General features: G+C 38.0%; 2 protein-coding genes across 6 annotated transcripts; both read right to left on the reverse strand.

Moving 5' to 3' along the window:
- Positions 1-555: 555 nt before the first annotated feature.
- Positions 556-48,656, reverse strand: tiprl (TIP41, TOR signaling pathway regulator-like (S. cerevisiae)). 5 transcript variants are annotated; one of them, XM_051926847.1, is made up of 8 exons: positions 48,473-48,634; positions 47,679-47,797; positions 40,182-40,361; positions 33,779-33,878; positions 28,432-28,563; positions 8,206-8,301; positions 7,958-8,020; positions 556-1,577 (listed from the first exon to the last, which is right to left on the reverse strand). In XM_051926847.1, exons 2-8 carry the CDS (start codon positions 47,777-47,779, stop codon positions 1,425-1,427), a joined length of 825 nt encoding a protein of 274 aa, XP_051782807.1. In that variant the 5' UTR covers positions 47,780-47,797; positions 48,473-48,634; the 3' UTR covers positions 556-1,424. The 5 variants fall into 5 exon arrangements, with proteins under 5 accessions (XP_051782807.1, XP_051782808.1, XP_051782810.1 ...); XM_051926848.1 differs by having other exon boundaries at positions 48,397-48,484; XM_051926850.1 differs by lacking the exon at positions 48,473-48,634 and adding an exon at positions 48,453-48,467.
- A 13,589-nt stretch (positions 48,657-62,245) lies between these two features.
- LOC114651194 (olfactory receptor 2G3-like) lies at positions 62,246-63,601 on the reverse strand. The gene has a single exon (XM_028801145.2). It carries the CDS (start codon positions 63,594-63,596, stop codon positions 62,631-62,633), a length of 966 nt encoding a protein of 321 aa, XP_028656978.1. The 5' UTR covers positions 63,597-63,601; the 3' UTR covers positions 62,246-62,630.
- Positions 63,602-72,089: the final 8,488 nt, after the last annotated feature.

A 72,089-nucleotide genomic window follows, 5' to 3' on the forward strand; every position in this document is an offset into this window, starting at 1 on the left:
CATAACGGAGCTCATAAATTATTGTCGAGTAGGTTTTCAAATGGGCTGACAATCTTCGGAGGATGAACAAATTTCCATTCAGTCAGTACCAGATCCACACTCTATCAGAGGTGTCCAGTACATTTCTGGAGAGAAGGATGGCAACAAGGTATATGTTGAAAAACACCAGAGACAGGACACAGCCTTGCTTGACACCAACAGTGACTTCGAAGGGAGCAGATGTTTCCCCACCAACAAGGACCTTCACTCTCATTCCTTCATGAAAGAGGCACACCACAGTGAGGAATTTTGGGGTACATCCAAACTTACAGAGTACTTACCAAAGCATCTCACATTTGATGATGTCAGATGCTTTACGCAGGTCAAAGAAGGTAAAGCTGATGTCTCGCTGGTGTTCTCAAGCCTTCTCTAAGAGCTGGTGGATGACAAAGATCATGTCAATTGTGATGCACTTGGGACGAAAGCCAGCTTACAACTCCAGAAGTACTCTGTCTGCGACACAGTCAAGGATTTTACCAGCTAGAACAATTGTGGATTAGTTTATAGACCAGCTAGTCATCTTTATTGTAAATGTTTATTTCTTGTACTGCAATGTGTTTGAAATGCTGAGACTTCTCTATTGAATTAGCAATAAATTTTCACAATCTGAGCATAGGAAAAAACACACCAATTGTTGCAATTAAAATACTGTATACTGATGACCACATTTAATGATGTAACTCACTTTAGTCAACATTGTAAAGTTTGATTTAAATATGTCACAAGGATATAGAACATCAAACATCAGGCGTTTGGGGGTACCTCTGTGGCACATACAGTATTCAGTCACTGCTTAAGTCATTAGAATTAGCTTTAAAGCTTTGGGGTTAATTATGTTTAATGAAACAGTTTAAGAAAAACTGTACTGTATCTATTGTATATAAAGTGAAAATAAAACATACATTAGAAAAAGTAGTACTGATGGTTCTTGCAAAAATAATGTTAAAAATCACAATTTTTTTTATCATTACCTAAAGTGTTTGGCTCACTTTAAAATTAATGGATTAAAAACTGTACTTGTTAAATAAATTCAATTAGTTAATCCCATTGAGTTAAGTAGTACAACCTCAATAAGAACTATATTTGATTTAGTCAAATGCATAATTTCAAGTTATCATGTTGTAAATTAAAAAAATAACGGAAGAGTTCTAATTTTTACAACACAGAGAACAGTCGATTTTCTTCTAATTGCAGACTATTTATCCATAAAAGATGAAGCCATCCAATTTAAGAAAACACATTCAAAGTTCCCCAAATTGTGAAATGTTTACATTTATATATTGGAAGGACATTTTATGAATATAAATACACATAGATGTAACAGTATGTGCATAAAATATTTGAAACACATTGCAGAAGGGTAAAAAACATTGTTATATCCCAATTCAAGTTTGCTCAGGTTCTGTTGTTTGGGGAGTTTCTGTGATTTGTGATTCTGACATGTTTTCTGGAAATTCCAGTTTTTCACACTGCAGAAGATTTAGAGGTAAATATTGACAGATTTCATTTGGGTCTGTATAAATTGCAGGAGGGATGTGCTAAAGGAAAAAAAAGACAATTGAAACACAGCTCATTTCAGGATAATGAAAGAAACAGGAAATTAATTTTAGCTTAAAGTAAAGCAATATGCTCGAGGTTACAAATATCCATTATGAGAACTTATATTATGTAATGTAAACATGCTGACCATATACAGTATAATAATCAATCCCCACCATTTTGTTTCCTTAACATTCATTTAGTTAACAGAACATACACACTATACAGTATACTGCATATTCAGTATAAATACACACACACAATCAGGATGTCAATACCCTTAATGAAATTTTAGTTTTATAAAGACTGAAAGGTAGACAAATTATGTCGAACCATATTCTACTTTTAATTAAGACCAAAATATTTCAGAAAAACTAATCAATAATTTTTAAAAAGGAAAAAAAAATCCATGACCTTATTTTAAGTATACACACCCATTATTTAATATTCTGTGGATGCACAGATTCACAGACACATAGGATCACCATGTAACTAAGCCTAACTAACTAAGACACTGTTCTTTCTATTTTCAAGCCTCTTTTGTTGAGTGTCACTTCACCTGCCTGTACTCCAATTGAAAAAACAAAAGAAATGTAACCAATTTTATCTCAGATGTTGTAAGTCACCTCAGATAAAGGCATCAGTCATTAAGTAATAAAAATATTAGTAGTAAGTCACTGTAGCTGCCTACTCTTCATCCATCCATCCATCCATTGTCTCCCGCTTATCCGAGGTCGGGTCGCGGGGGCAGCAGCTTGAGCAGAGATGCCCAGACTTCCCTCTCCCCGGCCACTTCTTCTAGCTCTTCCGGGAGAATCCCAAGGCGTTCCCAGGCCAGTCGAGAGACATAGTCCCTCCAACGTGTCCTGGGTCTTCCCCGGGGCCTCCTCCCGGTTGGACGTGCCCGGAACACCTCACCAGGGAGGCGTCCAGGAGGCATCCTGATCAGATGCCTGAGCCACCTCATCTGACTCCTCTCGATGCGGAGGAGCAGCGGCTCTACTCTGAGCCCCTCCCGGATGACTGAGCTTCTCACCCTATCTTTAAGGGAAAGCCCAGACACCCTGCGGAGGAAACTCATTTCAGCCGCTTGTATTCGCGATCTCGTTCTTTCGGTCACTACCCATAGCTCATGACCATAGGTGAGGGTAGGAACATAGATCGACTGGTAAATTGAGAGCTTCGCCTTGCGGCTCAGCTCCTTTTTCACCACGACAGACCGATGCAACACCCGCATTACTGCGGATGCCGCACCGATCCGCCTGTCGATCTCACGCTTGAACATGCTATATATAGTTGCCCATAAGTAAAACTTTCCTGCTGTAGATCAGTTCCTGCTTTTTCTATTGACTGAACTTGGCATTTGTCATAAAACCACTATTTTACAGGAAAGTGTATTCTTTTAAGTTAAAATTGGAATCAATTGGAATAATGTGAAACTTGAGTGTATATTATCATTATTATTAGATGTTTACGCTTTTTGTTTATGCTGTTCACCCAAGTATTTCTTTTCGTGTTTTTTGTCAGTTGTATGTTGTTCCCTTTTTCAAGTCCGTATATGCAAGTGTATATGAAAAGAATATTGGGACAGCGCAGAATAAGGTATTGGCATCGCTGTTCAAAGTAAGCAGACATGCATGTAAATGATAAAAGGTTCCACAAATCACAATGCATGTCCCTCTAAACCTCTGCAGTAAAATCATTGTGAGACATAGATCAAGACAAGGGTATAAAACCATTTCCAATAGTCTTGAGAGTTCCCTGAAGCACAGTAGCCTACATACAGTGGGTATAGAAAAGAATCACCCCCTTTGAAATATTCCCATTTTTTTGCTCTACAGCCTTAAATGAAAACACACAAAGCAATATTATTTTACAGCTTTACTTACTCAATGCAATCTATAATATCCAAGTGAAAGATATCATAGCTACAGTTCAGAAGAATTAAAAAAAAAAATAAAAAACAAGAAATACTGAGATTAATAAAGGATCACCCCCTCCTAAACAATATTTTTACACTGAATCAGGTGTAAGTAACCACCATTTTCATTGCAGACCATGGTTACTGGCTTCCACCTGTGATTAATTGTAATCAGTGTGATTAGTGAAGCATAAAAACAGCTGTTCCTGGAGCATTCCCTTGCCCTTCCCATTCCCTTCCTGTTGTGGGGGCGTTTCTCTGCCGCAGGGCCTGGGGCTCTCGTTAGGGTAGAAGAAAAAATGGATGGGGCCAAATCAAATTCTTGAGGAAAACCTGCTACCCTCTGCCAGAAGGTTGAAGATGGGCAGAATGTTCACCTTTCAACACGACAACGACCCCAAAGCACACAGTAAAATTGATCACACAGTGGCTGAAGGAGAAAAAAGTGAATGTCCTAGTGTGGCCCAGTCAGAGCCCAGACCTAAATCCCATTAAAATCTGTGGAAAGATTTGAAGATAGTAGTCCACCAACGCTCACCATCCAATTTGACCGAATTTGAACAGTTCTGTAAAGAAGAGTGGGCAAATATTGCACAATCTAGATGTGCAAAGCTGATAGAGAAGTACCTCAACAGACTCAAGGCTGTCATTAAAGCAAAATGTGGTTCAACAAAATATTGACATTGAGGGTGATCCTTTATTAATCTCAGTATGTCTCGTTTTTGATTTTTTATAATTTTTCTGAACTGTAGCTGTGATATCTTTCACTTGGATGTTATAGGTTGCATTGAGTAAGTAAGGCTGGGAAGAAATATTTTTTGTGTGTGTTTTCATTTAAGGCTGTAAAGCAAAATAAATGGGAATATTTCAAAGGGGTGATTCTTTTCTATAACCACTGTAATTGTGAAATGGAAGAAGTTAGGAAAAACCAGCACTCTTCCTAGACACAGCTGCTGGGCCAAATTGACTAAGATTCAGAAGTCCTCTGCTGAGACAGAAGAACAGTCATCCCAGCAGCACTCAATCAATCAGGATAGGAGTCTGCTAAATGGCATTTAAAGGACTCAGAGAGAATGAGGAAAAAAATTACTTGGTCTGTTGAAGACCAGGCACAGCTTATTTACCTGCCTAATACCATCTCTACAGTGAAGCATGGTGGTGGCAGCATCAGACTATAGGGTGCTTCTCAGTGGCAGAGACAGAGACTGCTCAGAATTGAGGAAAGAATGAGGGCAGCCAAATACATAGAGGTCCTTGAAAAAAATCCTGCCCCAGTGTGTATGCAACCTCAGACATAGGTGACATTTCACCTTTTAGCACAACAATGACACAAAGCATACAGCCAAGACAATGCTGGAGTATTTTTGGGGCGAGCCTCTGACAGTCGTCAAACGACCCAGCCAAAGCACAGACATAAACCCAACAGAACATCTGTGGACAGACTTGAAGATGGAAGTTTACTGATGCTTCCCATTCAATCTAATGGAGCTTTACTGAACATGTCAGAAGAATGGGATAAACTGCCTAAGTCCAGGTGTGCAAAACTTGCAGTTACTCACAAAGACACAAAGCTGTAATTGCTGCTGAAGGGGGCTTCTAAAAAGTACTGAATTAAGGGTTTGAATACTTTTATGAATGAGATATTTCAGGTTTTGATTTTTAATAAATTCACATCTTCCTTAAAACAGGTTTTCACTTTGTCATTATGGGCCACTGAGTGTAGGCTGATGAGCAAAAATGGAATATTTATCCATTTAAAATTAAAAGTATGATATAATAAAGAGTGCAGAAAGTGAAGGGGCTGAATACTCTCTGAATCCACTGTAAGAAGTAAACAGATAAATATCTATTTGGTTGTTATTATGTTGTTAAACTTAACTGTGTCAGGTAAACTTATAGCTTTTACAAGTCATTTGGAGACAAAAAGTCTTGAATTGCAACACTGCAGTTGAGCTCTCTTCCACCCACAGCTGTGCATCCAAACAAGGATAAGCCAAATATGACATCATGCTAAATTTCCAAAAATGAAACTGTGAAAAATCTTGTACAATCAATACAATCCAGAAAACCTCTACATGAACATGTAACAGCAAGCCTCTTCTGGGTAATATGTTTGTCTAACTTAGCTATTTTGCATCCTGTCTTTCATGTCAATATAAAATTAGTTATCATATTTCTATAATCCTTGAATACACTGCATTATTCTCTCTCTTAAAATGACTCTGCTTCTTTAACTTTGATAAAGTTTAATGGCCTGGAAATTCATTCACAGAGAAAAACAAGGAAAATAAAGTCTAAGTCTTAATGAACTGTCTCATTAATTGTCATTTCCAAAACCAAAACTAATAGTTGATTAATGCCAAGTGATCCAATCCTCATTCTGAAATTTTTTTCCTACAGTACCCCGCTCTGATGAATTTTCACAGTCCCTAGTTAACAATTTTGGAAGAACATCTTGATGTTTGCAATACCCTGGTGGTTAATCCACTTCTTAATGAAAGTATTTCATACGATGTCCTGTGATATACTATACGAGGTGTGTCTATTAAATAACAAAACTGTGATTCCACCTAGTAAACAAAGCAGTCAGAACTGGTTATAAATGCATGCGTGGTGACCTTGAACATGTCTGAACCTGCATGACAAGCAGCAACACTCTATGACGTTCAGTTGATTGTGAATCGCCATTTAGTTTGGTTGTGTTTTCTGTAATGTGCCAAAAAATGCTAAGTTTAAAAGTTGTGCAAAGATGGTCCCAAGGGTTCTCACACCAGAGCAAAAAGAGCATTGCAAGGAATGTTGTGTTGACATTCTGCAGCAACTTGACGCAGATCCAAACCTGTTTCATAAAGTAATCACTTGTGACGAAACCTGGATCTTCCAGTGTGATCCTGAAACCAAAAGATAGTCAATGCACTGGAAAACACCGTCATCACCAAGAATGAAAAAAGCTTGTCAAAGCAAGTTAGCCATGCTCATTGTGTTTTTCGATATCAAGGGTGTAATTTTGGAAGAATGGGTTCCAAAAGGCACAACAGTTAACCAGCATTATTAAAAGGAAGTTTTAATTAAGCTGAGAGAAAAAGTCAGAAAAAAAACAGCCACAACTGTGGGAAAATGGTTTCATTCTTCACCAGGACAATGCACCTGCTCACACAGCACTTTCTATAAAGCAGTTTTTGACCAACAAGCACATTACTACACTTGAACATCCTCCATATTCGCCCAATTTAGCATCGTGCGACTTTTATCTTTTCCCAAAAGTTAAATCGGTGCTTAAAGGAACAAGTTTTGAGTCAGTTGATGCTGTAAAGAAGAAAACGGCGGATGTGTTAAACCAGCCGACAGAAATTGATTTGCCCCATGCCTTTGACCAGTGGAAAACAAGACTGCAGCAATGTAGTGCAAATGGGGAGTATATAGAAGGAGACAAGAATTAAATTTGTAATACGTATAAATAAAGATGAGTTATTTAATCAGTCTCGTTATTTAATAGACACACCTCGTATGTAATCTCAAAAAAATGTCTCCCTATTCCTATCCAGATCTTAACTTTTCAACACTATGATCTCACAGATCTTGTTAGTTCCTTGTAGACCATGGTTATCAGTACACTCTTTTGCCAAGAAAAAAGTTAAAGAGATCCAATAGTGAAAGCAGATTTTACTTAGGGATAATCACAATCACCTTTACACATAATTTGAAATGTGATTGGTCAAATCTGAACTCAGATTTACCAACTCCATTATAAAAGTTTTCCTAACTTAGGTGTCTGTAAGTTCAGTAGCTTCATATGTGCATACAAAGGCAATGAAAGACATTTTTAATTATGTTTCCAAAAACGAATAATTTACTTTTCATTGAAATAATGCTGATACCAAGATTACTTTAAAACTAAAAAAAGGTCTGACATAATTTGTAATGATGTTCTGTGCTCATTTATAGTGGTGCGTGTATCCAATCCCCTTGCAAACAATAACTTTTGAGTTTTTCTTCTTTAGTTAAAAATATACAGAAAATGGTTTATTTTTACTTTGGGAATGCATTGTTACAGCATAAGAGTCCACATTAAAATACTGAATGGATAAATACTATTTGTGTAAATATTTTGTCATTCAGAAAATTATGATGACTTTCAAGGGGATTAAATACTTTTGCACGCCACTGTAATTGAATTCATGTTCGGCAAGCCTATGCCATCAACACTGTACACAAGGCAAAAAATCAGCACTGGAATTGGCTCCTGTGTATTTCAGATTGTATTACATACAATCACTCACTCACTCATTCATTCAGGGAACTGACAAATAAATGTCACTATATCAATTAGTGTGTTAGTAAACTAAAAACAAACAGAAGAAAGATCAATTAACATACATTAAATATTTCTCCTAGGAATATTGAAAAACATGAATTAATGATTAGTCACTTGAAGTGCCATAGTGACAATCACAATACCTGAAAGTTTGACATTCTATTTTCTCGACAACTGAATTCACGTAGCATGTAATTTTTGTCAGCCTGCAAGAAAAAATACATAACACAGGATTACAAAAATTTCAGGTAGAGCAGTTTGAATTGTAAAGTTGTTTTGTATTGTCTCCATACAATTTCATTTACTTTGATAAATCTATATCTAGAAAAAAAATTATTATTAATTTCCAGTTATCATGTACCAAAAAAACAAGAACTGATTTTCCACTTGCCTCATGGTAGAGTCTTGTGTCATTCATTCTAATAAGGACACCATCAACACGCAGAAAAAATCTCATTAATATGAAGAAGCTAGATGGCATTACTCTCTGTTGAGAAATTGAAAATAATTTTTAAAATGACTTACTACATAGCATGTTTTTATAATTTTATTAAACGTAATGAGATTAAAGCATAATAAAAATACAGACAGACAGTTTTAATTGGTGTGACAGCAAAGACCTCTTAATACATTAATCTGTTAGAATATTACAGTCATTAAACACCTTGCATCATGGTTTAAAGTAACAGGGCCTCATGCAGAGCATCACTTTTCACTCACTAAAATGGGAAAGGAAAACAATTTATTTGTAATAATCCATTTAACATTTCTGTTGCTGGGAGTAGCTTTTTTGTTGGTTGTTATCAAAACTAAAGGGTCAGTATAACTACTATTTGCAATCAATTTCCTCTCTAAAGTGCCCATATGTGCTGGTGTGCACAATGTTTGATAGTTCAGTGCACACCATTTTCCCAGTTATGCACAAAGAAGTAAGCTTAGAAATCCGCCACCTGCCTAAAGTGAACAAGGGATGGATAGTGCAAAAGCCCTTGTTCCAGAAATCAAGTGTTAAAACTTGGAATGTCTTGAAAGCCCATAGGCAAATCCTTTTACAATTTACATTAAAGTGACACAACTAGTTTGTCTTAAGCCTATTTCTCAGAAACATTATTAACCAAATAAAACATTATTATTAACGCTTTCAAATTAGCCAAAAATACTCATTAAAACGTAAAGTATATATTCAAACATAGGTTCAGTATTCTGGGTGCTCCATAAATATTTGTACAGTTTGTGCTTTTTTTTGTTTTTTTGTTTTTAATTTTTTTGTTATTGTTAATGTTTTTTCTTCCTTGTTCACGGTGTGTCTGCACAGCATGAAGAGCATATGACTCAAACACAGATGCATAAAAGTAGCAGGTGAAAATTCAGCTACTGTCTTCAAACAATCCTGACACTTGAAAATACAGCCCAGTATGGAACTGGGATTTGGTGCTTGAGCAAAGTGATATGATCAAAAATAAGGTGAAATGGGGTACAGTATGGACTGCCTCCCCATAATGAACTTGAAAAAACAGATACAATCACCAATTGTGATTGCTCAAATACATTAAATGCTGTCATTAACCAATCCTTTCACTGTGACTGTGGGCAAGAGCTAAACTAAACTAATCCTAAGCCACCCACCACCAAAGTTACAGCAAAAACATATCACAGGTGCAATAAAAAATAATATTAAGGTTACCTCATTTTTTATACATTGTGTGTTGCCTCAGCAATTACATAGCACACAGACTGTGTTGAAAACTCCCTGTTGTCTAAATAAGGCAATGCAACTAAAATGAAAAATACTACAATGAAACTAAAATGCTGACAACATTGAAAGGGCTGTTTAAAACTGTGATGTTAAAGTTGTTAAAAAATGCAAAATTCTCAGCACTGAAGTCGCTTTATCTGGTAGTGAGGTGTCTGGAATTGTAAATCACTGATTCCCAAAGTGGTCTATATGGACCCCCAGGGGTCGATTTCGACTTGCAGGGGGTCTATGTCAGCGAGAGAAAAAATTGGGGGTGCACGAGATGTAAATGGTGGTCCACGTGAGCGGACACAAGTTTTCATATCAGCAGCAATGCATCGCACACGTACGTGCAGTGAATACCACTTGTCCAGACCTGTACCAAAGCTTTGCACTGACTTGCTCGGACTTGTTTGATTCATCTATTATAAATAAGAGTACTAGAGACAAACACTGTTCAGTAGTTTTCTGAGTTTTGAGAAGAAAAGTGCTTTGAAAATACAGTAATCCCTCGCTATATCGCGCTTCGCCTTTCGCGGCTTCACTCCATCGCGGATTTTATATGTAAGCATATTTAAATATATATCGCGGATTTTTTGCTGGTTCGCGGATTTCTGCGGACAATGGATCTCTTAATTTCTGGTACGTGCTTCCTCAGTTGGTTTGCCCAGTTGATTTCATACAAGGGACGCTATTGGCAGATGGCTGAGAAGCTATCCAACTTACTTTTCTCCGTCTCTGTCTTGCGCTGACTTTCTCTGATCCTGATGTAGGGGGATTGAGCAGGGGGGCTGTTCGCACACCTAGACGATACGGACGCTCGTCTAAAAATGCTGAAAGATTATCTTCACGTTGCTACCTTCTGTGCAAGCTGCTTTCTGAAGCAACATGCTGCACAGTGCTTCGCATACTTAAAAGCTCGAAGGGCACGTATTGACTTGTGCTTGTTTGTTTTTCTATGGCTCTCTATCTCTCTCTCTCCTTCTGACGGAGGGGGTGTGAGCTGCCGCCTTCAACAGCTTTGTGCCACGGTGCTTCGCATACTTAAAAGCTAAACAGCCCTATTGATTTGTTTGCTTTTTTTCTCTATCTCTCTGACATCTGCTCCTGACTTGAAGAGGAAGATATGTTTGCATTCTTTTAATTGTGAGATGGAACTGTCATCTCTGTCTTGTCATGGAGCACAGTTTAAACTTTTGAAAAAGAGACAAATGTTTGTTTGCAGTGTTTGAATAACGTTCCTGTCTCTCTACAACCTCCTGTGTTTCTGCGCAAATCTGTGACCCAAGCATGACAATATAAAAATAACCATATAAACATATGGTTTCTACTTTGCGGATTTTCTTATTTCGCGGGTGGCTCTGGAACGCAACCCCCGCGATGGAGGAGGGATTACTGTACGTTTGAAAATATAAATAGGTACAAGTCAAAGTGAATCAAAATCATCTTCTTTAGGAGTACCCAAGAAAAGTAAGTACAAAATTTTATACATATTTTTGTAATCGCTCCGATTGCGTAGAGCTGTAGACGCTGATCACAACTTTAGATAAAGTTGATTTTTCCTAAATTCCTAAAAAATATTTTCCAGAAATATTTCTGCAAGCTATTTTTCCGGACATTTCAACATTTTAAAAATATTTTTAAAATATTTGTGTGCTGTCTGGGCAGGAATAAATTTTGAATTGCTCTGTCTTATCATGTTTAAATAGCTTTTTTTATATATTTATATTTTATATTGACAGATAACTTCTACTCAACATGTCCCAGGATAAAAAGAAATGTAGACAGTATAGCGTTGATTATTTGAAGTTCTGCTTCATTCCATCCCTGTTGGACCAACATCTGCCCATGTGCCTTTTGTGCAACAGAGTTTTAAGCAATGACGCTATGATGCCATCCAAGCTGGAGGATCGTCTGAGAACATGTCACCCTGATAAAACAAGTAAAGATTTGACATACTTTAAAACACTGAAAGAAAAACTTCAGAAGAGAACCACGGTAGACAGTATGTTCACTTCAATTTCGAAAAGAGACAATGATGGTTTGCGGGCGTTTTACAATATCTCACTACTCATAGCAAAATCAGGAAAGCCTCATACTATTGGGGAACAGCTGATTTTGCCAGCCGTTGAAGAGGTTTTAAAAACTGTTCTACACAAGCCTGCATATGATATACTCAAAAGAATTCCTTTGTGCAACAATACAGTTCAAAGACGTATTGATGAAATGAGTCATGATATTGAAAGCTTCTTGTGTAATTATCTGCAAACGAACCATTTCTCAATTCAACTGGATGAGTCAACGTTGCCTGGTAATGAAGCACTATTATTGGCATATGTTCGTTTTGTTATGGACCAAGAAATCCATGAAGAACTGCTGTTTGCCAGAACTTTGACAACGAACACTAAAGGCGAATCAATATTCAAAGTTTTGAAAGATTATTTAATTGAAAAAGCGATCCCTTTATCAAATATAATATCAGCAGCAGCAGATGGAGCACCAGCCATGTTTTGGCGCTATCGCGGTTTTATAAGCCATTTAAAACAAAATGTACCCGGGGTGTTTGCAATTCACTGCGTCATTCATCGACAACATTTAGTAGCTAAAAATATGAGTGCCAGATTGCATCAATCTGTTCAATTCATCATAAATGCAGTAAACAAGATTCGTAGCAACGCGTTGAATTCTAGGTTATTGGCGCAGTTCTGTGAAGAAAATGACGAGGACTTTCATCGATTACTCCTTCACACTGAAGTGCGCTGGCTCTTGAAAGGCTTATGTTTGACAAGATTTTTTTCACTTTTTGAGACCGTTTTAGAGTTTTTGGATGCTACAGATCTCATTTTGAAAGAAAATTTAATCAAATGGAAAACAGACATTGCTTATTTAACAGATTTGTTTACTAAATTTAATGAGGTTAACTTGCAGTTACAGGGTGACAGTCTGAATTTAATAAAAACAAAGTCCATCATAGCAGCTTTTCTTGCCAGAATGAATCTAATGAAGCAAAACATTGGAAGGCGCAAATTTTCCCAGTTCCCCAACTTGTCAATGATTAACATCCAGGATGATGACGTTTTGGTCTACGTTCAACATTTAAATGTCCTTCACACAGACTTTAAAACTAGGTTTGAGGATGTTTTGACTATGGAAATACCACAGTGGATTATCAATCCATACGGTGACATTGAAGAATCGGATGTCATATTACAAGAAAAACTGATCGGAATAAGCACTAACGAAGAACTTAAGGTGCAGTTCAGAAAGGGATATCAGCAGTTCTGGCTTCAGAAAGATATACCTGTTGCTTATCCTGCATTATGGACTATCGCAAGAAAATTTTTGATAGCTTGTCCATCTTCATACCTCGTGGAAAGGAGTTTTAGCGCGGTTGCCAATCTTCTTACGAAAAAAAGAAATCGATTGCAAATCATTGGACATGGAGATTTAGGACTATACCTCACTAATTTGAAGCCTAATATTGAACAATTGCTATCAGAGCATCAGGTTCATCCCTCTCATTAACAGCATTATTTGTGTGTTAATTTTATGTAAGAATTTTACTACGTTCTGATTTGTTTTGTTCCAAATCCAAATATTTACTTGCATTTTGTGTCTTTTCAATAAAGGTATGAATAAAAATTGTACATGTTTTTCTTTTTTTACAATTGTCCACTCTACAAAAAACCCTATAAAAGTAAGCAGCACTGTGTCAGTTGCCAAAAACACATTTGAAGTGAATAAGTTTAGGAAAATTCAATATTAGGCAGGCAGGGGGTCTATGAAAAACAAAAAAATTGGTAAGTGGTCTACGGGTCAAAAAAGTTTGGGAACCTCTGGGGTAAATGATATATCGTTATTTGGAATGCATTTCATATGTGTTCTGTGTCTACAACGATCTGTGTAAATGTAGAACGGCAAGAAATGTTGAACACATAAATAAAACAAGCTTTTTTCATGTTATGGTAATGATGACAAAATGCTGACGTGAAGTGTATATAATGTGTGAAGACTGAAGTCCAAATATCAAATAAACACTTTCACAAAAGGTATAACAAGTGTGCTTTTATTCAAGAATATATCTGAAGAAAAGGAAATTATTCAACTTACATATTGCTGTAAATGTGTAAAAACCAAAACCCAAATATTAATCAACACAATGGAGATTTGGCTGGTGCAGAGGTAAGAACTGGAACTGCTTTCTCATAATCAAAAGGTTGCGAGTTTGATCCTGGGTCCTCCCTGCATTTACCATTTGGAATAGTGAGCAACTATTATATAATAAAAACATACATTTGATTTTGAGTCTGTAACACCCGGTGTACACTTTTGCTGAAAATGTTGAATGCTTAAAGTTCTAGCACAATGCAGAAGTTGAACAGAAATTTCTAAAGTCTGCTAATAATAATATACAGTATGTCAGTAGCTTTTCTGAAGTTTGTTTTTCAGTGGAGGTAAAGCCTATTCTTTTCTTTTTTTCTCATCTTCCTGTATTATTGCCAAGACAAATTTTGGACCATCATCATTGTTGAAACACCAGAATGTGATAAGGCAGGCAATTTTGCTTTAAGACCTGTAATCTGATTTGTCTAAATCAACACTGAATGTATATTTTTAATAATCTAGTTGTACAAGGGGGCTCCGCCCCCTGCTCGCTTCGCTCGTCTACCCCCGGCGTTGGGTATCCCGAAATACATTAGTCGAGCTTGTTCGTTTTGGAGCCGTGCCCGCTTTGTCCGCGGCATTTCAGACGCGCGTTGTAGGCGCCTGCGTTCATTGATTTTATCCAGGCGGGCTCATGTTTGTATATCCGTCAGTCGAGCTCGTTCGTTTTGAACCTGTGCGTGCTTTGCTTCTGCGTTCATTTTGAACCCGTGCCTGCTTTGCTTCCGCAGTCTGTGCCTGCTTTGCTTCCGCAGTCTCAGACGCGCATTGTAGGCGCCTGCGTACATTGATCTTATCCAGGTGGGCTCGTGTTTGTATCGTTGAGCTGTATTGTGTTTGAATTTGGTGTAAAGCGTTCAGCGGTTTGTACAATCCCAAGCAGCACATTATTCCTAACTTCACTCCGCAGTAGTGCCACTCACAATATGGCGGTGACGCCTGCGCCTTCACTCCGCAGTAGTGCCACTCACAATATGGCGGTGACGCCTGCGCCTTCCGTACTATGTCGGGTTTCACTATGCTGTGTAGGCGCCTTTGCCTTTCGTACTATCTTTGTGGACCTGTGGGGCCTCCGTAGCCTCTTCTGTTTGAATCTGGGCTGCAGCGCAGAATCCTCTTTTTTGTGTGGCTGTGTCGGTAATCGTTAGCTATGGGCGCGTTGTTGCTTCATTTCTCATTCACGTCAGTTGAACTCTTTCGTGTTTGGGCCGTGACTCCTTCGTGCGCGGTGGATACGACTTCGCTTGCGGTGTATGAGACGTGCGCTGTACATGCCTGCGCAGTACGTCTCATGATCCCATCGCCGTGTACCTGCGTCCATGCCATCCGGTTTACCATTCTCGGTTAGTAATATGGATATTATGCAGTAATAAAAAGGATAGGTCAGATTGCCAACAACATTTTTTAAACCTTTTCTCATAAGCAACATACAGCATATCTGTTCATGAATGAAAGAAGTATTAACTGTATGTATTTGAATAGTTTAAATAAACACACTTTCAAGAGCATTCTGTAATACTTTAAAATAATTGCCTCTCTCAGGGTCAGACCTCAGTGTGCTACGCTATTATTTCCACAGCACACAGTATGCTCCCAACCCAACAACTGGATAGCTCTCATGGAGCTTTACTGTGCCACGGCACAATGTTTGAAAAAACTTAGAGGTCTTAGAGGTAACATTGCTTACAATAAGCGTGTGCATTTTTGTTTCTGAGTTAAAGCACTGGTTTTCCAACATTGGCCCTGCCTATGCAGTTAAACTACATAGTATAATATCAGGAGTCTTAAGCTCTTTATGTTAAATTACTTGTACAAGTATAAAATTGTTGCACTTGGCAGCTTCAATCAAGGTCAGCAGCTGACAGAATCATTTGTCTAAGTTAAAACGCCAATTCTATTTTTCTTATTGCTTAGTGCATTCTAAGACTTACACAGCTTTGAAATGAAAAGTTATATTAATGTATCTATACATATAAAAGGTAAAGCCCTCACTGACTCATCACTGATTCTCCCACTTTCCACATAGGTGGAAAGCTGAAATTTCACATGCTCATTCCTTGCAGTGTACTTACAAAAGTTAGGTATGTTTCATGTCCTACTGCAACACCCAAGGGGGGGAAAATGGGTGTACCACCTAAACTGTATATAGATAGGGGAAACTCCTCCTCACTATTTCTGCGACTTCCAATATACGTAGGAAGCCCAAATTTCCCATGCTCATCCTTTACACTGTACTTACAAATGTTAAGCATGTTTCATTTCGCGCTGTGCCCCGTAACAAACTTTTGAAAATAACGTCTTCTTTTTGACGGTTCTCACCATTATGTAGTAAGGAACTTTCAGAACTGACCTCTCCTTTTGGTGGTTTCATTCCGTATTTCCGTTAACACACGATTTATTTCACGGCAGAGACACACAAGGGTCGCCCCCGGTCCCCCTTCCTTTTTCCGCAGGGCTGCTGTCCGCGCACCTACCATGTGGTTGGCTCCCTGCCTATATACATTAACAACATCCCTCGCTCATGTGCCTTCTCACTTGCTTCCTTACTTTCCTCAGCTATTCGTCGTGCTAACTGCTCCCTTCTTCGTTACTCCACCGCTTCAAGCCTGTTATTGTTCGCCTTCATTCACGTCTTCCTGCTGGTGACTCCTGCCTTTTCATTTACTCCACTGCTTCAAACCTGTTACTGTTGGCCTTGTTTCACATCTTCCTGCTGGTGACTCCTGCCTTTTCATTACAATCATCAAATTCACTCTCAATACTAAAATAAGCCTATGACAATTATATTGACAATCCTGTTATGTTATTTTTAAAATGTTTCCTTTTCTTTTTCATAACTTCTTAAACACACTACTTCTCTGCTGCGAATCGTGGGTATTTTGCTAGTACTTAATAAGTGCTCTTCAAAACATTTATGTTATGTCCTATGAGTAGTTCTTCTGGATGCATTTTACCTAGATTTTGCAGCATGCACATTCAACTTTAATGTGTGCCTATGTGATTTCTTCATGATCACCTTTCTGTGTGGAGGCACTCAGTCTTAAACAACTAATGACTTTTTCATCAACATTTAAACAAGCACTTGTCTGTATGAGCATTTCCAATATACAGTGGAACTTTGGATTACGAGCATAATTCGTTCCAGAAACGTGCTTGTAATCCAAAGCACTCGTATATCAAAGCGAATTTCCCAATAAGAAATAATGGAAACTCAGATGATTCCTTCCACAACCCAAAACTATTCATATAAAAATGATTAATACAAAATACAAAGTAGAAATACATAAAACAAATTAACCTGCACTTTACCTTTGAAAAGAATCATAGCTGGTGTGAGGGAGATGAGAGAAGGGAGGGTTATTGTGTAGGACAACTCTCACTCTAATTAATGGAATCCCTGCTATCTGTTGGCTCACTGGAATCATCTTCTTTTTTTGCGACTTTAACAAGGAACCTATCCAATGACAGTTGCTTTTGCCTGAAGAGTCACTAGACTTGGACACAAAATAAAAAAAATGCTTTACGCAGTGTAAGGTTTCTAAACTCTTTTGGGATTCCACCCAACGGGATGACACAGGGAAAAGCATCCCGAAGCAACCGCAGGCTACCAGCGCTGTAGCAGTTCACCGTAAAAACGTTTCCGAAAAATTACGGACATGCTATAAGCGCCTGCCGTTGATGGGTGATACAAGGAACATTATAAATGCGCAGGGCACAGTATTACTTGGCCACTAACCTGACCATGACCCTGCCTGACTGCTGTCTCTGTGTACAGATAGGAGAGTGGCAGATCCCGCTACAATAAATTACCGTGCCGTTCCTGTTTCAAGCTGAATAAAGCTGGTGTTGCTAAAGTACCGAAACTGAGCTTCGTGTTTTGGGGTGCATGACAGGGACTCACACGTTACAACACACACACATGGTCACAATGCTATAGTAAACAGTATACTCTCGTAAGGATGTTGACTACATGAGTGAGGCATGCCGACTGAGACCGAGAATGGGAGACGATTACCTACAATCCCGCAGCGAGAGAGAAGAATCATCAGCTCAGTTGTTATCACGTGACGCTCAGCAGACGAAGCGTATATGTACTACTCGTATTGTAAGACCTCACTCGGTTATCAAGTTAAAATTTATTAAAAATTTTAGCTCATCTTGCAAAACACTCGCAGATCAAGTTACTCACAATCCAAGGTTTTACTGTATCAATAATTTGCTGTAAAATAGCACCATGTATTAAAATGACATCCTTCTATTTCATCTGCAAAAATAACTTTCCCAACTCTTAACTGCCTCTGCGTCTTTGCAAGTTGGAATGCATGTAGTGCTATAGATTCTTAGTAGCTTACCGCCTAAAATTAGTGAAAGGTATCCATTAACAAAGGATTAACCATTAGGAATAGGATCAGCCTGTTGGTTTTTGTCTTGATTGAGAAGTAACAGAACAACAATAAAAAGGGGCATTTTGAAATAAATAGTGCTGACATTTTGGAACAAATGGTATTCCATGTTCTATGGATATAAATTATATAAATATATTAAGTTGTTTAAAACCAGTGTTATTTTATTTGATATAAGAAATTATAAACCGAAACAAAAAAAATAATTATGAGACATTAAGACACTGTACCAGCAGTCCTAGAAAAGATAGATAGTTCAGTAATTCTAGAATATAAATGTATAACAAAAAAAAAAATACAAACCAATAAAAGTCATGAAATATATGCATTGTGTAACATTTGGGTGTGTTCGGGCACTTAGTTAACTGTTTTGAAAGTTGGAGCATTTCTAATTTTTTTTTGTGATTTACTTCATCAAGATAGTTACATTTTTGTTTATTAAATACATTGTAACAGTAAGTCATAAAAAAATAACAGTAATAATAAAATGTAATTTTATGTATTTGTGGAGACAGACAATTTTGTTTATTGTTAGGGTTACGAAGATCATTTAACCTACCTGGTATACTTTCAAGCTGCAGGAGATGTGACCTGGTGTTGCAGAGACACACGCAAGCTGCTGTTGTGGCGGAGAATTCCCGCCCGAGCATGCGCAAATCTGCTGGAATTTCAATACCTTATATTGGAGATCTGTTTTGCCGACAGGAGCGGCTACCAGATGTGTAAAAGAGGAAAATATACAAGTTGAAATAACCTCTCTGAAAGTACATTTGAAACAGTACATTAGTAAGTAAGTGAGGTCTCACCGAATGTTTCTAGGTTTTAAGAGAAAGAATTTCAAAATTCTCCAATATTCTTTTAAATGGGAATATTTCAAGTTTCAAAAATTCGTACAGTGTGCTCTATTGAAGATATCTGAATGAAAATGGAACTCTAACAAATTTCCTTGAAGAATAATAGGTGTATCAAATTTCAACAACATCAGTCCATTGGGAGCTGAGTTGTTTCATACAAACAGACAGAGAGACATTATTGGGTTTTTGCATTTTACGAGAACAAACCTAAAATGGAATAATTTAACAAGCAGGGATTGAGTATTTCATGCATTTTGGAATGTGCGAGTATAAAAATGATCAGATGCCTGCAAAAATTCTAAAATACTGTATAATGAATAAAAAAAAAAAAGACATGGGTGTGTCCCACGTTTCAGAATGCATCTATATATATGTAATTCTCTAAGCCGCCGCCAGAGCGGGCAAGACACCCATGAAAGCACGCAGGAAGGAGCCATGCCCACACCCATGAAAGCACGCAGGAAGGAGCCACGCCCACCAACTCTAAGACCATTGGATACGACGAAAACTCGCAGAGCCACGCCCACCAACTCGGACGCGACGCCTCGGAAAACATGCCGTCATTTCTGTTCGTCTGTGCTACAGTCCACATGCAGCTCTGAGCCACGTTGACTTTTCGGTTACGACGCACGACTGCGTGCAACATCGCAAACTGTTTTACACGCTACATACAGCAATTCGCATCCGCGACAAACATGCGTCTTCTTAGATGGTCCTGCAGGAACACGGAAAACGTTTCCCCGCCCACCAACACTCTTTATTCCCCGGCCCGCGTCCACCGCATCCGCGATAAACATGCGTCTTCTTAGATGGTCCTGCAGGAACACGGAAAACGTTTCCCCACCCACCAACACTCCTTATTCCCCGGCCCACGTCCACCCTCGCTCTCTAGGCATTCCCACTGCCTGCTCATGTGCCCGGACGCAACAACTCACTGACCACCCCGTAAGTCGCTTTCGTCTGTGCTAGGAGTCCTCTGCACCTCTGAGCCACGTTGACTTTTCATTATTCTTTTTGGTTATGACGCACGCACCACCATCGCAAACTGTTTTACACGCCATGGTCTTAGAGTAGGTGGGCGGGTCTCCGTGAGTTGCTGTTGCGAGCGGGCACATGACCAGGCGGTGTGTATGCTTTGAGAACGAGGGTGGACATGGCAGGACCATGCAAAAAGAGGCATGTTTGTCACGGATGTGAATTGCTGAATGCAGCGTCTAAAACAGTTTGCGAGGGGTATCCCATGGGATCCTTAAAACAATCCTTTAAAACTGAGGTTAAAACACAATGAAGGAAGCAGTCTTTAAAAACCAATAAGCCCTGTGCCTCTGTTTCATTAGCGTCTCACCTGCTTCACCGATGCAGGCCCTGCAACAGTCGAGACGCTCTCTCAGCAGCTGACCTTCTCTGTTCCTGACTCCACTATAGGCTGCAACAAAATTATGAAAGAACGGGCGCATTTGTTTCACACAAGCTGTGTGTGTGGGTGGTTTGGTGTTAGTTAGTTAATTAGTTACTCGAAGGATTTCAAGATTTAATATGCACAAGCACTAACACTGCAAAAGCAGCCCAAACCAGAAAAGACGGCTGGCAAAAAGTGGCCGACAAATTAAACGCGTGTGCATTGTACTTACTGAAAGCAGCGTTACGGATTTTGCAAATGTTCATTTTTTTCCCTCTGCTTAAAAAACATTTAAAAAGCGGTGTGATTATGCGGCGTATACTACGCCGCGGGTTGGTATGCAGCATGTAAAACAGTTTGTTTGTCGCGGATAATTTGCCTTTTACTATTACACGAAGACAATTTCCTGTTAATACTTCGTTACATTGATATAGCGGTGTTCTCAGTATTCAAAGCGCTATCCACACAGGGAGGAACCGGGAAGCGAAACCACAATCTTCCACAGTCTCCTTACTGCAAAGCAGCAGCACTACTACAGCGCCACAAGGCAGTTAAAGAATACACCGGGCTTGATTTTGTTTTCACTTCTGTTTACAGAGATCGGGTCGTAGATAGCATTGTTGCAATGTTACTTTTCTTGGTGGCTTATTACATTACGGATGTTTCACATGTTCATTTTTTCCCCTGTGCTTAAAAGACATTAAAAAAGTGTTTCTCAACTGTGACTCCGGAACAACTCAGTACGCAAGCTATATTAAGCGTCAACAACAAAGACTCGCTACACCTCAGTCTACAAGTACTGACACTTATCCCTACCAACGAAGTAACTTTCACCAGCATGGCCTTCTTCGTCACAGACGATCCCGCTTTCAGTCATGGACAATTATATGTTGCTCTCTCCAGAGGTCTATCTTTTCATTCACTCACAGTGGTATCCACAAACCCACCCCATTTGGACAACTGTGTCGTTCAGGAAGTGTTCACCCATCAATACATAATTATGCGGCGTATGCTACGCCGCGGGTTGGCTAGTTATTTAATACTGTTTTACATTTAGAGTAAACATCACAAAAAATATATACTGATGGAAAGAAGAAACATTTTCTGTAATCAGAAAATTATCTTTTTATCATGAGTGCTTTGTCAATTTGTTTCAGCCCTCCAGCCAGCAATACTGATTTCGAAGTGAGGCACTGCAAACACAATAAGCTTGTTAGGTATACTTTTTCCCAGTGAGATCAAGTGGGAAGAATGCTCGATCAGGTCTTAATTTAAAACAAGACAAAGGTCATCCTTAGGTCATTTTCTTTTAATTCCATAAGTCATCAAATATCACCAAGAAGCAAGTAAACAGCCATTGGAATGCTGCAGGAAGGCATATCATGTGCCAGAGTTAATAGGCACTATGGATTAAGTCTGTCCTCTGTGTCTCAATTGCAAAAGTTTCAATAGACCAGCAGTGACGCAACACAGAGCAGAACTAACAAAACACAGAGTTCACTTCACATCTGCCACTCAAACTGCAGAAGAAACTTTCTGTAGACTAAATGCTTGGAGCATGTAACAGGGCAATAAGGACAGGATTCATGCTGCCAGCTATACAACTAAGTGACTGTTCAGAAAACCTCTTTTTACTAGATATGTGGATACTAGGACAATCTCGGGCCAGTTGCTGTGGTCACAAATATTCTTAAGAATGCTGATATGCAGTTGCGGCCTTGCTCTACTTACTCTCCTGATCGGCGAAGCACAAAATAGGCAAACTTTGTTTTGTATATACTTTTGCGAAACTGATGCTAAACTCTTCACATACAGTTTTGCAAAACTTGAATTTTTTTTTTTGATTGTGTTTTAAAGGACATGTTTGGCATTTTGCAAATCAAAGTTTTGCTTACAATCTTGGTATGTATCAATTTACCACATGAAATTTTGTTTTAAAGCAAGGCTGCATGACATTGGGAAAAATTGCAATGAACGAGAAACTTGATGATAATGTGATAACAATAAATAATGCAATAAATCAGAGATTAAGGTTGTGCACTGTGCAGTATCACCAATTGTATAAGCTGCCAATACAGTCAATAAATTGAGATATTTAGCTTGTGGGGAACAGCCCGGACACAGACAGGTAGACATGATGGTCTCACCACACACACGTTTATTATACAATATTTACAAGTTCAATGTGCACAAACCCAGTGCCGCAGCACCAATCACCCCTTAAGTCCTGGCCACACAACACAATGCCTTCTCAGTCTCTGGTCCGCCTCCACTCCTCTTCCACCCGACTCTTGCCCTTGAATGGAGGGAGGCGGCCCCTTTTATACACCCCCGGATGGACTTCAGGTGCTTCCCGAGGAGCCTCCGTTGACACACCCCTGTGTGGCGGAAGCTTTGGCTGTGTACCTGGAAGTCCTCCGGGTATCCCCAATCCTCTTCCCCCCCAGCACTTCCAGGTGTGGCGGAAGTGCTGAGGTCCAGGGCTCCCAAGGCATTGGGGCGCCCCCTGGCGGTGGCCACGGGCCCCTAGAGGGTTGAGCTTCCCAGCTCTGTACCCGTGGCCCCCAAAGCAACCAGGGCGGTCGCCTCCTCATGTTCTGGAGGAGGTACAAGCCCTCCTCCGGTCCTCCTGGGCGTCCCAGCTGGGCATGAACCCCAGCCGGGTGCCACAAGCTATATGTTTTTAAAAAGCAAAAATTACAGTCAATATTGCAAATAAGTACAGTGAACCCTTGTTTATCACGGTTAATCCGTTCCAGACTCTACCGCGATAAAAGAATTTTCGCGAAGTAGGATTCTTTATTTATAAATCGAATATTTTCGCAGTTAGAGTATAGAAAACCTGTTTACGACCTTCTAAATACGTTTTTTAACATTATTAGAGCCCTCTAGACATGAAATAACACCCTTTAGTCACCATTACACTCGTATTACCCAATATATTAGACAAAATATGAGAAAATAAGACATATTAGACGTTACAAATATATTATTATTATTGTACTGTACATTTAATTACACACACACAGTTCTTATACACAACCACTAACCTATGAAGGCACGAGCTCAGTAGGAGAGTCTTCAGGTTGTAAGCTGGAGCGCTGATCGCACCCTCACAGGACACAGATGCCCCTGGGAAAACCCCCGAAACAGCTGACAGTCTACCTTCACATTGCTCCTTACCCTTCTTACTTGCGCTATAACGCGCGATAAAACTCTCACGCGGTACTCCGCTTACTTAAAAGTATTGTGCAGCGCCTCTCAGCTTTGATATTGGTTGTTTCATTTCTCTCTCTCTCTCTCAGACATTCTCTGCTCCTGGCGGAACTGTCATCTCTGACTTGTCATGGAACACGTTTAAACTTTTGAAAAGAGACAAATGTTTGTTTGCAGTGCTTTGAATAAAGTTCTTTCTTTTCTACAACCTCCTGTGTCTCTGTGAAAATCCGTGACCCAAGTGTGACAAGGTGGTGCAGTATCTTCAGCAGGTGCGTCGTTGTCTTCTTCCGCTGAAGGAGTACTAGGAGTAGGCAGTGGGTGTCTGGGTGTGCGGCTGAAGAACATCTTGATAGGCAGTTGCTGGCGCTGTCTTTTCATATGCGTGAGGAGGCTTTTGTAGGGTATTGCCATCTTTGATCATATCCAAGAGTTTCACCTTCTCCTGGATGGTAAGCATCTTCCTCCCGTGCTTAGTTTCATTGTCAGAAGGCTTAGAAAAAGCAGCACGTTTAGGAGCCATCATGGGGCTTAGATAAAAGTTCTCAGAAAGCGCACGCGTAGTGACGTAAGCGTGTATGAGAAAAAATCGCGATAGAGTGAAGCCGTGAAAGTCGAAGTGTGATATAGCGAGGGATCACTGTACACATGTTTTGTGCAAAAAGCAATAAGTGCTGCAAAAAATGTATAAAAATAATGCTGTAAATTATTCTGTGCCTATAACACTACATTTTAAATAAATAAAACTATAAAAATCAGATTGGAGCAAAACTTAATCTAGGCCTTGGGGTTCCCAGACAGGAACTAAAAGCTTTTCTTCCTGTGTCAATGATTGACTGGTTAGCGCTTTAAGAATTATTTGTAGTAGCAAACCTCCACAGTCTGCTGTAAATTCAATTTTAGGCAGGTCATTAACACTTTTTACCTTAATGTTATGGAGTACCTTTTGGATGCTCTGATAACAAAATCTGGAGTTATGAATTTCTGCCTGCCAATAGCTAGTGACTCTATTAGGATTCCAAGTAGGAACAGGATAATATACAAGGCCTGCAGTTTCAGAAACTAATTGGCTATATACACCAGATGTCTCAAGCAAAAAGCAGCCTCAGAAGATTGTGAGAGACTGCATGTAGTTATTATTTTCCTATTTTTGTTGTTGCTCTGTTATTATTTTTATTATTATTATTATAACTGTTACTATTACTGATTTATTAGGTGTGTGACCCGGCTTCGACCAAAACTTTTTCTAAATCAACGCACCTCATTTATAGTGCCATTGTTTAATCAGATGCATCAAAAGTACTATGTAACAAAGTACTTTTTCTGTATACAATATTTGTATTTTTCTAACCAGGGATTATGATTATTAAAGTTCACTTAAGCTGCTTACTGTTGAACACGCTACATACAGACCTTGGTGGTGCTGGTGTGAAAGAGACGGAAGGAAAAGCCCGTTTTAAAGGACATTACCAATAGTAATATTCTGTAATGTTACAAAGTTGATTTAAGTTTATTTCATTCAAAGGTAAAAACTGCAAAAAAAAAAAAAGACTCTCCATTAGCATCAAATTCTAAAATAAGTACTGCCTCAGCATATAGTAGGTTTGAATAAATGTCTATCAGTAAATAAAACAAAAGTTACCAATTACTTTTGCACCTCTACTAGGTGCACCTCTAAATACAGATGCAACGGAGTACATGAGTTAGTGGAGGTACTGAGCGGTGAAAATGGACAGAGAACATTCCGAAACAGAAGCTGTAGCAGACGATAAAGTTGAACATGATGACATAGAAGAACTTTTGACGAAAAAATATGCCGTGTCTGTAGATACTTTGGTTTTAAAAGGTCGGATGTGGACCATTATTTTCAAATGTGTGAATACTGTTTCTATACTACAGGATAATAATAGCCAAGTTGTACTTGTTTTATTTTTTTTTTTTTCAATACTGTGTAATGTACCTGGTTACTGTGTAATAGTGTGACGAAGACGGTCCCCTACAGACTCCCTCTTCCCATATGGGAGTCTGTTGAACCAACACCGTCGATACTTATGACCGAGATGAGCTGAGAAATCTCACTGAAGCCAGGGGATGGTGGAAAGTGCTCAAGTGCTTTTGTTAAAAACAGTCAAATTAAAACCAAAAGTGTCCGTTGTGCAGTGTTCAGAAAAATACAGTACTCAAATAAATAGCAAATCCATAAAGCCAGTGAAACGTGGGGATGAAATCCATAATAAATAAATCCGTTAAAATGCAGTCTCTCTCCTCGCCCCATCGCAGCACATCACTGGCGTTGCTGGCGGAGTCTTTGCAGCACGAACTGCTTTCTGCCAACCCCTGTCTTGGCTGCCGCCACACTGCACAGCCAGACCGTCTAAGGTTGGCACACTTCCCGTCTTCCTTCTTGCTCACTCAGTCGCTCCTCAGATCCATTGGGAGGTCTTACATTTTGCTCGGCCCTCTCTACACGCTTAGTCAGTGGGGTGAACCAGCCCCTAGATCGCCTCAGCCTGCGCTCCCTCATGGAGCCCCAGCTTGTGCTGCCTTCTCCCTTCCTGGTGTCTGGATCGTCTCCTATGACTGCCTTTTCCCTTCTTTAACCTCCTTGTGTTCTACCTTTTCTTTTTTCCTTCCCCCTATCCTGCCGGTCCATAAATATACGTCTCCGTGGGTGCAGCGACTTATTCACACGCCACAGTAAGCTGATGAAGCAATTGAGAACGATCGGGTACGATTCGCCCCAATCACCTCATCAACTCCCCGTGGTCGTGCAATCACGCCCACGGAGACAGACACGGCGAGCTGGATTTAAATACGGACCATATTTTTTTTTTGAAGCCGCAGACCCACTATACCACAAATAGCATTATAAATGCAAGTTACAGTTTTATTATTTATGTATATAGCTTAGCTTGAAGCAAGGTCCATGTTAATGCAATTTGCCTTAATGACAGTTCAGTTGGTAAAGATGTCATCACCAAGTTGCACTTGTTTTATTTTATTTTGGTGAATACTGTGTAATGTACCTGGGCTTGAAGTTTTGAAGTAATAGTATTATTACTGGAAGTTGCACTATTATTTATTTTATTGTTATTATTTATTAGTTTAAATATTATGCAGTTTAATGATGGTAAAGTTGTTTAAAAAGTCACTTTAACATGTCAGTGGACAGTGATTGTTAACATTAACAGAAAGTCTAGTTAGTTTACAAAAATATTTACCATTTGTTCCTTTTCTAAGACATGTTCAGTGCAATACAACTTTTGACAAGCACCTCTGGATATTTAATAAGTCTAAATGCCTCTTTGGATGGTTGACAATTTGTTGTCAAAATTTTGTTTGCAAAATTTGTTCAATAAAAAAGGTTCTATATTTTGACAGCAACTGTCATGCAATGCGATTCCTCCTCTTCATTAGTGCCTCATTAGTGCCCCCACCTTGAAAACTATTACTTTATGGGGCCATGCAAACCTGTATTAATACTTGTGTGCACATTAAAATGTTTTTCTATACAATTCTCATGACAGTAGAATAAGTTATTCATAACCAGTCTACTGCAGTAATTGCAGTAGAAAATGTGGTTAACTCATGCATGGGAAAAAAAAATACTGTCGAATACCATGAAACCGGTACAATTTTAAAAAATACCATGATATAGAATTTTGGTCATACCGCCCAACACTAACCACATCACCACACTCAAACAAATCAAATAAGGCATTTTTGAGATTTTGGGGTACTTAGTTTTCTTTGGTTTTTTTTATCCCCCTAAATACTGATATGTTAAAATGTTCTTTCATAGTGGATATCTACTGACACAGATGTATCATTCTGCCAAATTTCAACTTTTTAGATAAATGGAAAACACTGGTTTTGTTGATGAGCGAGTCACTCAACTTTGCACTGTACACATAAGATTATTCAGAAAGTTAATATTTCAGTTCAACAAGAATTGCATTTCTTTTTTCCAATCAGTATAATTAAACACTGGCTAGCTAAATACAGTGGAACCTTGGGTCACGAACGTCTAGGAACACGTACAAATCAGGTTACAACCAAAAAGTTCGCCAAACTTTTGCATCTGTTCACGACCACACACTCGGGTGACGAACAAGACAGTTTCCCTTCCGGTTTGTACGTGCCAATGATTTCCACATGTGTTCAGTCTCTCCCTGTACCTGTACAGTACATTGTTCTCGGTCAGACGTGCATCGCGCAGAGGGACTTTACCTCAAAACTGTAATCTCCTCTCCACCCAGTTCCTCCTCACTTCCTTTATGCCAGAACTCGACTCATGCAAGGTTAGTTTTCTTGGTTGTTTATGGTTAGTCGACTCATGCAAGGTTAGTTTTCTTGGTTGTTTATGGTTAGTTTTTGTATAAATTATGGATTTGTTCAAATGTTCATTTTTTTCCCTGTGCTTAAAACTCATTAAAAAAAGTGTTTACAGCGGTCGGTTCATATTAGCGTGAACTCCTACAATGTTACTTTCTTGGTTGTTTATGGTTGGTTTTTAATAAAGTTCGGATTTGTTCAAATGTTCCTTTTTTTTTAATGAGTTTTAAGCACACTGTGCATTCTATGGTATAATTAACTATTTTTGTGCTTAAAAATCTTTAAAAAAATATATTTACATTCAGCTTGTACGGTCCGGAATGGATTAATGGGGGGAATATGCTTCGGGTCACAGCCAAATCGGGTTGCAACCAGAGTTTTGGAACGAATTACGGTGGTGACCCGAGGTTCCACTGTACTGGAATACTGCTCCTTTTTCAGACAATTAGCTAATCACCCTGTTACATTACTATTATGACAGAAGGATACACACTAATTGAGTTACACTTACAATTTTTACGTTAAGCATAGAGACTCCATGGTCATGCAGCTCATCTTCAAACAATAAAACTTCTTCAAAGAAAACAATTTGTTCTCTGGTTTTTAATTTCTCCATATCAATTCTGTCAGATGTAGGCATAACCTTTAAAGAAAGAGAGGTTGGCTTAATCACATTATATGCATCCAGCCATTTACAACAATTGCATACAAGATACACAATCCAAAAAACAATACTGCAACAAACTATAAAATTGTTTTGTAAAGTCTTCTTAATCTAGCTTTTTCTTAAGAAAAATATAGTAGACCGACTATAAAAACGGATCACTCTTATTTTTATTGAGATAGTCCTAATCTTAATTTAAAATCTTTTTATATTTTTTTAAATGAGAGTTTCTTCCCAGTGATCAATATAAAAAATACAAACTGTAGCATGTCAAAATTAACACAAAACTTCCTACAGTTCACACCTTTGCTGCTGCTAGGCATTCTAAGTAGTAAGTTGCACTTTTAAATTCAAGGTGTTGATCCACTAATAGAAGAGTGGTTTGTTGTTTGCAGTTAAGTGGTCAGAAGTCGCCTCACGTGCAGGACAGAGATTACCATGAGAAAAAAATTGGTTTAGTGGCAGCATTTTTACAGATAGTGTACAGTAACTTATTGAAACAGAAGTCAAGTCCTTGGACAAAATTTTCATTTTATCAATCAGTTTATATTCCCATCCTTACTTAATGTCTTGAGCTCTGGATATTGACCAAAAGAATGAGATCATAGGCACAAGTAACAGAAATACATTCCTGTGCAAAAATGATGGGCTCTCTCTCTCCAGAACCGGAGAAGGAATACACCAGAGCTGCTGCTTCTCTGCATCAAGAATTGGCAGTTGTCGGTCTTTGGGAAGTTAACTAGATAGTCATAATCCACTGCAAGAAAACAAAAACCAGAACTAGGATATAAAGCACAGATCATATTCTTTGACTGATTTGGGAATTCCAACGAAAAACTGAATGAGGTTAATTGGGATAGGGGTGGCCTGGTTATTCCATCTCAGCAGGTTGCCATCGTGATCTTCAACCAGGAAAGGCATTTGTAAATTTGTGTTTTTACTTTAACATCACACAGTTTCTTGTACTGGCTGATAAATATAGCAATGAGTCACTTGTAACTGCATTCCTTGATAACAGATTATGTAATGTTTAAAAAAGGAAAATTGTTTATAACAGTGCTGCATTTTGGATGAAAAATTATCATACACATAATAGACCAACTACTTAGTGCCTGTCTGTCAGTAACACCACAGAAACATTTAGAAGGAGATTCTGTTTGTGATATTATCATCTGAGGATAACAACATGCTAACTATCTGACATATCACCAAGGTGCATAGAATATCAGAACTTCCAATTTTCTTAATTGCAAATTATACAAATGATAGTGAACACTTCAGAGTGCACTGCTTCTGGTACTCTAAAGCTGAGAATACACAGTTTACTGTTTAACAGTTGATTTTCTGTGGATGAAACTAACATTTGTGACATAACATCTGCATATTTAGCTGAACAAGAGGTATAGCGACAGTAATTACAAGACCACAAATGTGGCATGCAAATGGTGAATGGAACTATGATGTTTTAGCAATAAAATTTAATGTTGTATTAAGTCTATCTTCCTCCCCCAAGGAACAGCACACCGTTTTAAATTTCTTATGGATTTCCATTTCTTCTCATCATTGTGAAAGTAATGCTGATCAGAGCTATATACTGAATGTTGAGCCACTTAGTGCATCTTAACAGAACACAGTGCCAATACATACATTTTGATTCAATTTTAACTGCCAATCTCTACAGCACCACCATTGCTGGGCACCATAATTCTGCTTCCAACTATGCTTTAAAGAGCTAGAAAGCTATAATATTCTTCAGTGTCTCACATTTCTATTATAGTCATCAGTCAAACAAATGCTCAGTTGAACCATTTCAAACAAAGACACTATCTGCAATGTCGTATTAAAGTCTTTTTCTAAAAAGAAATAAAATTTTGATGAAAAAGTACCTTTCTAATGGCTTTGATTTTAAATGATAGATATTCAGCTGCACTTCAAGAAGATGTCCATGTTTGACTACCAATACATGCAGATTTTGGCACTGGACAGTGGCAGTATGTTACATGTTTGTCAGATGTGTAAGTAAGATTTTCAGTGTACTCAGTACTCCTGATAAATTTGAACTTAGATCACTTATATTCTTTCATTACAGAGGAGCTTTTTGTTTGCTTCATTATGACTCTACCTGCTGCCACTGGATTATTAAAGCATGCGTGTGTGTCTACTGTACATAGCCAGGGAGTGAAGTGGTGCATTTGTTAGTTTCAGTGATGGAGTACCTGCTGTAACTGGTTGCAGCACCTCATAATTTTCAATATACTTCTATAACAGCTCACTCAACACTGCTAGAGGGATCCCTTATAGCCACTCATTTAAGAAACTGCATGAATTTGAAACACATTGCAAGGAGGACCAGGCAGCCTACAAAAAAGGAAAGCACTAGCAAAAATTTGTGTACACTTCAAGCACTGCACGTAGCATGTAATCACATGGCAAGAACTGATGTTATAGGCACCCATACTGCTTATTCAGGCAAGGCTTGTGGTACAACTAGAGCCTATCACAGCAATCATTGGATGGATGCATGGCCGAAAAAAACACCCAGACAGGATGCAAATTAATCACAAGGTAAACACACACACAAAGACACAATAGGGTCAATTCAGCAATGCCTGTTCACCTACATTTAATCTGGATGAAATTCAGTGGGTTCAGTACAAATGCTTTGACACAGAGTGGGATATCCTTCCTGCCTCACAGTGCCAGGTTCTACATGGAGTCTACATATTCTGTGTATTTATGGATAAATTAGCATCAGTGTCAGTGAATTTGCTCACTCAAAACACACAATGTGCCCAGTTCTTTTATTACGACATCTTGTATTAAAATAGCCAATAATTGGTTTGTGGTGCTTTAGTCTACTCTATCTCTCTCTCTCTCTCATTTTCTGGTTTTTTGTTTTTTTTTTTATAATATGTGGGCAAGATACTCCACATAACAGGTGGATTGGCTCTTTCAAAAGTCTAAGACTTGAAATTATGTTTTGTTGCTTCCCTTTTTTAACTTTCTGATAATTTTTTTCTTTTCATTTTTGTTTTTCTAGTTTGACTATGAAGTACTTTGTTGTATAAGATTGACTTGAGTGTATGTAATGTTATTTTCTTCAAATAAAATAAGATAATATAACAAAAAAAGTCTAAGACCTTAACTAAAAACACAAAAAGTTGTAATTGTTTCAGCTCAGATTTTGGAGTACAAAGTACCCTAAGTTCTTGTCTATAAGCCGCGGCTTATCTAAGGAAAAAAGTTGTGAAAATGAAAAAATAGAATATCGGCTTATACAGTAATCCCTCCTCCATCGCGGGGGTTGCTTTCCAGAGCTACCCGCGAAATAAGAAAATCCGCGAAGTAGAAACCATATGTTTATATGGTTATTTTTATATTGTCATGCTTGGGTCACAGATTTGCGCAGAAACACAGGAGGTTGTAGAGAGACAGGAACGTTATTCAAACACTGCAAACAAACATTTGTCTCTTTTTCAAAAGTTTAAACTGTGCTCCATGACAAGACAGAGATGACAGTTCTGTCTCACAATTAAAAGAATGCAAACATATCTTCCTCTTCAAAGCAGTGTGTGTCAGGAGCACAGAATGTCACATAGATAGAGAAAACAATCTGTAGCAAACAAATCAATGGTGCTGTTTGGCTTTTAAATATGCCGAAGCACCGCGGCACAAAGCTGTTGAAGGCGGCAGCTCGCACCCCCTCCGTCAGGAGCAGGAGAGAGAGAGAGAGAGAGAGAGAGAGAGAGAGAGAGAGAGAGAGAGAGAGTTTTTCAGTCAAAAATCAATACGTGCCCTTCGAGCTATTAAGTATGCGAAGCACTGTGCAGCATGTCGTTTCAGGAAGCTGCACAAAAGATAGCAATGTGAAGATAATCTTTCAGCATTTTAAGACGAGCGTCCGTATCGTCTAGGTGTGCGAACAGCCCCCCTGCTCTATCCCCATACGTCAGGATCACAGATGGTCAGCGCAAGAGAGAGAGAAAAGTAAGCAATCTAGCTTCTCAGCCATCTGCCAATAGCGTCCCTTGTATGAAATCAACTGGGCAAACCAACTGAGGAAGCATGTACCAGAAATTAAAAGACCCATTATCCGCAGAAATCAGCGAACCAGCAAAAAATCTGCGATATATATTTAAATATGCTTACATATAAAATCACAATTTAAATGACCGCTACGCGCGCGTGTTGACTCGGCGACACCCAGAGCAGAAAGAACGCGCTCCGGCCGCTCCAACCGCGCCATGCGGGGAGTGAGAGAGACGCCAATATCTCACACTCTCTCCCCCCTTAAAGAAATTAAATGGGTGCGAGTAAGACAACTGACCTCCCTCGCTTCTATTAGTTATAGGTTATAGTACGTTCGGCTTATCCATGAGTCCGGCTTATCTATGATAAGATTTTATTTTAAAAATTCGTATGATTTTTGGTCTCCGGCTTATACATGAGTCCGGCTTATAGACAAGAACCTAGGGTACAATGAAACTCATATGCGGTCTTTTCTCTGTGCACTCACTCAATGTACATCTAGCTCTGTAAGCTAAAATATCGGCATAGAATGTAATGTCCTGGAAGGAATGTTCGGCATTCCGTTGTGAAAGCTCTAACCACAATGGTCAAGGCAAGCAGACAAACAAGGAAGAATCTCTATACCTTGAGAAAATGGGACCAAGAATCTGTGATGAAATAATTATTTCTAGCTTCCATTTGTTATCACAGCAATGCCTCATAAACACAGAAGGCATGTTTTCATAGATTAAAACCTTTGCTACTTCAAAACAGATGTATTTGGGTAAGTTGTATGACTTTTTTTCTTTCTCCTTTGTATCCCAGTACCCTATAAAGTCCCCCATTGTAAACTGCAAGAACAAAGCAGGAATTTTAAAATAAAAAAGGCTCACTTTAGAACACAATTTGAAGATGAAAATAAATACCATAATTGTGAAGAAATAACTTCAGCTTGACAAGTACCAAACTTATCCTTTAAGTGTATTTGCAATCAAGAAAGACAGAAAACAACAAGTATTAATTAATCATATTGCTTGAAAGAATAAATATACAATATTATTTTTTTTTTTTAAAAATGCATAATTAAGTAAATGTTACAGAACTGTTTGTTTTTTCCTGCATGAAAGTCATCCTATGCACAGCTGGGCTACAGAGTTTAAATTATAAAGCAATAAATAAAAAATACCTTCAACTTTAATTCGTCTCCAAGCAAAGTGCCTTTGTAGTCTGTTGTAAACGTCCAGTCATACCGTTTAACCACCTCTTTTGAGTGTTCACAATCTGATCTAAACAGTAAAAAAATAGAAAAAAATACTCAAACAAATCGGTCAAGTAACTGTTAACAAATCATTCAATAATATATCAAAATTTCATATTGTCTATGTAGCAGTGAGTATGGGCATGTCAAGTGTAAACTGTATAGCTTAGCATGTCCTTATAAGGACTGGCATCACACGCATAGTTGCTTTGTGTATTGTTCCAGCAGAATCAGAACATGCTCCAGAATCTGGCAGTACTGAATAAATTAATGACTACTAGTAGGGATGTTTTCCATTTCCAGGAGTCTAGGTCTGAATTCATCCCTATCAATGTCTGTTAGGTATTTGTACACTCTTGCAATGTCTGGATTAATAAAGTATCTATCTATCTATCTATCTATCTATCTATCTATGCAATTGCAAATTAAGCAATAAGTGAATGTGTTTGGTTTTGCTTGAGTGTGACTGGCAAGGTACAGGAATATAGCAAAATATTGTAGAAGAAAGTAGAATCATGGACCAGAAGATGAAAGGTAAGTCAGGAAACATGTTAAATTCATAAAACAGGAAAACAAGCCATTCTATAAATCAAACCTAAACAAAACCCTAGATCTTAGTCAAAACAATGTTGCCAATAATCAAATACCAGTAAAACTAATGTAGAAAACCAGAGTCTCAGTTTGACAGGGATTACCTGTGAACATAGCAACATTTATACTGTAGAACTGCTGATGTTATGTATTGTGACCTCTGACCCGACTACCAAAATGATGGTGTAACAGCATCACAAAAAGGCAGCACTCAAAAAAACCAAAATTGTGTTGGAAAAAGACATGAATAAATTCTAACTACATAAAAACAAAAGTGAAGCAGAATTAAATTCATCATCCTAAAGAACAATAAACAAATCTTTTAGAAATACAGAAAGAAATAAAGAAATTGTAAGCAACACAACACATAGTGACTACCTCTGAACCTAAATATATATTAAGCAGTGTCAGAAATTAGATATGTTAATGGGCTTACTGATCATAAATATAATTAATGAATGAGAAGAAGCCATTACTCAGCTTGAGTTAACTTGTTTACCTATATGGTGCAACTAATGCTAAGCCTATTACAACACAAGTCATTAATACTGGTTTAGTATGTTGTAACAATAGAATGCTGACATCTTCAAAGTCAAGATGCTCAGCAAAGTAAAAATCACTCAACGCTACGAATGTTAATAAAAATTCACAAAAAGGGGTTTTCAGAGCTACACTGAATGCTAGAAGAGATACTTTTTGTGGGAGTGGGTGCAATCAGCAAACAATCCATAACTACTTGCATTCCTATGTGTTCTAGACAGAAACTTTTGACAGCTTCATATACTCAAGTCCACAAAAAGCAAAATTTGAAAGTTCAAATTTCCATCCTCCTCTCACTTGAAACTATGGTCATGTGTGTGAAATATGCTCTCACTTGAAAATTTAGAAAATAATTTTGCACAGTTCAGACCAAAATGAAATCACACATACAGATCAGATACAGATGAGCACATGTATAATTTAATTTTTGAGAATGAAATGCTAAAGGTTGTTTGGGGATTCGCAGAGCATTACAGTGAGATAAACATGCATGAGGCCATTCAGAAAAATTGGAGGCAATTTTCACATAATGTTTAGTGTTTCTGCCTTATTCATTATATCTACTTATCGGGAAAACATAAACAGACGGAGTTAGAGTGAGGTTACGCTTTTCTCCACTTCAGGTCCTTGAAGAAGTGCCTCTCAAGGAACACAGTACTCCAGCAATATTGCTGCAATGTCCTTCATTGCCATCCAGTGTTACCACTAGTCTTTTCCTGACAGACATGCGGCAGGCTTAAGTGGCCATTCTTCTGGCCACATCACTACTCTCCATGCAAAAGACCACAAACCCAATAATGTGGGTGAGGAACCCCAACCTCCTGCCATCCAATGTCGAGGCCACTGCTTGCCAGCCTGTGCAATGTGCTTCACAGTAAACAGAGCACTCCATGGTTGTTTTCCTGTACCTGTACAGCTCTTTCTTCCTATAAGCAATGCTGCATGTACATGCAGCTGTTGTTTTCCAATCAGGAATGCCACTTGCTGCCACATGCTTTGAGAAAGACCTCAAGCCCAATTTTGTGCCAGAGGTAACTGACACAACAAATTCAGGGGTTGTGTTATGCGTGTCATGGCATAAGCTCTTGACTGACAGTAAATTCAGTGGTTTATGGGTTTTTGTATGACAGACAACCCTTAACATTTTATATATAAATAAATAGATAGTTTGCTAAATATAATAGCAAAGTTCAAAAAAGCAAACACTAGAAGTTTAATTTCAACATGCATGTACAGAAAATGTTTTTGTTGACTTTTGAAAACATTCAGTTTAAGCAATCTTCACCGACTGCTGAAATTAAACCATTACCTTTTGATTAAAAGCAATATTTCGATATGAGTGGAGTTTGAATCTTTTTCTTTGGAAAATAAAATAATTTTAAAAAATGCTTTACAGCTTTCACTATGTTAATTTTCTGATATACTTAAATAAAGGATTGTTGCGAGGGGTCCTAGTCTGTGCCAGCAGCACTCTCAAATCAGGTCAGTTTAACTCCTTCAGCCTTAAATGGTTTAGACCACATATGCAGTGTGATATATGGCCGGTCGTTCATCCCGGCCAATACCCCCAGACCGCCAGGTGGGGCCCTCCCTGCAGCATGGAGGTGCCCCGAATGCCAGCAGGGAATTATGGACATTGGAGTTTTTCTTTACAGCCCTGCTGGATACCACGGGGGCCGCTAGAAGGCGCTGCAGGGAGGAGCAGCGACTATTTGCCCCACGCCCCGGAAGTACGTCAGAGTCACATGGACAAGAGGAATGACATGCTTCCGGGATGAAGAAGAGGACATTTAATCTAACCCGGAAGTGATAAGGAATCACATGGACTGAAGGATGGGAAACACTTCCAGGTTAGGGACTATAAAAGACTGGGAAAGATACCAGACGTTGCGCTGAGTTGGGTGGAAGGGTGGCAACGCGTCTGGGAGTGGTGGAGTGTTATTGATTAGTGATTAATTATACGAGTATTGTGGAGTGTAGGTGCTTTGTGCAATTTATTATTGTCCAAATAAATTCATATTGGACTTTTACCTGGTGTCTGTTGTACAGTCTGAGGGTTCAAGGGAGCAATAGCACCCCCTATCTGTCACAGCATATACAAACTTTCATTAACTGATATTGGAACAATCAAGAGATTTGATTATGGAAAGAAAAGAAAAAAAAAGTATCCAAAGAAAAATCTACATTAGCACAGGATCAATAAGCAGACTTCACACAGAAAATGTCTGGGGTGGGATGCAAATCCAGTTAGTGCATATAAAATTCTCAAACACACTTAATCGAATTCAGGGCTGCAAAGCCCCATAATCTATCCTGGAAATACAGATTGTAAAACCAGAACTAACCCTACAGTGAAGTACCAATCCACTACATGCCCCACTCATGCACCAAACCACACTCACAAGTGGCCAATTTAGAGTCATCAAATAACTTATCATGCACTTCTTCGTAACGCAAAAGAACAAACTAATTTCCTAGACAAAACCCCAATGCACATATGGGGAATGTAGACAAGCTTCAAACAGAAAGTGACTAGCCATGGGATTCAAACCCAAAGTATTGGATCAGAGAATACAGTATCAATAATGTCAATTAAGTAAGAAATATGAAAAAGTGTAGAAACCTCAATATGTTGTCAGTCAGAAGAAAATATACGTAATTTGCTTAAAATTATTCTATTTTCAATCTATGTTTATTGTTCTTTAAGCTTGTAAACATATGCCAAACAATGTACTCCACATTACACTAACAAGAAACAAAGAATGTGTAGTGTATATGAAAAAATGAAAGTAAATAAAGAACTTATTTTCACCTTCATATTATTTATATAAACAAATTAGATCTTCCCTGTGGGTGCCGCACACTATATAGAAACTACAGTTTGTGGACTGCTAAGATCCAGTACCTGCATCGACCTGAATACATCATGTTTCCCCCTGCATCAGGTTTAGCATCAGGTCAGGAAGAGCATGCACTGGTACAGCTCATTGCTGCACCCACCACACAACAAAACAGCTTGAGGTCCCAGTTGGCAACCTCCCCAGGCAGACATGCAGTCCAGTCCCATCGTCTGTAAATGACCATTTATCTGCCGCAGCCAGGTGTTACAAGGGTGTCCCCTTGGCCCGGTCCAGCTGCTTGTGTCCTCAACAGTTAGGATTCTGCAAGCCAGATCACCCTAAGGGGGAACTGCGCCAAATGGCCATAGTGCCGTAACTGACACTCCCTCACAATGCAGGAAATGTGCCTCATTTGGGACTCCGTGAGCAACCATTCATTTGACACAAAGTCAAACCAGCCATGGATTCCCCGAAGAGACACATTATCAAAGGAGTCCAGTCCCTGTCTCAGGTCACTAGATAGCATCCATGTCTCGCAACTATATAGCAAAACAGGACGCACCAGGACTCTAAAGACTTGGACCTACGTCCTTTTGCAAAAATATCGAGAGCACCACACACCCCTTTCTCATGATGCCCCATGCTCTTCCAATCCATCTACTGACTTCATAGGAAGAGACACCAGAGACACCATATGAATGTCGCTTCTGAGGTAAATAAATCATTCAATGCGGTCAACACTCTCTCCGCAGACAGATATACTTCTGATGGCTGTGCCTAAGATGTCATTAAAGGCCTGGATCTTGGTTTTTATCCAGGACACTTGCAAGCCCAGGCACTCAAACTCCCCACTCTCAACAGCCCCTATCAGAGCCTCCATTGACACTGCGAAGATAACAGCATTGTGACAAAAGTCAAAAGTCAGGGAATCTTTCATCATCAATAGATGCCCCACAGACGCTGGACCCCACAACCTCGCCCAACACTCTGTCCATGCAAGCACTATACAGGGTAGGAGTAAGAACACACCCCTCCTTACAAACCCCAGAATCATCTGGGAAAAACTCAGAGGTTCTGCCTCCAATCTGCGCAGCACACAACAGTAGCAGCATACATGCCAGCCAAGATATCCAGCAACATTGGGGGGGGGGAATCCTGCAAAGTCTCAGGATATCCCCACAGGGAAGCTCAATTAACTGAGCTCGATGAGAACCCTCAGTGTGAGGATGCAGTCAATGGTAGACTTCTTAGGTATAAAACTAAGTTGCTCCGGTCACTAGTAGGTGAGCAAGTGATCACAAATCCTATTGATGAGGACTCTAGTGAGGACTGTACCCGGCACCGAGAGCAGCATTATCCCATTGTATTTGCTGCAATCCAGGTGATCACACTTCCCTTTCCAGATAAGAGTATTGTTTTCCAGTCAGCTTGGATGCCTGTCTCCCAAATGGAAGCAAAGATTGCTTCGAATGCAAGGAGGACAGCCTTACCATCAGCCTGGAGAAGATTCAGCTAGGATACCAGAGATCCCTGCAGCCTTCCCTACCCTCAGCTGGTTCATCACCTGTGCAACCTCAATGAGAGTGAATGGTTCACAGCTAATTGGAAGATCAAACTCAAGAACCATGGGATTACAGATGTCCAATATCCAAGCCGGAGGATCATCTGTAAACAGTTGCTCAAAGTAGTCAGCCCAGAGAGTCACATCTGCAGCATCATCCGTATTTATTATTAATAAAAGTATTTTATAGTAGTAGATTTATTATAAAAATAAAAAAAAACACAAATATCTGGTTCAGATATTTTTTTATCAATTTCAAAAATTCTTTACTATCCAAAAAGAAATTATTAAATTAAATATAAATATATATCTTCATTACATCATTCAAGCCATACAAAAAAAATGTGATAAAAATAGAATAGTGTCTAATGATCTGAATACAGTAAAAATGAAACAAAATCATAACAATATATTGAATAATTTAAAGATTTATAACTTAAAAGCTAAAGGCTGACCAAGAAGGTGGCACAGTGGTTAGTGCTACTGCCTTAAGGATTCCTGGATTTAAATCTCTGTGAAAGGGCACTAAATTGATTCTGTCTGAGTGTAAAGAGATGGTTACTGTCCTGGTCACAGTACTGTTGGGATGGGGCTGCTAGTATACCTGAACTGGATTAAGCATATTTGAGAATTTTATGTTACGTTTTTAACACATACTGTATATCTGGCTATACTTTTTGGTTAAGAAGCTGTAGGGACCCATAGTGTAGTTTCACAATTTGAATAAAATTGTATTTGGTACTTTTCAGTCAAACTCCAGCACCAGTTTTATTAAACTACATGGCAGTGTTCCACTTACCTACTTTCTTGCCATTCCTGCGCGCAGGCCACTTTCACTGAATCCTGCAAGTTGTTCACACATTGCAGGGCATCTTTAGCGTTAAATTCAATTCCAAAGCTATTTTTGTGCTGTACTCTTAAGACATTATCACCAAAGAGCATTTCTGGAAGTGAAGGCATTTGCATTTCATCTGCTAATCTGTCAAAAAAAAACATTTATGGAAATGCAAAATTACTATATTTATTTGGATACATTGCAACAGCTTACACACACACAAAGTTTTACATATGAGTGCAGACAGACAAATGACTTGCTTAGGGTCACACAGTGAGTTGAAAGATTGGACCAAGCTATCACTGTGATTTAAAGTAAAATGACTTAGTCACTGCAACACACTGCCTACATGTCTGATTCATATTAATGGATCACTGTCCTTTACCGAGCATAAACTTTTTATTTTATCATCATGTACAGCATATTTCTCTGACAAATAACCCACCCTCCTTTTTAGGGTGTTATCTAATATAGATTTTAAAATGTTATTATTGGTCAGATTTCATATTTTAAAGGCCACAAAAAAACTAATTTCTAGATCTTACCAAAAGGATAATATTTGTTATAAAGTTGTGTCCTTTGGCATCTCATACAGTATGTGTTTAACACATCTCATACAGTATGTGTTTAACAAAAACTAAGAATAAATACAGTACACCTCGATTATCTGGCAGGGGTCGGGACCAAGGCCGGGATGGATAAGAGAAAAGACATAACAGAACAGCTTCTTTAAAACTGATATACAGTAGATTAGTTTAGCAAATAACAAGGGGGCTCCGCCCCCTGCTCGCTTCGCTCGCCTACCCCCGGCGTTTTGAACCCGTGCCCGCTGTGCAGCCGTCCTGCTTCTGCGGTGTGAGACGCACGTTGTATGCGTCCATGTTCATTGTATGTGTCTATGCGGGCTCGTTTCTGCAGCTCCGTTAGTGGAGCTGTATGGTTTTGGAGCCGAGACAGTTATGCTTCCGCGGTTTCAGACGCGCGTTGTAGGCGCCCACGTGTATTGTGGAGCTGCATAGTTTTGGAGACGTGATCGTGACTCCAGTAGTTCTCCGTTGTGTACCGTTAGTAATATGAATAATTGCACTTACTGTTAATACGGAGCGATGTCTGTGGTTGCACTGTCAATAATGCATCACTGTAATGTGATTCACCTATGCTGTATAGTTTGGACGTGTGAGGATGACGTACGTTTAATACGGAGCGTTCGCCTGTGTCACTCTGGGGCCCCCCACTGTTAATACGGAGCTCCATCCGTACTATTATGCGGTGCATTGTGGACCACTGCGGACTCCGTAGTGTTTCCCGCTTCACTTTGTATCTCGGTCAGTCGAGCTCTTTCTTTTTGGAGCCGTGCCTGCCTGGTTTGCGGCATTTCAGATGCGCGTTGTAGGCGCCTGCGTTCATTAATTATATCCAGGCGGGCTCGTGTTTGTATCTCAGTCACTCAAGCTCATTCATTTTGAACCCGTGCCTGCTTTGCCTCCGCAGTGTGAGATGCACGTTGTAGTCGTCTACGTACACTGTATCTGTCCATGCGGGCTCGTTGTTGTAGCTGTGTGGTTTTGGAGCCGAGACAGTTTTGCTTCCGCGGTGTTAGACGCGCTTCCGCACTATGTCGGGTTTGATTTGTGAACCTTTGTGGACTCCGTAGTGTGTCCCGTTTCACTCTGGGGCGGGGCATTGACTCGTCTTGTTTTATTATGTCTTCTGCGTCCATGGGCATGTACCTGCTTCCATATTACTTCTCTCCCGTTTCAGTCTGGGGCGGGGGGCTTTGTGTGGCGCCTGCACACATTCGTAGTCTCTCCCGTTTCACTCTGGGGAGGGGGACTTTGTGTGGCGCCTGCGCACTATGTCTCCTGCGTCCATATCCGGTTTACCATTCTCGGTTAGTAATATGGATCTTGTTTATTTAGAAAAAAATCTGTATTTTAAAAAAAATAGTACAGTATTAACAAAATTAATTAATTCATATAATATTGTAATAACCAGCGTAATATGTAAACACAACTTAGAGGTACTTGAGTATTCTACATTTTACTTGGAGTCTTTGTTCCATAACAAATGGTGCCCTATCTTATACTCCATTATCTGCGTAACGGAGAACACCTCCAGAACAATAAAAGAATGCTTTCCCTTCCAAGCAGTTTATCTCCTCCCACTCACATTCTGTCTCTCTATACCGCAAACACTTCTGCTTATTGTCTCATGAATCCCTACTCAAAACTTCTTTTCACAGCACCTTCCTTTTTCTCCTAACTTCTCCTATCAGTCATGTCCTAAGAGGCATGTCTGCCCCTTACAGAACAGAAGCCCAGTCCCAATACTTATAAAGCATTCCACCCTTTCTGCTCCCCCACACCACATCACAAGCTGCCTGCATGCCACAATATATTAACAAAAGATAATAGAATTTAAAAAGAAGATTACAGTACAGAAGAACATTAACATTAATACAGAATAACATTACTGTTAGTGGTTTCCGTATTTGACACGTTTTTCAATTTTGTCAGCATCACGCTGTTTTTTGTGATAATTCCAACACCACACGCTTACGTTTATCAGCCATAACAATGTATAGTAGATTAATTATAACAAACAAGAATAGCTACAAAATGCTATTAAAACTGAAGGTACATAACTGATACTGTGATTTCAAAATGCGGCATGATATGTGGTGCTGGGGAAGAACACTATGTTCTAGCACAAGGGAGAGTTGTTCCAATGTGTATAGCTCACAGCTAAATGCATGGCAGTAGTAATACAGTAATAAGTAGGCGCTGGTATGCACAATTTTTGTTTTTCAGTAATACAGTAATAAGTAGGCGCTGGTATGCACAATTTTTGTTTTTCTTTGGCCCTGATGGTTAACAGTGACTGACAGTGAATTGAGTTACAGATAATCGAGGTTTTACTATAGTAATACTCAGAAGTGGGACTGGCCAGGGCCTCCTAAATTACATGGTTGATGATATGGTAATATTCTATTTTTTTTAAATTTTGTAATACATTGCAATTTACTGTATATTTGCATTTAATTTGACTGAAGACAAGGCTGAAATCATATCCTTATAAGCACAAATGTTGCATTGTACCTAATCAACTTATTGAATTCATTCCACTTCATTTTAATTTGTTTTCGTTTTAAATGGTGGATAATGCTGTATCATTTACACTACATACTCCACTCTTCTTCATTACCGGGCAAAAACAAAACATTTAAATTAATCAGATATATCAAACTTGTGCTGAAACACACTGATCTCAACCTACCCAAATCCTTATGCAACTGGACACTGGACTTTCTGACAAACAGTTTACAGGTAGTGACAATAGTTGGAAAGTTTTTTTCAAAATACTTTTCAGTAGAAGTGCACCTCAGGGCTGCTGTTTAAGCCCAAATGTCTTTTTTATGCACATAAGTACTGCAATTTTACCAATGACAATAACATAATATATAAATTTGTTGATGATGCAACTGGCCTTACTCAAGAGGATAATGAAACAATTTGCAGGCAGTTAATCAGTGACCTAATCAACTGTGGTAAGAATAATGCCGTTGTTTAAAATGTCTATATGATGAAAAACAATGAAATTGAACAGGTCAACTCCTTTAAAGGTAAACAGGCACATTTTTCTATTTGTAATACCAAAAGTACTCTTTGATATGAGAGCTTAAAAAAAAAATTGGCAGATTTATGCTGAAAGTGCTGCATTATTTCACACTGATTTTTTCAAAGCTTCCACATGAAATAATGCTAATACCATGACTGTCCTTTTAGTTTCCTGGCCTATATAAAAGTATTACCATTACACTGAAGTGGATACATTAAGAAGTCAAGCAAAATGACACCTTTTATTGACTAACTGAACCGATTACAATGTTCAAGCTTTTGAGTCAAATGAGGCCCCTGTGAGGCCCATTCTTGTAGTACAACCTGCCTGCAGAAGGGGCCTCAGTTGCCTCGAAAGCTTACACATTGTAATTGGGTTCAATTTCCAAATACAATTAACCATTTTGCTTGGCTTCTCATTGCATCCTAAATGGCTTACAACAACCTACTACTACTACTGAAGTGGACTAAGAATAGCAGTTCAGTGTCTGTACTTTCTGAGGTGTTTATAAACTGGTAACATTCACTATAAAACACTGGTCAGTTTCTACCATGGTGCTATCGAGAGCATTCTGACTGGAAGTTTTATGGTGTGGTACAGTGGTGTTATCAAGAAGGATAAACACATCCATCAGAGTGTGATAAGAATGGCAGTGCACATTACTGGAATGGAAACCGCTTTATTGGAGAATCTTACCATTGTAAATGGCATAAACAAGGCACATTAGATCATACTTTTATTTTTTTTCTTGTTCTTTTAAGGACATTGGTTCCTTTCCTTTAGTTCATGAAGCTTTACTTGCCATTCAAAGTTAGATCAAATTTGGTCAGTGACAGTGTGATCAAACAAAGCATATGGATGATCTTACAAACAAGGCAATAAATGATTTTGGTGGTGGCTTCTGCTTTGCTACTCTGTCTTTGACAACATCAAGTTGTGAATGTTAAGATTCTTTACAAATCAGCCTTCAAGGCCTTCTTGAACGTCAACTTGAATTGGAAAGTCCTAGATTATAGAAATCCATAGTATTAGCTTTTTAATAACAATGTTTAATATTAAGGCATTTCTGTGCTATTACACTGTCAGAATCAAGATTAATGTAAATACTCAACTTTAGCATAGACAAAGCGTTTAATATAGGAATCCCTGCTGTAGTGCTTACCTCAAAAATATCTCATCTACTGAAAAGCATTTTGTTATGCATGAACTAATAAAACTAATTGATTTAACACTCCAATGCACTGATATGTGGAATCCAATACCTATAAATGACCTAACCCAAATAACAGTCCTTGGTGTGTTTCTTCATCAGATGATATATCACAATCAAAATTACTGCAGCTATACTGTACTGTATTAATTTTTTCCCCACCAGATACCACATGTTACATGACATGGCCTGTGCTTAAAAATATACATGTTCTGATAAATAACAGGTTGATAACTTTAAATTGTATGCCATCTGCACGCTGCGAGATTTAAATAAATTTTCAAGGCTTATAATGGACTAGTATGACAGAATTTGAGAAAACAGGAAAGACAATTTGAAAGTCGCGCTTTATAATTTGTGATGTTCAGAACAGGGATAATAAATACAGTCAACTATTTTTATGGTAAAAAAATTATTTAAGATAAACACTAAACTAATCCTAAGTTCTTAAATGTCCTAATGTAGTAAATCATAATTAAAATTCATATTTAATGTATATTTCTGATTGAGTTTTTATAATTATTACAGGCACAGGTACCCTAAATACACATTGAAAAAAATAATTTCTCCGTAATGTCACATTTTTTTCATTTTTTTTGCATTATAATTAATGTATCAATAATTTAATTTAATAATCTTCTTCTTCTTCTTTCGGCTGCTCCCGTTAGGGGTCACCACAGCGGATCATCTTCTTCCATATCTTTCTGTCCTCTGCATCTTGTTCTGTTACACCCATCAACAGTAGCCCAATTACCACCAGCACCTTGTTGGCTAACAGTACTGGTGGTGGTTGTTGTTAACCCGGGGCTCGACCGATCCAGTATGGAAATTTGTATTGTTGTCCGCATATTGATTTGGCAAAATTTTACACCGGATGCCCTTCCTGACGTAACCCTCCCCATTTATCCGGGCTTGGGACCGGCACGAAGAAACACAATGGTTTGTGCATCCCCTGTTAAGAAGATTATTATTAAATTAATATTTTAATTTAATAATAATCTTCTTAAATTTAATATTTTCTAAAATTGAAACTATGTTTAAAGCAAAACATTCATTTTATTTGGTAAGGTCGAAATATAGCTGAACTTGAACCTGGTGATTAGACATAGTAGCAGGTAGCAGCATGTGAAGCTATTAGAGACTTTTCTAGATCTGTCCTTACCCCACCAACGATACATGCCACTCATTGGGAATGTTCAGCTAGAAAAAAGTTACAGCTTGGTGTCAAAAGCAATGATCAGACCTAACTTGTGGATCCAGATATAATGCTGCTACGACCACTTCATATTAAGCTTGGTTTAATGAGGCAGTTTGTCAAAGCCCTATCAAAGGATGGAGCCTCTTTTATGTTTTTGTTTCCAGGCTTGCCTAAGGCTAAATTGAAAGGGCATTTTTGCCAGAGAGGATATTAGAACACAGCTTTCTAATACAGAATTTGATGAACGATAGCGATGAATGACCAGGAATGAGAGGCTTGAGTATCATTCAAAGAAGTAATTTCTAAGTTTTCATTAAGTGAACTTTTGAGACCCTTATTGCAGCTCAATTTCCTAGTTAAGTTTAGGAAATTGAGTTGCAATAAGGGTCTCAAAAGTTCACGTTTTAGGTTTGCATTTGGAATTTTTCCCTGAAAATCTTGGAGTGGTGAGGGAAGAGCAGGGTGTAAGATTCCATCAGGATATCAAGGTCATAGAAAGAAGCTACCAGGGAGGTCTACTGTTGGATAATTCATAGAGACACAGAAGAATAAGTGTACAAATAACAGGCCACCAAACAAAGATTTGGATCAAAAATAACATGGATGAAAAAAACTACATAAGTTATATTCAATAAAATGAATATGTATTGTTTTCTTTAAATGTGTTTAAAAATAGTAGACTGAATAAATATTTGCATTTTACTAAATTACTACTCACAATTAAAACAATGTATTAGTTTAATTTTGCAGACATTCATAATTGTTTTTATCATTATTGAAACCACTTTGTGAAAAATAAGTCCAATTTTCAATGCATGCCAATTATTCTAAAAATAAACAGCAAAAAGTTTCTCAGAGCTTCCATGCACAGCAAACAGCACAAGGCTTTGAAGTCTATTTGTATATTTATATTTTGTCTCTAGTTGATTATTTACATTATTTTTCACTAGTTCTGTCACTAAAATGCATGTCTTAAGTTACTTCAGCTAATTTTCAGAACAGAACTACCATTTACATTCTCCATATGAGATGCCATTTGACTTGCCATGCCTTTAAAATCTAGACTAAACTTACAGGAAGAAACCCTTACAAATACACGGTTAACTTTCAAATGTAAAAATTCTAAACAGAAGATCCACCAGCTTGGAATCAAAAATGGGGTGTATATGCCATAAGGCAAAACCCCAATTCAGTGCTTTTTTTTCTTAATCATTTCAGTGGATTAGTATTTCGATTATGTTTTACAAAACAAAATTACTATTTTTTTTTTTTTGCAACAAAAAATTCTTTTAATATATTGAGTATGTTTCACCAAGTTAAACAACACAATGTATTCAAACTACGTAGTACTTCTACTTTTATGCTTAAACCTACTGTAATTATTTTACTTTTATAAAATATGTAAAATCTTTTCAGTTACCGAGTTATTTCATACCTTTCAATGTCTTTAGATTTCATTATATGCGTTTTCACAGCCTTAACCGTCCATGGCCCAAATATGAAATTTTGATTGCTGCTTTTAAATCCATGTGCCATTATAACTGGCAAATGTACCTGTAAATTATAAAAAATAAAAGAAATATTTCATCATAATAACTTTGAAGAAAAACCTGTATTACGGGCACAGTGGCGTTATTAATGTATTAAGGTAAAGAGTCTTTCCCTTGTTACAATCAAATAAATTAGGTGTACAGCAGTTGATTTGTGAAAATATAATTCTGCTTATGATGTAATAAATCGATGCAAACGGTGCTGGAACATTACCATGGTAAAAAGTTACATTAGAAGTTTAACTTTAAAAACTGTGGTAAATACACTAAACATTAAAAAAAAACAAGTAACATTTGTGCTGTCATCTTACAGTATTACTAACGCAGAATTTGTTACTCGACATGGGTGTTGTACGTCGATACAGGATTAAGACACAGCGAACAATATAAATGATAAACAATGTAACAATGTGTGTACACTAATCTAGCTGAAAGGTAAAATATTTGTAGCACAATAATAATAAAAAAAGCAACATAAGCTAAAATCACTCTGTTTATAAGAAACGCAGAACCGCATGAATGTTTAAGTTGCTTTTGACGGATTTCATATGAAAGGTAAATCTCATCCATGTATACACCAAATAATACATACTAACCCCATACCTCTGACTCTTTTAAAACGAACGCAACATAAACATAGCAAAGCAAATATGAAGTACCAACGCTGGCTGATCCTTACCACCAGTACGCCTACAAATTCTGTCCGACAAGCCCTAAAACTATATGAACGAAATTGGGTTCCGCTGTTATCGCGGTGCTGGTTCAATATTCTAAAATATGTAAAAGTTAGTGTGCATTGTTTCTACATATTTCAACCAAAGAGCAGCTTTTGGGTTAAAATAAAGTCGTCAGTCTCAAAGTCTTTCAAATGTTGCTGTTGTTGTAGCAGCGACGACAAATCATCTTCCTTGGGACACAAAAGTACGCTTTCAGGAGGGGGTTAGCGGATGGTGACAGGAGAGCGGAGCTTTTTATTTGGGTGAAGGACTCGAGGTACGGTGTCTGTTGAAAATCTGTAACGCAGCACAAAGAGGACGTTTAACGACAAGTGTTCTTGTTATGTGCTCTTCAATGACATTCGTGACTCTTATGTTAATATCCATATTGTAACGCACAGGTCCGGACCCAGGGACGCTACAATATTGTATTAACATTTATGTTTATACTTCACTATGGAAATTAAATAAATAAATCAATGGAGTAAACAGAAGCTGATTGCACCAAAACATTTAATGTTCAATATTTCATAATGTAGAGGAAAACTAATTAATTTACATTCATATTCTGTTCTCCCCGTGTCTTCGTGGGTTTCCTCCCACAGTCCAAAAGCATTCAGGTTAGGTGCATTGGCGATCCTAAATTCTCCCAAGTGTGTGCTTGGGGTGTGTGTGTACTGCGATGGGCTAGCACCCTGCCTGGGATTTGTTCCTGCCTTGCGCCCTGTGTTGGCTGGGATTGGCTCCAGCGGACCCCCGTGACCCTGTGTTCAGCTATAGCGGGTTGGAGAATGACTGACTGACTGACATTCATAATCTTTTCTGCTTTCATTTTCATTTAAATTACTTTAATTAAATACAATATATGTATTTTGTCTTTCGATAAGCTGTCAATTACGGTGACCCCGAAGTGCAAAGCACAACAAAACGAAGATTGTAAAGTTAAAAATGTAACATGAAACGCAAACTAAAAAATAACTTGAAAAGCAAACTAAAACTTAACATCAAATGTAAAGTAAATAGGTTTAGGTTTAGGTTAGGTTTAGGTTTATTTGTCATATATAGGTTAACACAGGGTCAACATACAATGAAATGTGTATGACGAGAAAAACAAGTCACTCAGCCTAGATCCAATAAAGCTAAAAAAAAAATTACAAAAAAAAATTACAAGTTAAAAATAGACTAGCCATATAAAATAAAATGTGTACGTTTTAAAAGAAGTTATAGAGCAATATGAGTTGAATGAGCAGCAAGTACAAATGACAGTTATTGCTTATATGTTTTATAAGTACACATGCATATTCCATAAAGTGCAGATGCATGTTCCAGTCAGTATTCCGAGTGTGTACTGGCACAGTTTGTGTGTGAGTAGTGCAATGTAGATGTAGTGCAATGTAGGAGTGATGTAAGTGTATGTAAGTGTTCAGGTGTTTCTGTTGAGGAGTCAAATGGCCTGGTGGTAAAAACTGTTCTTAAGTCTTGTAGTCCGAGCAGCCAGACTCCTGTATCGTCTGCCAGACGGTAACAAGGAGAACAGCTGGCGTGCTGGATGGCTGTGGTCCTTTATGATCCTGCTTGTCTTACGCAAGCACAGATGGAGGTAAATGTCTTCAATGGCAGGAAGACTCTTGCCCGTGATGTGCTCTGCTGCCTTCACCACTCTCTGTAGTGAATTCCGGCTGCTGGCAGAGCAGCTCCCATACCAGACGGTAATGCAGCCCGTCAGCAGACTCTCGACCACACTCCTGTAAAAGTTTGAGGTGATGTTGGCATTCATGCCAAACTTCCTCAGCCTCCTCAGGAAGTAGAGCCACTGGTGAGCTTTCTTGACCACAGTGTCTATGTGAAGGGTCCACGAGAGATCCTCGGTGATGTTTACTCCGAGGAACTTGAAGCTGTTAACCCTTTCAACTTCTACGCCGCTGATGTAGATGGCCTGGTGTTCTCCGCCTCGCTGTTTCCGATAGTCCACAATCATCTCCTTGGTTTTACAGACATTAAGAGACAAGTTGTTATCCAGGCACCAATTACTCAGTGCCAGCACCTCCTCTCTGTAGGCCATCTCATCGTTGTCAGTGATAAGGCCTATGATGGTTGTGTCATCTGCAAACTTGATGATGGTGTTTGTGCCGTGTTTTGCAACACAGTCGTGGGTGAACAAGGAATACAAGAGGGGGCTAAGCACACAGCCCTGCGGCGCTCCTGTGTTTAAAATGAGTGATGAGGACGTGTGTTTGCGGACTCTCAGCACCTGGGGCCTGTTTGTGAGGAAAGAGAAAATCCATCTGCAGATGGTCGTCCCCAACCCAAGGTCGTCAAGCTTCAAGACGAGTTTTGAGGGGATGATGGTGTTGAATGCCGAGCTGTAATCTATGAACAGCATTCTTACATATGTATTTCCTCTTTCCAGGTGGGTGAGGGCAGTGTTTATTGTTAGCGCAATGGCATCCTCTGTAGATCTGTTTGCTCTGTAAGCAAATTGGACAGGATCCAGCATGTTGGGGAGGGAGGAGCAGATGTAACCTTTGACCAGTTGCCCGAAGCACTTCATAATGACCGATGTTAGTGCAACCGGGCGATAGTCATTCAGACAGAAGACCACCGGTTTCTCTGGGACAGGAATGATGGTGGATGCCTTGAAGAAAGTGGGGACCACTGACTGCCTCAGGGAGAGATTGAAGATGTTGGTGAACACACCTGCTAGCTGGTCAGCACACACCCTGAGGGCACAGCCTGGGATGCCATCTGGTCCCGGAGCTTTGCGAGGATTGACTTTTTTGAAGGACCTTCTCACATCAGACGTTTCAAGGATCAGAGTGACAGATTCACTGCCCCCTTGAGGATATAGCACCTGTTCTTTGTTGGCTGCATCAAAACGAGCATAGAAAGTGTTTCTGGTTAGGATACTGTATATGCAAATGGAGGTTTTAGTGACAACATCGTCAATGCACTTGCTGATATATCCTGTGACAGAGTCTGTGAATTCATTGATGTTGCCATCAGCTGCATCCTCAAACATCTGCCAATCAGTTGTTTCAAAGCAGTCCTGTAAGACCCCCTCAGCTTCACTGTCCCATTTGTAGATGTCCCTGTAAACCAGTTTTTCTTGTTTAAGTCTTTGTTTATATGCGGGCAGTAGCAATATAGAGCAATGGTCTGCTTTTCCAAAAGCTGGTCGAGGGAGGGGTTTGTAGGAGTCCTTGAATAAGGTGTAACAATGATCCAGTGTTTGATCACCTCTTGTGGTGGGAGAGATGTGCTGACAGTATTTAGGGAGAACTTTCTTCATGTTTGCACTGTTAAAGTCTCCCAACACAATAAATGTTGCTTCTGAGTTAGCGTTCTCTAGTCCACTGATAACATCATACAGTTCATCCATAGCCGAAGCATTATCAGCTTGTGGGGGGATGTAAACAACTGAAAGGAGAACTGACATTAACATGAACTGCAAATTAAAAAAATAAAATGAAAATGCAAACTAAAAACACAAAGCAAAATTTACATTGAAATGTAAACAAGAAATTAACGTGAAATGAAAAGTAAAAATTAACTTGACATGCAAACTTCAAATTAACATGAAATGCAAAGTAAAAAATAACATGAAATGCAAGCTAAAAATTAACTTGAAACGCAAACTAAAAATTAAGGTGAAAATGGAAACAGAAATTAAATCGGAAATGACGTCACTAGAGAATGAGTCACTTGGTATTGCGCCTTAAGATATAACTGATTAAACTTGCCATAATTCATGTTTCTGCCTGTCCACCTTCCGACAGCTGTCAACCCAGCAGATGATTTAGGAATCAGTGCTTTAAGGGAATCTAGAAGATGACACAATGTTTGAAGAGTCATACGTAAGCAAATTTTGAATATTCAACCTGTTTAAAGGTCCAAAAGCTTAAAGTTTGATTAAGGTTAATTGATAGTCTTATTCTCTTCCTGCTTAGACTCATAGTCTCATACAGTAGAGTCCTTGCATAGATTTTCTAAACCTTGAAATAATCCATCCCTAAAGACACTAATCTGTTTTGGACTGTAAAAAGAGCAAATCTGGAAATTCATTCAGATGGCCTGTGTCAATTTTAGGTCAAATTTCCAAATATACCCTTAAAGTAGCAGCAGCATATACAATGAAACCTTTTATATAAAAATATTTTTAGGCATAATGTTCACAATTTTCTTTGCTTTGAAGGTTAGAAAGACTGTAAGCTTTCATTAGAAACTGGAAAAAACAGCTCTGTACATGGATTATAGAGAGGTGGATGGAAGATATTGCAATACCTTCTTTTCTGTTTGCTCTTAATTTTTTCCTGCTGAAATAAATTAGTGATTGTGCAGCACTTAAGGATTAGTTATTCCCAACCCTTTTGTATGTCTGTAGTACTAGGGTGTTATACTATGTTAGCCATTATGGATGTAGTGAGAAGTACTCAGTCTTGCCTGAAAGGAGATGCCTGAGTTGTCTCGAAAGCTTGCATATTGTAATCTTTTTAGTTAGCCAAAAAAAAGGTGTCATTTTGCTTGACTTCTCACTGTATCTCTGTAGTGAAGGATTTTTTCTGTCAACTATGAAAAGTTGCATACTTTGATGAGTGTATTGCCTCATAAAATTTGTTTATCACCTTTGCATGGCCTGTCATTTGATATAAGACTACAGAGACTGGTTTTAACCAAATGAGGTCAATTAACATTGCTCTGGATATTTGAGATAATCCCAGATGAAGTTGGCAAGTGTATGTCTGTGCCACTTCTTCAGGTCCAGGAGGTAACAAAACATGGGCACTAAAGGGACAGCTCTAAAGTTGTATTGAGAATTATTAATGCTCAAAATGTGGCCAATATACAGTCATTAGAGGACACAGGTGCTCATTAAGTCACTGGCTTGCATACACAGTTCATTTTTGCTCACAAAAAACAGTGTTTGTTAATAGTGCTCACAAAACTGAATTTTATTCGGTAAGCACAGTGAATGTGTCAGGTGGTAAACAATAGAATTTTGTCTATTTTAATATGAAATGGTAAACAGATTATAGAGTTTTGCTTTTCTCTGAAGCCCATTTTTCATTATCCCTTTTAGTGTACTAAGTAGGTGGCAAATATACACAATGGCTAATGCCTTGCAGTTTTAAGGCATATAGGGATTATTATCTGACTCCTATTTTTGTTCATATATTTCAACCAAGACTACTTAGGTTTATTTGGTTACTCCATATTGGCCCTGCATCAAAGAGTGCGGATGTATTTTTTTAATATGCTTGTTATATAGTCTAGTGTATTGTTCAAGACTGGTTCCTGCATATCGATATACATTTTTGTTAAAGAGAGTGGTGTAAACTGCTATTCTTCCTGAGCAGCCACAAGATGATTTTGAAATAAATTATATTAAAGCACATAGTACATGTAAATATACTTCATATACAAATTAAAAATATCTTTAAAAATGTAATGAATTCTGCCAACAATATTCCAAATAACTAAATGAAAGTTTGATGAGACTCCATAACTGAAATGATCCAATCCAGATGAATTATGTTGTAACCAATACAGAACAAATAAGGGAATAGTTGAGCATCTAAGCTAAGTCTAATTTGATAAGGAGATTCCTGTTATTAGATCTTTTCCTGTAGCAGGAATGTTTGGTATAACATTTGATTTATTAATTTTGTGTTTTTTGTTTAGTTTTGATTCATCCATAATATGTGAGGTAGCATTTTTTGTATGTGTAGTCTGTTCTCCTGGCTTGTCCTCCTTTGGGATCATGCATACAAATGTTTCAAGTCCCAGAATTTCAAATTGTTTATGAATGAAGACGGTCAGTTATTTTAACTTAAGTCTTCACTGATTATTTTTTAGCCTTTTTTAGCCTTCTTTGTCTTAACCACATTAATATTTCTTTAAATAGATTATTATTAGATGATTTAACAGATTTTTAATTTCGTTTACATACTGTACTTGGAAGTGACATGCAATTTCATTAACATAGTCTTTGCCAATAAACATAGGCATGTTTGTCAAATTGACCAAATAAAGGTGTTCATTATCAACCCAACAAGTCAGACATGATTTGGATTGAGCCTGTTTCTCAGTGAATTCAAGTAATTGTCACATTACTGTTAGTCCTGCCCATTATTTAAACTGTATAGAAACATACAATTTTATACAGATTACTGGATATTTCGCATCATAAGATATGGTTAAAAATTGCTTTGGAATATTTATGGGGGAATCCAAGTAAGCATACCAGATGAGGTAAATGGCTCTTTATATGATCAAGAAAGTGTAAATTCTTTGATTTTAAAACATGCTAAGAAGTTGCAATATTTTTATTTCAATAAAATCAAACCAACATATTATATATAACATCAACTGTGGTGAAGCAGGTAAGAGACATTCTTACTGCTATAGGTATCAGTGTTTAAACCCCTGGCTGGGTCAGTGTTTTATCTTGGTAGAGTAATATATTGCTCTACTTTCCCCTATTGTATTATTAAGATGTAGCCTCTGTCAGAACGCCTTAAATCCCACAGACTTACCACTGTTTATAAGGTATTATAGTATATAACTTATCCCCACCTTCCCTTCTATATCTATAGGCAATTAGGTGTAGCAAAAAGACAAGCAGTAGTTAAGTTACACATAAAATAATGTATTATTGATCATGGTACTTAAAAGCTTCTGATAGAAGCCACTTCCAAACAGCCATGCTTCAGACCAATGGGGCAAAGACAATCTTAACTCCTGCCATCCCCTAAAACCATATGTTAAGGTAACCTGGCTTCCTTGCGGGAGTTGAAAAACTTTAGCAGAGAAATACTCGCCAGACTGGTTTAAGGCACACCTCCGCCCCCATCTCTTTCGTAAAATTCAAAGAGACCCATTCCTAAAGAGGAGGGGGGGAACACTCACTAATGTAACACTAAATTACATTGCTTTGCCTAAATTACAAATAAAGACATACAAAATATTTATCAAGTTATATGCAAAATTTTACATCACAACAGTCAGTGTCTGGGGTTTGTATGTTCTTCTTGTGTCTGTGTGGATTTTAAGTTTTTAAAATATAAATAATTTTTTTTTTGGTGGTCAAATGCTATCCAATCACACACTTAAGACACCATCTTTGCATCTTTTTTTGCATTAGAAGAACAATCTTTGCAATTTTCTTTTTATTAATTATCAATGTAGCAAACCATGGACTTCATGACCTATTTAAAACCCACAAATGCAAGAACATTTTCATATCCAGAAGTGATGTTTTCTCTTTATGTTTTATTTTCTTTTCTTCACCTGTGGGCAACACCTTTCCTGTTTTCCACAGGCACAACACAGTTCCAATAAGCACAACAGTTAAACTCAATTCTTTTCCTCTCTTCTTTTCTAATCTTTTGTTTCCTCCACTCCTCCCAGCAAGCTTTGTTTCCCTCTTCACGACTCTGGCTCTCTGAGTCACTCGGAGGTGCTCCAGGTGCTCGTTGCCCCACTTCTCTCTGCACTTCCGGGTGTGGTGGAAGAACCGTCCACACTAGCTCTGGAGCAGCTGCAGCGCGCCCTGGCAGCACCCCCGGCTCCCAACAGGCCTGTAAATAACTCCATCTTCCATGAAGCCCTGTGGGAGTCTGAGGCATCACTGCAACCCATGGGAGCTGCCATCTAGCATCCCAGGGGAGGTACTGTTCTGCCCATGCTTGCTCCCCCGGTCCTCTCAGTGAAGAGGTTTCCTGGCTGGGAAAAGATTCCGTCCATCTGTGACGCAGTGTAAATTGTTTAAAATTTAATTTAATTCTGCTGTATTACATATTCTTAAATGTCTGATTAGATTAGTAGTGCCAAACATCTTCACCTTATCTTGAAGAAGCTTGTCCCAACATATTTTGCACAAATGTTTAGTTTTTAGACACTGCAAATATTGTTGAATTTGCTTCAGTGTCAGAAGCAGAGACCTGATAATTCCAGGGCACGTGTTCACATTGTGCATGTTTTTTCTTCAAATCATTAAACAGGCTAGCAACTGATAAGTTAAATGTCAGTTTTCTGATTGCATATTGTGAGCAAAAACTAGCCCTTTCCAGTCTTTTGCTGATAATTCACTTGTTAAAAGCAATATTTTGGTTATTATGCCATTCCCTTTCTAAGTTTCAAAATTGAGTGGAGTATATAGAGTACACACCAAAATGTGCTTTATAGTTTGTATATAATGTCATATACATTTTAAATCAGAGTATTTTTATTTTTAATGTAATACTGAGAAATATATGTTTTTACTTTTCTGTGTACACCACATTAGCATCTTTTTTTTGTACAAATCCACAATCCATCTGTAGTCCATCTAAAAAAATGCAAATTGAGATCTCTCTCTGTATCTGCAGGTTGTACAAAAGTTACAGACTGTCATTTTTTGACATAATGCTACACTTAACTGCTTTAGATATCGTTAGTTAACAAGTGTACAGTGCTATGTGAAGAAAACTAATAATAAGGTTTTTGAATTTGGATAAAGGTAATGTCTAAAGCATTTTTTAAAACATCAATCCTCATCTCGTACATACTGCATTTCTTAACTTGTTACAGTAGCCAAGATTATGAAAAAATGTGCCAGAACTTGTTCCTATGTGATTATGAATTTATTTCTGTCCCATGTACCATGTAATTTTTTATTTACAAAAAACTATACACTGTATGTATTTGATAACAGAAATATAATTCAACAATATAAAGCACTATTCACTACATTTACTGAATGAGAATGCCAGTTGAAAGTGTGAAAAAAATTACTTAAGACAAAATGGTATGGGTACTGAGAAACAAGAGGCAGAGTTGAAAACCTAGTATTAAACAGAGTAGTCCAGGTATTCACAAATGTTGACTTGGTTCAAGTGGAAAGTCAAAACAGCATCAACAAATTACTTGATAAGCATCAAAATGACTAACTTCACAAACTAAATATTCAACTGGACAAAAAAGAAGGTTAAGGACAGAGAAAGAAATAGCAGAAAAGTGCAAATTTATTGTTACCTATAAAGCCATCAAACTATTGATGATTTCTCAGCATCTTTGTTTTTTTAGTTCACTAATTCTAACTAAATCATAGAATAGAATAGCAGTAGAAGATGTAATGTAATAGTTTGGGAACATATAAAAGATTTTCAGTTGCAATACAAATGATTTTCCTTTTTTCAGATGTTTTGTTAACTATACATCTAGACTCAAAAAAGGACTCAAAAAGGACTCTGGAAGCAGGAACCACTTTATCCCCAGGCAGTGTGGAAAGAAGTGAAAGAAAGCCAGTGCTGTATATATTTGTTAAATTTGGATGTGTTTGGAAACAGACAGTGCATGAATAAGCATGCTCCATATGGTTTTATCAATGATCACACTTAACTTAGAAACAAAAAATTAAAAAACATGCACCTGGAAGTAAGAAGCACGTAAAAAATATCTCTTGCACTTTAGATTTTACACATTGTTTCATAAGAGCAAGTCAAGATCAAGTCTGAGGCACAAGAGCTTATTGCATGACTCAGCTATTCAACTTACCTTATTCCTATGTGATTGAATTGGGAACTATAAAAGAGATATACATTGTGTTGATTATTTGTTTGCAAAACTTTAACAAGTTACTATGTTAAATTTCATGACCTTAATGCATATGCAGTGGTGCTTGAAAGTTAGAATTTTCTATATTTCTGCATAAATAAGTCCTAAAAGTAGATAAAGAAAAACCAGTTAAACAAATGAGACAAAAATATTATACTTGGTCATTTATTTATTGAGGAAAATGATTGAATATTACATATTTGTGAGTGGCAAAAGTATGTGAACCTCTAGGATTAGCAGTTAGTTTGAAGGTGAAATTAGAGTCAGGTGTTTTCAATCAATGGGATGACAATCAGGTGTGAGTGGGCACCCTGTGTTATTTAAAGAACAGGGATCTATCAAAGTCTGCACTTCACAACACTTGTTTGTGGAAGTGTATCATGGCACGAACAAAGGAGATTTCTGAGGACCTCAGAAAAAGAGTTGTTGATGCTCATCAGGCTGGAAAAGGTTACAAAACCATCTCTAAAGAGTTTGGACTCCACCAATCCACAGTCAGACAGATTGTGTACAAATGGAGGAAATTCAAGATCATTGTTATTCTCCCCAGGAGTGGTCGACCAACAAAGATCACTCCAAGAGCAAGGCATGTAATAGTCGGCGAGGTCACAAAGGACCCTAGGGTAACTTCTAAGCAACTGAAGGCCTCTCTCACATAGGCTAATGTTCATGTTCATGAGTCCACCATCAGGAGAAGACTGAACAACAATGGTGAGCATGGGAGGGTTGCAAGGAGAAAGCCACTACTCTCCAAAAAAAAACATTGCTGTTCGTCTGCAGTTTGCTAAAGATCATGTGGACAAACCAGAAGGCTTGTGGAAGAATGTTTTGTGGACGGATGAGACCAAAATATAACTTTTTGGTTTAAATGAAAAGCGTTATGTTTGGAGAAAGGAAAACACTGCATTCCATCTGTGAAACATGGTGGTGGTAGTGTCATGGTTTGGGCATGTTTTGCTGCATCTGGGACAGGACAGCTTGCCTTCATTGATGGAACAATGAATTCTGAATTATATCAGAGAATTCTAAAGGAAAATGTCAGGACATCTGTCCATGAACTGAATTTCAAGAGAAAGTGGGTCATGCAGCAAGACAACGACCCTAAGCACACAAGTCGTTCCACCAAAGAATGGTTGAAGAAGAATAAAGTTAATGTTTTGGAATGGCCAAGTCAAAGTCCTGACCTTAATCCAATTGAAATGTTGTGGAAGGACCTGAAGCGAGCAGTTAATGTGAGGAAACCCACCAACATCCCAGAGTTGAAGCTATTCTGTACGGAGGAATGGGCTAAAATTCCTCCAAGCCGGTATGAAGGACTGATCAACAGTTACCGGAAACGTTTAGTTGCAGTTGTTGCTGCAAAGGGGGGTCACACCAGATACTGAAAGCAAAGGTTCACATACTTTTGCCACTCACAAATATGTAATATTCGATCATTTTCCTTAATAAATAAATGACCAAGTATAATATTTTTGTCTCATTTGTTTAACTGGTTTCTCTTTATGTACTTTTAGGACTTGAGCGAAAATCTGATGATGTTTTAGGTCATATTTATGCAGAAATATAGAAAATTCTAAAGGGTTCACAAACTTTCAAGCACAACTGTATACAGTACATTGACTACATACAGTTCATTCTTAAAACAAAACTTTTAGGCACTTTGTATAGATGTTAACTTATATCATGTAAATTCGCTGCACTCCTGACTGAAAAAAGTGAAGGTTTTATAATCTTGTTGGGACACTTTTTATTCTTTGCTGGCAAAAACTGTGTAGTTGGAGCCAATTGTTCATTTTTGATGGCTTAAAAGATGTGTTGTTTTAACAGCACCTTCATGCATTTTTAGCAGCTTTAAGGAGTTATTTTATACTTTTTTGCCTTGGATAGATTTTTGCTTGTTCTAGTTTTCTAAACTGAAAAATGTGCATTCAGTTACTAAAACAACTACAAGATGCTTGTATGGATAAACAAATAAACCTTTACAATCAAATCAAATCATTTATAGCCTAAGGTACCTAAAACAAAATTAATTTGTTAGAAAAGACTTGGCTAGACATATTTATCATCTTAAGGACCACAAAGTGAAACTGCTTAACATCATAAGCCTTGTTTGATCTTTCTTTTTTTGATACTGTTATTTCCGCTTTAGGATAATTGACTAATGAGTAGATGTAATAGCTAGTGTGTCACAACGTTTGGACTGTCAAACAAAAGTTTTCTAAGAAAGTTTCATAACTTGTTGAGCTTAAAGTTACTGATATATGTAGTATTTAGAATTTACTTTGTGGTTTATTATCATTAAATAAAAGTGCTGCCACATAATAATTTATAGTTAGCAAAAATAGTAGTAGGTGGCACGGTGGCGCAGTGGGTAGCGCTGCTGCCTCTCAGTTGGGAGACCTGAGGACCTGGGTTCGCTTCCCAGGTCCTCCCTGCGTGGAGTTTGCATGTTCTCCCCGTGTCTGTGTGAGTTTCCTCTGGGCGCTCCGGTTTCCTCCCACAGTCCAAAGACATGCAGGCTAGGTGGATTGGCAATTCTAAATTGGCCCTAGTGTGTGCTTGGTGTGTGGGTGTGTTTGTGTGTGTCCTGCGGTGATTTGACACCCTGCCCGGGATTGGTTCCTGCCTTGTGCCCTGTGTTGGCTGGGATTGGCACCAGCAGACCCCCGTGACCCTGTGTTCGGATTCAGCGGGTTGGAAAATGGATGAAAAAATAGTAGTAGAATATCCAAAATATGGTTAATTTTGTGGGTTATTAATTTGAATAATTTTATTATTTGTGCAGGATATCTTTGGTGACAACATTTTTTGATAATGGTAAATGGGTAAAATATTGCCATGCACCTTTCAGTTGGTGATGTGAATGTGGACAGTTTTCATGTTTCTGCCTCTCACAAGATCTATTTTTGGTGAGCAGCTAATTGTGCCCATGATGCAACAATTTGTAAAGCTGTCCGACAGGTATGCTGTAATTGGTTAAGAATTCTCATTTTTCAATTGTTTCTTATTTGTTCTTCTTCTTCTTTCGGCTGCTCCCATTAGGGGTTGCCACAGCAGATCATCTTCTTTCATATCTTTCTGTCCTCTATATTACTGTCATTATTTTAGCTCTGGACTTCTGAGACGATGCAGTCAAATTAATTTATCTTAATGTTCATGTACAATAAGGTTTTCTTTTGACATCAGTGTTACTGCATTGAAGCTTTCCTTATTATAATTTTTATGGAAATTCTTTACCTTACTCCCATAAGCAACATTATCTGTTTAAAATAAGAAACATTGGCAACTCACAGACATAATGTCTTAGACATACTGGAGCAAATTGTACTGTATATTTTAATGTGCAGGTAATGAGAATTGTTTCTGTTACCAAAGTGCTTGAGTGTGCGTATAATGGTGCTAATAGCAGCCATGGTCACACTTGCTGCCTCATGCCTAGAACTATCAGTGTGTATCACAAAACAGCATAGGTTTTATACTTTTAAAAACTTAGCATGTCTCAATTTTTAAAATGCTGTCTTCAAACTGCAAATTGTCAATGTGACTATGATGCCTTTTATTCGTATTAAAACAAATACAGTAAAGCAGGAAGATGTTTTGATTTTGTTTATTGTACAGTATTATCATTCATTATATCCATTGTATTTATTAGAAAGGTATAGCAAATGAAAAAATAAAATTGCAGTGACATTCACAGGAAAGTATATCAAGGTTAGAACCACAAAAAAGGCTTGGTTAAGATATTTTATTGGAAAAGTTAACTAAATACATCACACTTTTAAAATGTCACCAATTCAGAACACTAAAGACAACAATAAAGAGTAAAATTGTGGTATTTAAGCATGAAGCATAGGGATTGAAGAATATTGGTACCCATACAGCAAGGTGTGGGATGAATAGTTACACATGTATTGCACCCAAGAAAATAGACATATTTAAAGAGATCCATAAATTAACAGTAAAATAAACCTCATAAGAGATAAATAGTCTGGGTCACATTAAGTGTGAAGCATTATAACATTTTCACAATATTCTGTGGCTTTGATATGGTAAGAAGTTGTTAAATAATTGAATATGTATGTGGAAGAAGAGAAAGTGCATACATGACCTGCCACGTCTGTGCTCAAAAAGAATGTTTCTTTATTAATTTTTCTAAACATTAAATAAGAGGCAACCTTACACTACATAAGAAATATCCAAAGTTTCGTGGCGCTGAGTGTATAATAACCTAATTTATGCAATAATGTATTTGTGTTTAGTTACTGCTCTCAGCCTTGTTATATTCACATCCACATGTTAAAATCACATCCACATGCTTAACAATATGTTATTATTTTTGCTTAAGTTCATATTTCTGGTATATAAATGAGTCTTTATGTTACATTGAATAATCAATTTGTTAAGTCAATTGATCAGAAACAAATATAATGAGTAATGCATTAATTTAAATATGGTGTAGGGCCTCGAAAAGTAAGAAAAGGATTGAGAGGAACATTTGCAGCATAGAAAAGGCATGGAAGTGTACCTCTAAGGTGAGTGAGGACATATGATGAGCTTTGCCCTTTGAATTACTTCGACCACGGCACTTCTAATCTCTGTTAGCCTAATCGTATAAACAATGGGATTGAGCAAAGGAGGCACTATGAAAAGTTGCAGAGACATGAAGCTGCATAGGGCAGATGGAAGATTTTTGTCACCTAGCCTGAGGCTGATAATTTCAAAAAGCAAATTTACACAGTAGTTGACAAATGTAATGATGTGAGGGGCACAGGTATTGAATGCTTTGCTTCTGGCTTTAGGGGAAGCTTTCAAACAAGCCTGGAGAATCTGCTGATATGAAATGATTACAATGAGGAAAGGCATCCCAGGAAAGATGACTGTAACAAACACCATGTACACGCTTTCCGTTGTGGTGCTGACACATGACAGTCGAGTAAAAGACCAGTTATCACAGTAAACTTTCTCTATACTATATCCACACAAAGGAAGGCGAGAGGTTAGGGCTACGGTTACACCAAATACACCAAGAGGAAACAACCAGGCGAAAATAAGTAAGCTGGAAACTGTTAATGATGTCATGATGCTGTGGTACTGCAGGGGTCTGCAGATTGACAAGAATCTGTCAATCGCCATCACTGTCAGTAGGGTGCATTCTAATGCAGCATAGGTGTGGATGCAGTACAGCTGTGCAAGACAGCCAATGCGAGTTATGACTTGTACTTCAGTGAGGAAGTCATGCAGCAATTTGGGGTACAGTGCTGTACTCCCATATAGGCCATTGAGAGACAAATGACATAGAAAGATGTACATGGGCTGGTGCAGGCTTTCTTTTAACCAGATGACTGCAATCAATCCTGCATTGACAAAAATTGTGAGAATGAATGCAAAAAGGGCTAAAACAAAATACACGTATTTCAGGTTGCCCATTTGGCCAAATCCAGTGATCAGTAATGTAGAGATGTTAGACTGAATATTGACAGCTGCCTCAGACATATTGATTTCCTAAAAAATAATTAAATATAAATTAACATGATATTAGAAAGCCATGAACAAGTAACATTTATAAAATATATATAAACTGCACATAAAGAATCAACACAGTGAGTAAACATTCATTCATGTCACTTGTATATCATTTAAAACACTCACTAAATGCTCTAGTAAAATTTATTAACATTATACAAGAAGCATAATCTAATTAGTAATGTTTATATCCCGAGGAATCTCTTAACATAAAAGGTAAATGTCTTAAGATAAAATTAAATTTTTGTGATTTGGTATTAAGGTAAAACCAAGCAACAACAACATATTATTATTATTATTATTATTATTATTATTATTATTATTATTATTATGAAATTTCTCATACTGTAATACAAAATAAATGCTGTACTGTCAAACCTAAATATGTACTTTGATTAAAAAAAAGCCTAATTTTGTTGTAAAATCAGCAAATTAATAAATTATCTTAAAATTGAGGAAAAACACAAATATTTTCCCAAAAAGAATCCTAATTTAACTCTGATCATCTCTTTCTTTTCCATATCAATTTTCACATTAATGGTCTTAGGGCAGACCTTTCCTTGGAGCAACATATCAGTGGCAAGAAACCATCTAAAATGGTGAGAGTTCAATTGATTTTCACACGAAGATACTAGTCTTACTACTACCTGAAAATTCTTACTTTACCGAAATGTTTGTATTTTTCAACTATAAGCAGGTTTTATAAAGAATATAATTGTTTTGTAGCTATATTAAATATACAGTTGTTAAAGTTTCACAATCATCACATTTACATGTGCTTCTGAATCTCTTTCCCATAATTTGATATCTGCAAAGGTATAATTAACTGATAGAGATACATTAGTTAATATCTTGCTATTCTGTGTACTGTGTAAACTGCATAGTTTTATAACTGAATTAGGAAGAAAATATTACTTAAATAAAAGGAAATATTAAATATTTAAGGATACATGGACAGTATTAAAGCATAGCTAAATTCTATATTGAATAGAATATAAAATGGTTTCTCTGTTTTCTTGTTGACCCACCTTTTTTGTTCCATCCTGCTATCTATTCTATATATTAGATAATTATTTTACCTTGTAAAAATGCCCACCACCCAATCACACTGAAAATTAACAGCAATATGCCAGGAAACACAACTTCTAAACTTCTTGAATTCCATATGGCTTCATTATAGCAGACGCTTTTATTCTTTTAATTGTGTGCCTTATAAGATTCTTTCTTAAAATATAATCCTCACTTATCTGTCATGTGCAATTCAACAAATAATACATAATAGCCTCTCTCAGGTCTGATTTAATGAATAGGGCTGCTTAAATTCATTATTTTTTCTTCCCTTTTTCATTTCATGAAATCTAATCTAAAAAATGTTTCTTTATTTAAATGTAAATTTTATATATGCACATATTTATAAATGTTGTCAAAAAATCTATCTATCTATCTATCTATCTATCTATCTATCTATCTATCTATCTATCTATCTATCTATCTATCTATCTATCTATCTATCTATCTATCTAATACTAAAGATGTAGAAAGAAAGAGTGACTACAGTAAATATTGAAACAATCGACAAGATTACAAACCATCACATCTGTATAAACCGTAATAAAATAATTGTAATATAATCATTTGTAACAAAATAATTACAATAAATATAAATTAACTATTATTACCTGTGTCACCACTTAATAGGAGAGAATGAGACTGTTGATTTAGGGCTTGATTTATAGCTTCCCTCAGTAGGTTTTTGGAACATTACCAGGAGCTGTCCTGGGAAAATCTTGGAACAGATTACGACCAATTGCATAAGCAATTTTAAAAAATGCAATCAATTGTTTAGTGTTTTTTGTTTCATTGTTTTTGTTATTATGCCTAGTAAAGATAAAGTAACATTATGGAATCAAATTTTATTTCACTAGTGAATTTGAACAAGACTGACCCCATTCACAATGTGTTTTCATTCCATTTTTCATTTGGTTCTAGTAGGGAAATAATCAATATATTGTATATTTCTGGAAATATGTATCAGAAAAAGAACAATTAAGAAAATAATACAAAAATGCTTGATAAAAAACTTACTGAGTTTAAAGACTTTCTCCATTTACAATACAATATAATTATATGTGAGATGTGAGGTTAAGGGTACTGTTTCATCACAGCCTCCACCAACTCTCCTGCTGAGCATTGTCTGCATTGAATTTGCACATTCTTCACATGTCCATGTATGTTTCTCCAGCTACTCCAGTTTCCCCCCATATTCCATATGTTCGTGTTGGATTAATCTGTGATTTGAAATTGACTGGATGTGGGTATTTGTGTGCATAAGCCCTGTAATGGATTAGTATCCTGCCCAGGATAGATACCAGCCTTGTATCCAATGATGTAAGAATGGGCTACTGCTCCCTGCAAATCTATAAGAAAATAAGTGAGTCCAAACACCTATGTAACACCTGGCTGTGGCAGATACAGTAGATGGTCATTTCTGGAGAGTGGGACTGGACTGCATGTCTGCTTGGGGGGTTGCCAACCAAGATCCTGGGCTGTTTCGTAGTGTGGTGGGTGTGGCAACACGCTGTACCAGTGCATGCTCCCCAACTTGACCTGACCTGACTGAATAATCTAAGAGCAATGAAAGGCAGTTTTAACAGAAAATGCTAAAAGGTAGTATAAAGAAATAGGTTTTAGAAATCTTTTAACAATATCAGTGGAGGTGCTAAAAAAGTATATAACTGCCTGTAGTCATTTTAAAAGTAGTAGCTTAAATGAGGCCTTAGAGTAAGTTACAGTTTAATTATGTGATGTTCATATGCTGTATTAAGGTGATGTATAACATTTATAATACAAATGAGAAAACAATATTTAATTATTGGAATGTTTTTAACGTCCTTCTGATAGATGATTGATTGGTAAATGTTGTGGTATGGGAATATTTACATGTGTGGTCAAGTGTACCCTACAGTGAACTGTTAATGCATTCAAGATTTGTTGTGTCTTTAGGCCCAATGGTATAAAGATATATTCTGGTTACCTACAACAAGAACCTGTTGCCACTTTTCTGAACATCGACTGTGTCAGCTCATATCTCAGCGCAGTTGTAACAGTCTGGAGAGAAAGTACTGGCCAAATGACTATCCTAATACTTTAAGAAAGGCATGGAAAGTCAAGGAGTACATTCAGCTAAATATTGGCTTAGAGATCTTCATTAGTATGAGGTCAAACACTCCTAGCAGATAACAGATTGCATATTTAGACAAAATTAAAATCGGTTCCTCCACCAGGGGTACCTGTTTTAGTAACTTACTGTATGTCAAACTAAAATAAACAGTATAATGCCAGCTCAGAAACATCATTGCTAAACATTCACCAATCTTGGAAATAAACAATGGTAAACAATGTTATATTAAGTTCAAAGCACCATGTTTTGTCTTCTTACTGAAACCTGGCTTGGAAAATGTAACACTGCTACATCAAATGGTTTTTTAAAATTATGAAAGTTATTTTAAAGTGACTTTTTTCAAGCAGAACTTGGGGAACCTGTCAAGGGTAAATTCCCCATATACTGTATGTTAGAAAGTACATGTTTTTCCACATGGAGAACAAATGCACATGGAATAAATCACGTTGTGTGGTAGAGAAAAGGATCTTCAAAACTCCACTTGATGTTATTTTATAGAAATTAAATGACTAGGATTGTCAAGTTGTATTAGTTTTTGCTTTTGTCAAATTTGTTTTAATTTTCCAATATTCTCAAACCTGCTTAATTCAATTTAGGTTTGAACGAGCAGTTTAAGTATGTTAATTGCAATTAGATTATTGGTATTCTTACTTGTATTTATTCTGCTTGTGGCTCCATTATTCTAACTTTGAGTCTTGTGGCCAAAAGCCATTCTTTTCCATGTGTAGTTTGTACCCTTTCTCTAAGTCTGTATGGGCTGCCAACATCACCACCCACCCCCCAAAGTCTTGCATGTTAGGTTAATTGAAGACTACTAAATATCCTTGTAGTGTACAGTGTGAATATGGAAATATGTGCATGAGTGGGCTCAACAATAAACTAGCACCTTGTCCAGAATTGTTTTCTGCCTTGTAGCTAGTGCTGCTGGGATAGTATTTAAATATATATCTATCTAGTTTTCTTTATACTAAAACATTTAATTAAGGGCCTAACTGAGGGAATATCAATAGTATGTAAAGGTGTGCTTAAGTCTAAATAGATGGAAGTATTTCCTGTATCAGAAAAAAAAAAATAAGAGTATTAAACTTTGAATAGGTTTTATGCAGTGATCAGGGTAAAACTTAGATCAAAATGTTTGGATGTATGCTTTTTAAAATAAGATTCATAATTGTTACAGTTTCCACTAAAACTAAAGAGATAAACTGTAATCATTAGACTCCAGTGGCAAAGAAGAAATTAATTGAAAAGCCCACCTAAAGGACCTCCTTAGGAAAATATTGTTGCAAGTGTAGAAGTAGTCCATTACCAATTACTATAAACTGTGCTTCAAGTTGCTTTACTGACATTTATTTTGCAGTTTTGCTCTGCTTATCGATATTTCTTCTGCCCATTCATCACTGATTTGGGGGTGTACTCTTTTCTTTTTGTCATTGATTAATTATATAGTCTGTTTTCCTCAAATTGTTATACTAAATTACTGGAGTTAGAACATTAGAACAATCTAGATTGTTAAGTAAAATTCTAGAGAAGGCAGTCATTATGCAGCTAAATGACCACCTCAATAAACATGCTATTCTTGATAAGTTTCAGTCGGGTTTTAGAACAAATCACAGTACAGAAACTGCACTTGCTAAAGTAGTAAATGACTTGCGGGTAAATGCAGACAGAGGCCATTTATCTGTTCTCATCCTCTTAGATCTGAATGCCGCATTTGATACCATTGATCACAATATTCATAGAAATCACCTTAGTCAGCGGGTGGGCCTCTCTGGCAGTGTCTTAAATTGGTTTGAATCCTACCTGGCAGGTAGAAAATTCTTTGTTAGTTGTGGTAATTATACTTCAAAGACCCACGATATTCTATGTGGTGTTCCACAAGGCTCTATCCTGGGTCCGCTGCTCTTCTCAATCTACATGCTTCAGTTAGGTCAGATTATCTCGGGGCATAACATGAGCTACCACAGCTATGCTGATGACACACAACTGTATTTATCAATAGCACCTAATGACCCCGACTCTGTTGTTTCACTAACACAATGTCTTACTTGTGTTTCTGAGTGGATGAGTAGTAATTTTCTCAAGCTAAATAAATAGAAAACTGAAATTTTAGTGATTGGCAATAATGGATATAATGAGGTTATTAGAAATAAACTTGATGCATTAGGATTAAAAGTCAAGATGGAGGTAAAGAATTTAGGGGTAACTATTGACTCTGACCTGAATTTTAAATCGTATATTAATCAGATCACTAGGACAGCATTTTTTCACTTAAGAAATATAGCAAAAATTAGACCTCTTATATCATTGAAAGATGCTGAGAAATTAGTTCACGCTTTTGTTCTCAGTCATCTAGATTACTGTAACGCACTCCTCTCAGGACTACCTAAAATATACATCAATCGATTGCAACGAGTGCACAATGGAGCTGCTAGAATCCTAACTAGGAAAAGAAAATCCAAGCACATCACCCCAGTTTTGATGTCACTACATTGGTTACCTGCGTCAATCAGAATTGATTTTAAAATACTGCTTATGGTTTAAAAAGCCTTAAATAATCTCGCTCCATCTTATATATCGGAATGTCTGACATCTTATATTCCAAATCATAACCTTAGCTCTGTGAAGGACAGCCGGGTCCCATGCCCGGCAGGGACGCCCCTACTGCATCTGTTCCGGGGGAGCTACCATGGACAGCTCAATACCTCCCCCGGGACGCTTGGTGGCAGCCTCCCTGGCAGATGATGATTCCCCAACCAGACGCATGGCTCCATGGGAGATGGAGTCCTCCACAGCCTGGTTGGGGGCTCGGATGACCGCCAGGGGGAGCTGCATGGACTTTGCAGCCCGGCTGCTCAGTTACTCAGCCCCACCCGGAAACGCAATTAGGCCCAGGTAATTAAGCACCTGGATTACCTCCGGGTGGGGTATAAAAAAGGCCAGCCACCATCACTCGAGAGAGCCAGGGTCGGGAGGAGGAGGACTAAGCCTGAGGAGGAGGAGTGGTGGTGGTGGTGGTGGTGGTGGTGGTGGTGGTGGTGGTGGTGCTGGTGCTGCCAGAAGGATTGTTGAAGTGGTGAGAATTGTGCTTATTTGGCACTGTGTATTGCCTGTGGGTCACGGGGAAGACGTGCGCCCACGGGTAAAGAAAATAAAGAAGTGTGTTTTTAAGACATACGGTGTCTGTCTGTCTGTGCCTGGGGTCTGGTCTTTTACAGCTCTTCAAATGAGTGTCTGCTTAGAATTCCAAGAGCTAAACTTAAAAGAATTGGTGAGGCGGCCTTCTGCTGTTATGCACCTTATCTCGCCAGGCTGATACAGTGGAGCACTTTAAAAAACTGCTAAAAACACATTACTTTAACATGGCTTTCTCATAACCTCATTTTAATTTAATCCTGATGCTCTGCATATTCAATTAATTATCATTACTATTCATGGTGGCTCCAAAATCCATACTAACCCCTACTCTCCCTTCTGTTCTTTTTCCGGTTTTCTGTTGTGGTGACCTGCACCACGACTACCTAATCAAAGCACCATGATGTCCCTACATTGATGGATTAAAGGCCAGAAGTCCATGTGACTGTCATCATCAAGTCCTTCCATGAAAATCCTGAATACAATGAGGACTGATCATTTATGTTAGGTAGAATGCCTAGAGGGGGCTTGGCGGTCTCGTGGCCTGGAACTCCTGCAGATTTTATTTTTTCTCCAGCCATCTGGGTTTTTTTTTGTTTTTTTTTTTGTCCTCCCTGGCCATCGGACCTTACTTTTTATTCTATGTTATTTTAATTCTTACCTTGCCTTCTTTCTCTTTCTTCATTATGTAAAGCACTTTAAGCTACATTATTTGTATGAAAATGTGGTATATAAATAAATGTTGTTGTTGTTGTTATAGATGAGAACAAACAAGTCAGTCCAAAAAAGCTTGCCAGTCCTATCCACTTAATTCTTCTGAAATAGCAGTTTAGTTTTAAAAGTCCCTAAAGTTGTACTATCAACCACACTCCTTGGTAAATTATTCCCTGTGTCTGTGGTTCTCTCTATGGTTTTTCCTATGGTTAGAAAACTTTCTAATGGTTGTGCGAAATGTATTCTTAACAAATTTCCAATGGTGTCCCAGTGTTTTGATGAACTCATTTTAAAATAACAGTCGTAATTTTAAACACTTCAGTCATGTCTCCTCCTAATCTTTTTTTGCTTAAAATGAAAAGGCTCTGGGTGGCACGGTGGAGCAGTGACTAGCGCTGCTGCCTCGCAGTTGGGAGACCTAGGGACCTGGGTTCGCTTCCCGGGTCCTCCCTGCGTGGAGTTTGCATGTTCTCCCCGTGTCTGCGTGGGTTTCCTCCGGGCGCTCCGGTTTCCTCCCACAGTCCAAAGACATGCAGGTTAGGTGGATTGGCGATTCTAAATTGGCCCTAGTGTGTGCTTGGTGTTTGTGTGTGTCCTGCGGTGGGTTGGCACCCTGCCTGGGATTGGTTCCTGCCTTGTGCCCTGTGTTGGCTGAGATTGGCTCCAGCGGACCCCCGTGACCCTGTGTTTGGATTCAGCGGGTTGGAAAATGGATGGATGGATGGATGAAAAGGCTCAGCTCTTTTAATCTTTCCTCATAATTCATCTCCAATAGCTCTGGAATTAGCCTTGTCACTCTTCCCTGGACTTGTTCCAGTGCTGTTATGACCTTTTCGCCACCACCACCTAATCAAAGCACCGTGATGTCCCAACATTGATGGGTTAAAGGCCAGAAGTCCACATAACCGTCATCATCAAGTTCTTCCATGTGAACTCTGCATACAATGAGGACTGACTGAGGTCATTTATGTTAGGTAGAATGCCTAGAGGGGGCTGGGCGGTCTCGTGGCTTGGAACCCCTGCAGATTTTATTTTTTTTCTCCAGCCGTCTGGAGTTTTTTTTGTTTTTTCTGTCCTCCCTGGCCATCGAGCCTTACTTTTACTCTATGTTAATTAGTGTTTCCCTTATTTTAATTTTTATTTATTTTGTCTTTTTTCTTTTTCTTCATCATGTAAAGCACTTTGAGCTACATTATTAGTATGAAAATGTGCTGTAGAAATAAATGTTGTTGTTGTTGTAGAGATCAAAACTGTACCCAGTACTCCAGATGAGGCCTCACCAGGACATTAAAAAGGTTGAGCATAACCTCCTTGGACTTGTACTTTACATATCGTGCTATATAACCTAACATTCTGGTATCCTCCTTAATGGCTTCTGAACACTGTCTGGCAGTTGAGAGTGTTTAGTTCAATACGACTCCTAGGACATCACCTCT

This window comes from Erpetoichthys calabaricus, chromosome 4 (assembly GCF_900747795.2).
Source record: "Erpetoichthys calabaricus chromosome 4, fErpCal1.3, whole genome shotgun sequence".
Lineage (NCBI taxonomy): Eukaryota > Metazoa > Chordata > Cladistia > Polypteriformes > Polypteridae > Erpetoichthys > Erpetoichthys calabaricus.

Coding starts and splice junctions, on each gene's coding strand:
- tiprl (XM_051926847.1), bottom strand. CDS start 47,779: ATGGCACATGGATTTAAAAGCAGCAATCAAAATTTCATATTTGGGCCA. Junction 28,564..33,778: donor GAGACGAATTAAAGTTGAAG/GTATTTTTTATT, acceptor CTTTCTTTAAAG/GTTATGCCTACATCTGACAG. Junction 8,021..8,205: donor ACACAAGACTCTACCATGAG/GCAAGTGGAAAA, acceptor TTTTTCTTGCAG/GCTGACAAAAATTACATGCT.
- LOC114651194 (XM_028801145.2), bottom strand. CDS start 63,596: ATGTCTGAGGCAGCTGTCAATATTCAGTCTAACATCTCTACATTACTG.